General features: G+C 43.7%; 5 protein-coding genes across 12 annotated transcripts in view; 2 read left to right on the forward strand and 3 right to left on the reverse strand.

The window, feature by feature from the left end:
- The window catches only part of LOC123996618, a 5,872-nt gene extending 4,969 nt beyond the window's left edge, over positions 1-903 (reverse strand). Inside the window, exon 1 of the mRNA XM_046300126.1 lies at positions 516-903. The gene's annotated coding sequence lies outside the window, so the exon portion shown is untranslated. The remainder of the gene's footprint in view (positions 1-515) is intronic.
- Positions 904-2,258: 1,355 nt separating this feature from the next.
- On the reverse strand, positions 2,259-13,607 carry LOC123997558 (ubiquitin carboxyl-terminal hydrolase 5-like). Of its 3 annotated transcripts, none has more exons than XM_046301927.1 (20): positions 13,186-13,607; positions 12,441-12,569; positions 11,834-11,897; positions 11,371-11,498; positions 10,714-10,859; positions 10,219-10,403; positions 9,855-9,949; positions 9,307-9,500; positions 9,049-9,120; positions 8,363-8,453; positions 8,046-8,171; positions 7,788-7,941; positions 5,881-6,055; positions 5,453-5,541; positions 4,996-5,181; positions 4,487-4,630; positions 4,108-4,250; positions 3,680-3,830; positions 3,249-3,333; positions 2,259-3,031 (listed from the first exon to the last, which is right to left on the reverse strand). In XM_046301927.1, the coding sequence occupies exons 1-20, from the start codon at positions 13,291-13,293 to the stop codon at positions 2,938-2,940; spliced, it is 2,559 nt and encodes an 852-aa protein (XP_046157883.1). In that variant the 5' UTR covers positions 13,294-13,607; the 3' UTR covers positions 2,259-2,937. The 3 variants fall into 3 exon arrangements, with proteins under 3 accessions (XP_046157883.1, XP_046157882.1, XP_046157884.1); XM_046301926.1 differs by having other exon boundaries at positions 11,834-11,900; positions 13,186-13,606; XM_046301928.1 differs by having other exon boundaries at positions 5,053-5,181; positions 11,834-11,900; positions 13,186-13,601.
- A 4,211-nt stretch (positions 13,608-17,818) lies between these two features.
- Positions 17,819-24,702, forward strand: LOC123997954 (prolyl 3-hydroxylase 3-like). Of its 4 annotated transcripts, XR_006832204.1 has the most exons (11): positions 17,819-18,221; positions 18,464-18,648; positions 19,155-19,313; positions 19,892-20,084; positions 21,092-21,223; positions 21,458-21,600; positions 22,082-22,171; positions 22,307-22,332; positions 24,126-24,178; positions 24,291-24,371; positions 24,575-24,636. XR_006832204.1 is itself a non-coding variant. In XM_046302705.1 (10 exons), the coding sequence occupies exons 1-9, from the start codon at positions 17,909-17,911 to the stop codon at positions 24,355-24,357; spliced, it is 1,335 nt and encodes a 444-aa protein (XP_046158661.1). In that variant the 5' UTR covers positions 17,819-17,908; the 3' UTR covers positions 24,358-24,371; positions 24,575-24,702. The 4 variants fall into 4 exon arrangements, 2 of the variants coding, with proteins under 2 accessions (XP_046158661.1, XP_046158662.1); XR_006832205.1 differs by lacking the exon at positions 24,575-24,636 and having other exon boundaries at positions 22,301-22,332; positions 24,291-24,329; XM_046302705.1 differs by lacking the exon at positions 22,307-22,332 and having other exon boundaries at positions 24,575-24,702.
- An 11,699-nt stretch (positions 24,703-36,401) lies between these two features.
- Positions 36,402-47,556, forward strand: LOC123997560 (guanine nucleotide-binding protein G(I)/G(S)/G(T) subunit beta-3-like). Of its 3 annotated transcripts, none has more exons than XM_046301930.1 (10): positions 36,402-36,719; positions 40,434-40,556; positions 41,975-42,120; positions 42,671-42,679; positions 43,230-43,293; positions 43,525-43,687; positions 43,851-43,917; positions 44,341-44,542; positions 44,789-45,005; positions 45,231-47,556. In XM_046301930.1, the coding sequence occupies exons 2-10, from the start codon at positions 40,500-40,502 to the stop codon at positions 45,335-45,337; spliced, it is 1,032 nt and encodes a 343-aa protein (XP_046157886.1). In that variant the 5' UTR covers positions 36,402-36,719; positions 40,434-40,499; the 3' UTR covers positions 45,338-47,556. The 3 variants fall into 3 exon arrangements, with proteins under 3 accessions (XP_046157886.1, XP_046157888.1, XP_046157887.1); XM_046301931.1 differs by lacking the exon at positions 36,402-36,719 and adding an exon at positions 37,140-39,428; XM_046301932.1 differs by lacking the exon at positions 42,671-42,679 and having other exon boundaries at positions 36,432-36,719.
- LOC123997559 (cell division cycle-associated protein 3-like) lies at positions 46,423-57,629 on the reverse strand. The gene is given in 7 exon segments (XM_046301929.1): positions 46,423-46,771; positions 48,933-48,953; positions 48,955-49,013; positions 49,100-50,008; positions 50,844-50,961; positions 56,940-57,097; positions 57,482-57,629. Coding segments are annotated over 6 exon segments (1,338 nt in total). The 5' UTR covers positions 57,078-57,097; positions 57,482-57,629; the 3' UTR covers positions 46,423-46,678.
- Between the last annotated feature and the right edge of the window lie 5,594 nt (positions 57,630-63,223).

Raw genomic sequence — 63,223 nt, forward strand, 5'->3', positions numbered from 1 at the left:
GTAGCCTAACAAATAAAGCATGGTTAAAAACGTAGATGCCTGTTCGATAAAAGCCTATGCTACAATATCTAATTGACATCTAATTCATTTGCTATAACTATTATTTTTTACACATATAATTATTAAAGTTAATGAAACATCCTACATTTCCTTGTGTGTTATGGAACATTGTAATAGCCTACTTGATCGTGGTGATTCAACAGTTTTAAGGCCAGGCCCCACAGGCTGAAACTATTTTCATTTGATTTACCTATCAGTTTTGACATTTGTTGGTGTTTGTCTGTTAATATTTGTATTTTCAAAAAGTAAATAAAAATAAAAATGCCAAAAAACTTGATGAAAATGTAGATTTTCTTTAGTTAATCATACTACCATCATCAACATTTTAATGAATTTTAAACACTTTAAAATCGACATATATCAATATTTTCAAAGCTCACTACAATAAATGACAGATAATGTAAATTCCCATTTCATAGACAATGTCACAAACTGGACTATATTTAGTAACTTACTTTGAAGAGATGGTGATTCGGTCTAAATAGGCGTTTGGTAGTCTAAATTCAGTGTATTAACTGCCATTTCCCTGAAGTCAGACTCTTCCCACACCCCAACTAAGAAGCATCTGCGTTAATCAAATTTTAGTCCGGTCCGGGAGTGTTTTAACAAAATGAAACCAAAATATTTAGGCTGGCTTCGTCCAGAAAAATGGATTTGTGCAATATAGTTGTGTCTAAATTTAACTGTTAAAGGTTGATTATCCGTCCCCTCTTTCCTTCAGCATTTCACACGTTAAAAAAATACAAATAAAACTCCTCTCCTCTCCGGGTAAAAAAAAACATGTAACTGAACTAGCTCCGACAAAGCATACGGAAACATTAATATTACCTGATCTGATTTGTAATTTACCTGAACTGGATTCTCAAAACGTCTTAGGTTACAAAAATCGGAGAAAAAAAATCCTTACGCGACAATACACTAATGAGTATGCGTTGAGGATAATGACAGTAGAGCAGAATGAGATCGAAGAAAAAACTTCTGCACTTTGGAAAGATTGTGGGTTTCCGCATGCTACCTGCATGCGCCTTTGCAAACTCCTTATTTGATTCTGTATTTACCTTCCACCACAGTGAACCAACTTCATAGGAAATGGGCTCCTTACTATTAAAGGTGCAATCTACAAAATGTGCTGTATATGGGAAACATTGCATTTGCGCTGACTGACTGCATATAACTAACAAGTATCGTGACATACTTTGTGATTATCTTTTATAACGTGAACTTGACGGTGATACCGCCTGAACGTCTAATGTATGTGCTTTTCCATTATCAATTGTAGCCTACTTTAAAAATCGACCTCATAAAACCACGCTATTAAAGAAAATACATGTCGGATAGTCTTTTTTTTCCGTCCTATCATCCAAATCAATCGAATGGCAAAACTGATATGAATCAATGGGATGTCCTTGGGTCTTCCATGCATGTGGCCATGAAGATATACACACCTGAAAGACTACTAAATTAGTTATTTGAAGATCCTAGCAACAACCAGATTCAAATGAGTCACAACGCAGTATGGCGTCAGGTATAACTGATATCAACCAATTAACCCCCCTCCAAGCCACACAATGATCCCACTCCCACCCGGTGATGAAGACAGGACCTATGATTGCACTCTCACCATGTGTCCCTGTCATGTAACTGTCAGAGGAATTTTGATTCCTATATGTTCATTTACCAATTCAATTAAAACACTCTGTCCGTTTCTAAGAATTTGTAAGATCCTTATTTGCATAAAATGGACAGAGACCAGCCTTAAAAGTAATCAGTAGAATTTATTTCTGAGAGCTCTGCTCTTAATCGCATGTTCATTAGGTTTTATATCACACATAGCGTCATAGCTTTTAATATGTCCCTCTTCTTGGACATTGCCCCTCTTCCTCTTGGACAATGACTTAGCTACTTTTCAATGTAATTCCAACACACACATATTGTTTATCTTATGTGACATGTTACACAATCTATTGCAAGTCCTACGGTTTTTCCCCTCCCTGGATGGGGACCAGAATTTTCTCCTGTTAGTTTCACTGTGGTCACAAGTTGTCTGTTAACACTTCCTCTTGGTCTGTGTATAAACATCTTACTCTTTAGACAGCATAGAATTATGTTAATTAATCTTAGTTATAATTTCCCAGCGCAGCAGGGCCACTAGACGACCAGTCACATCCATCTCAACACAATCACACAACAAGCAGGGGCAGCAGAAAGACATCTTTATTTTGTCACAGCAGAAGTAACAAAGTTATGTATTTTAACAAAATAAACAAAACTACGCCAGATATCACCCTCACCACACTTGAAAGAACAACCAGTTTGGTTTAATACACATTTTATGACATTTTCTTGTATATTAACTCTCTCTATTACTGTGGACGCCAAACTTATGAAAATGCCATGTCGGAACACAGAAGGGGGAGAGAAGGGAGGCGGTGCTTGGCTTAAGAAGCAATGACAACACAACAGATGCTAGTCAATAAGAGATGAGTGGCATGTTGTTCAGGGAAGTGGGGGGTGGGAACTTTGTTGCATTAGACACTGTATGATGATACCAGTATCTATTATGAGTTGACTGGTGTCAGTTGCAAGATGAGTATAGACTTAAGGGGCGAACACACCAGCAGCCTTCCACCAACACTACAGTGTTTATTGTCAAAGTGAAATAAAAATTGAAATAAAAGGACACTTCTCCTTTAAACACCCCATCCATTCCACCTGCCTGTGTCTGCGTACATAGCTGTAGGAAAAGTGTATTTATTTAAACCCTACATTTGTCAGTTCAGAAGCTTGTGTCAGAGCATTCTTAGTAGCTCAGTGTGACAGTGTGTACATGTTAGCGACTCTCTTCCCCTCCGTAAGTGAAACTCTGCCCCCCTCCGTTCACTCGGTGACTCTCCGGTAGAAGTAGAGGTAACCCAGGTCCTTAGGCGGCTTCTCTGAGGCACACACTTTCTGATCGTTAAAGATAACCCACCTGTGAGTGAGAAGAGGGAAGAGAAAAGGCACAGACAGACATGAGAAGACAAGAAACGGTACTTTAAAGCTTTGTCGAGATTGAGATTCTATGGCTATAACAATAGCAACACCGTGCGCCACAGCAGTGGGGTATGAAGTAGAACGACAGTCATGTATCAAGTGTGTGTATAAAGGAGTGGTTTCTTCTATATGAAATGAAAGAGGATGGCACTTACTGTTGGTCCTTCTTGATGTGGCAGACGTAGTGGCCGCACATAGTGCTCGTGCCCATGTGACTGATGAAGGCAAACAGCTCATACTCTGGAAGAGAGGGGGAGGGAGAGGAGTGGGGGGGACAGAGGAGAAAAAACAAGACATGCAAAGCAGAGACATCAGTGACAGTGTGCATCTATACTGCAAATGGACATCAATTTGGAGTCTGTGCGTATTGTCAAAACACATTTAAATATGCTTTCCACAAAGAGTAAGTCAATAACCAATACATGTTGAGGGGGGAAAAAAAGGAGTATATTGTTTGTTTTCCAGGAACGCATACCTGTTCTTATAATAAAAAAATACTTTTTAAAAAGCTTGAAGAGAATATTAAAATATGTTCAAACATCCAACCCAAACTGAACCCACTCCCTTCCTCTCACTGTTGACTTACTGCCAGGTCCGTCTCTGACTTTAGGCCCAGGAGGGGGCTCCCTGGACCCCTCACTCTCGGCGGCCGAGCGACCCCCCTCCGAAACTTCCATGGACTCTAGATCATCCAAGTGGGAGAAGATCCAGTCCACAGCACGCTCTAGGACATTACTCTGGAAGAGAGGGATAGGTGAGACCACTTGGTTAAAGGTTGGAGACCTGACCAGCAGCACAACTGAGCGTGAACTTCAACCGTGTGCTAGAATAGAGTATATTGTGCCAAAGGTCTAATCATATCAGTAAATTCCAAAAGGTGAATACAGCTACTGAGCATCTGTGAAATCTCACTGCAGTTTTTGTTTTATTTCTTTGAAGCAACATCAAGGAGTGCTGTCACTACAGCAGTGCTAGATGTGAAGGGTAGTAATGTTAAGGGAAACACTGTCTCACCGTGGCCCTCAGTGCTCGCGTGGCCTGGTCTCGGCTGAAGCCCATGGAGACGATGGTTGCGAGGTGCTCCTCAGAAACGCTCTCTGTGGGCGTAGTTCCGGGAGCAGAGCTGGTGCCTGGCAACACCATGGGAGCGGAGAAATCTGCCAAGCCACAGATGGGGAGGAAACGTGAATGTAATCGTGAAATTACTATTGCAAAACATGAGTAACAACATTGCTGGAAATTACTGACTGGTTCTACTTCATGTTCAAACACACGGCAGTCCATACCATCTAATTAAATCACTTACATTTCTCAACAACCACCACCCACTTACAGCCCTACATCCATGACAGACAGACGTGTTTGATGGTGTATTTGGCACAACTGATCCCACCTGGGTCGTCCATGTGGCCCATGACCCAGTTCATGGCTGCGTCGATTCCAGTATTCCCAGTATAGTACACAGCCTTCCTGCAGGCCTCCAGTGGGAATCCCATCTCACACAACTGGGACACGGTGGAGTCATCCAGGACTGGGGCTGAGAGATAGAGAGAGCGAGCGAGGAAGGGACAGGGTGTAATTATGTGGATGCACTCCACAGACTGCAGCAACAATAAGGATGTCATGAATGGTCCTAACTGCTGAGAAACTGGACATTTGGAGACGGACAACGAAATAAAAACACATGTTGGCAAACCATACTAAACTCATTCTGGACAATAAGAGCAAACCAAGTCTCTTTCGCATCACATCACTTCATTGAAAATACAAAAACAAACTTCAAAAAAATTTTGAACACAAAAACATGGAGAAAACATAAAAGAGGGATAGAAGAAAGGAAAAGATAAGTGACGGGACGACAGGATGAAGGAAGGGAAGATCAGAAAAGACAGACAGACTGACACAGTAGTGGGGAGTAGAGAGAGTCGTCCTCCTCGTTGCCGTGGGAACCCAGGATACCTTTGACCTCCACGTCAGGGGTCATGAGAGGGGGTGGGGCCACCTCTGGCAGAAGCTCCTCCCCCGGCTGCTGGCCGGTCCCACGGAGCGCAGTCAGGTCCAGCGTGTCGGGAACGTCGATGCTTACGTCTGCAGGGATAAACAAACATCTATTTAGTTGACCGGGACTGTGCCACATTAATCCAACATTTCAGTTCTCCCATGAATGGAAAAGTCATTTCATCTGTGGTTCCTTGGACTTGTCAAGAAACTACAGTGGAATTTCCCACTTGAATTTAACTGATATCGTCTGTGATAACCCACAGGTGTAGATGTTGCATGTGTATGTAAATGACAATACAATTCCATACAGAAGATCATGTAGACCTTGTTTACACTGTGTGCAGAGCAGACTACTCACCCAGTTTCTTGGGGACCCAGTCCTGTCCAAAAGTGAACTTCTTAACCTGGATAACCATGTGGTCAGGGAAAGAGGCAAAGCGGGTGGTCCTGAAAGAGGGATGAAGAGAGAGAGGGAGACCAATTACAAACAACATTTTCCCTAGGAAAATGCATTGATTGATGGATGATTTAATTCAGTGTTTTACAACTCCAGTCCCCCCAACAGCACACGTTTTTGTTGTACCCCCCCAGACAAACTCACCTGATTCAACTCATTGAGGGCTTGATGATTAGTTGACAAGTTGAATCAGGCGTGCCTGTCCGGGGCTATAACAAAAATCTGTGCTGTGGTGGGTACTCGTGGACTGGAGTTGGGAAATACATTTCATTGACCAGGAAACTGATTGATAGATTGATTGACTGACTGAATCGTGTGCGTTGTCATACTTGGTGGCGGTGGTCTTGGCCTGCGCGGCTGAGCTCCAGAAGTCTGTGAGCGTCTCCGGTTCGCTGAGCGCCGCCATGCACGCTGTGAACGGGATACAGGCGCGCACTGGCGTGGGGGGAGGGGCTCCCGACGAGTCTGCCTCCTCGCGCCGACGCTCAGCCTCCTGCAGCTCCTCTGATAGAGAGACAAATTTTTTTACATTTAAATCAATTTTATTTTATGAAGAATATACACTACCGTTCAAAAGTTTGGAGTCACTTAGAAATGTCCGTGTTTTTGAAAGAACTTTTGTCCATTAAAATATCATCAAATTGATCAGAAATACAGTGTAGACATTGTTAATGTCATAAATGGCTATTGTAGCTGGAAACAGCTGATTTTTAATGGAATATCTACATAGGTGTACAAAGGCCCATTATCAGCAGCCATCACTCCTGTGTTCCAATGGCACATTGTGTTAGCTAATCCAAGTTCATAATTTTAAAAAGGCTAAATGATCATTAGAAAACCCTTTTGCAATTATGTTAGCACAGCTGAAAACTGTGTGCTGATTAAAGAAGCAATAAAACTGGCATTCTTTAGATGAGTATCTGGAGCATCAGCATTTGTGGGTTTGATTACAGACTCAAAATGGCCAGAAAAAAGGAACTTTCTTCTGAAACTCATCAGTCTATTCCTGTTCTGAAAAATGAAGGCAATTCCATGAGAGAAATTGCCAAGAAACTGAAGATCTCGTACATCACTGTGTAATACTCCCTTCACAGAACAGTGCAAACTGGCCCTAACTAGAATAGAAAGAGGAGTGGGAGGCCACGGTGCACAACTGAGCAAGAGGACAAGTACATCAGTGTGTCTAGTTTGAGAAACAGACGCCTCACAAATCCTCAACTGGCAGCTTCACTAAATAGTACCTGCAAAACACCAGTCTCAACGTCAACAGTGAAGAGGTGACTCCGGGATGCTGGCCTTCTTGGCAGAGTTGGAAAGAAAATGTTCTCAGACTGGCCAATAAAAATAAATGATTAAGATGGGAAAAAGAACACAGACACTGGATAGAGGAAGATTGGAAAAAGGTGTTCTGATCACAAAGAACAACATTCGTGAGACGCAGAAAAAATGAAAAGATGCTGGAGAAGTGCTTGACGCCATCTGTCAAGCATGGACAAGGCAATGTTATGGTCTGGGGTGCTTGGTGATGGTAAAAGTGGGAGATTTGTACAGGGTAAAAGGGATCTTGAAGGACAAAGGCCATCACTCCATTTTGCAACGCCATGCCATACCCTGTGGACAGCGCTTAATTGGAGCCAATTTCCTCCTAAAACAGGACAATGACCCAAAGCACAGCTCCAAACTATGCAATAACTATTTACGGAAGATGCAGTCAACTGGTATTCTGTCTATAATGGAGTGGCCAGCACAATCACCAGATCTCAACCCTATTGAGCTGTTGGGGGAGCATCTTGACCGTACGTAAGAAGTGCCCATCAAGCCAACCCAACTTGTGAGAGGTGCTTCAGGAAGCATGGGGTGAAATCTCTTCAGATTACCTCAACAAATTCACAACTAGAATGCCAAATGTCTGTAAGGCTGTAATTGCGGCAAATGGAGGATTCTTTGACAAAAGCAAAGTTTGAAGGACACAATTATTTAAATTAAAAATCATTATTTACAATTTTGTCAACATCATGACTATATTTCCTAATTAATTTTGCAACTCATTTCATGCATGTTTTCATGGAAAACAAGGACATTTCTAAGTGACCCCAAACTTTTGAATGGGTAGTGCATTTGACTTATAAAACTTGTTGGTTGACTTATTTAATGAGGCTTCAATAAAAAACAAGGGCAGTTGATGGAGCAGAAGTAGACTCGCTGACACAAACTACATTTCCCTTGAGCCCCTCACCGGTGTTGGTGGCCTGGTCCATGGGCACAGGTAGCTGGAGGATGTAGTCCACCCTCTGTGTGTACTTTGCTTTCTGTGATTGCTGACACACAATCCTCTCCTCTACTAGGAAACGGAAGGCTTCAGACGGGTTCACTCCCGAACGACAGTTTCTCTGAAGTGGAGGTTAATAAAACAAAACTAAGAAAATGGGGTGCAACAGGAGGGAAAAATCTGATGACAGAAGATGGAAAGGGATGGAGTGTGGGATGACTTTACCTCCACCATATTAATGAAGTGTAGTAAGAACTCCTGGGCATCTTGTTGCCGATTGGTGGAGAACTCTGGGTGGCCCCGCCCAACAAGTGCTTTGAACATGCGTGCCGCTATGCCAACCTGGTCACCCTGGAAACAAAACAAAAAAATGTTATTTAGACAATACACATGGAAAGTGAACACACAATCGCTTAATGTAAAAAAATGGAAAAATCTTGTCATTTTGGAGGCAGGTGTTTGAGGCGCCAGTGCGCCAGGTTGCTAGCATTCTGACTTAAGAAAAACTTCTGCACAATCTTCCAGTGCTTCCATTCACTTACTCTGGGTTCAGAGCTGGGTTCAGAGCCCTCTCCGGGGTCAGGTGCTGGTTTGGAATACTCGCCCGACAACAGACCATAGCCCAGCTTTGCTCTGAAATAAGGAAGAGATGTTGAACACCAAAACAACATTGGAATAAAGACCATTTAAAAATTTAGAAATAGAGGATAGTAAAAACAGGAATTACTTATCCATCGGGAGAAATTCTACTTCTTAAAACTCTTATAAATTATTGGGAAGTGTTGAAGGAGATTTGGTCCTAAGCCTGGAGAAAACAATTACCATCCCCGTATTTTATCTAATGCTAGCAGTGGCCATAGAAATGGATTGTTTTTGCTCAGATAAGTGAACAGTTAATGACATCTGGTGGAGAAAGACTGGCCTTTAGACAATGACCTACTGTCCATCCAAACATAACACATGCATCTCACAGTGCCAATGACTATGCATGTGTGCCATAACAGTTGTATGCCAGTGTGACTAGCTTTGAATACACATGTGTTATAACCCCGACTCTGTGCTACTTCCAGACGCAGGTGTGTGTAGTCTCAAGGTTGTTGGGAAAGGGCAGGGTTAATGAACATTATTTATGTTTGAGATGAAATGGTTAACAACGTTAAGTTTGCGTGTGTGTGTGTGTGCATGTTACACTGAAAAAAAAAAAAAGCAGCATTTGGTGGAAACTCACACTTGGGTTTTGAAGTCCTGGGTGGGGTCGCTTGGAGCTTCATCGAAGATCTTGTCAATGTTGGAGACGTACCTGAGGCGGGGTACACACATGACAGAGGGGTTTCGTGAGTATTTTCCAGCACTCTTTTCACAATCCGTCTCAATTTCTCTTTATTTCGGAGCCAATGGGCCCTGGTCAAAAGTAGTGCATTAGAAAAGGAATAGCGTTGAATCTGGGACGCAGACTAAGAGGTAGAAGTGATAGACAGTTACTGACTTGCTCTGGAAGTCAGGCACGGTGAAGAGGACTTGCATGACCGAGTTGAGGTAGCAGCTGTTGCCCAGGTTCTTCATGCCAGTGAGGCCGGGGCCTGACAGAGGCCGGAGGGTGGCCCCTGACTCCTGGATCACCTCCCACTCCCCCACACGCTGGTTCACCGCTATCTCCAGCTCTGTCATCGTATGCTCCGTCTGCAGGGGAAGAGAGGTGTCGAGGAGAGAGAGAAGAGAAACGGGGAAGGAACCGGAGAGGGAAAGACAATGACAGATGAACCAGATGGAGAGGACTGATCTCACAATAAGCCCCATCTTTCATTTTGTTGTTATAACACAATAAAAATGAGCTATTTAAAAATGGGTCCAGGCCAGCTTTGAACATCATTTTGTCACTAAAACACTGGTAAGGCAAGTACGGAAAAGTATAGTCCTTATTCATGAAGGAAAATGTCTGTCACTAAAGAAGAAGAGTCCTTAAACCACAACACTGCAGCAGGAGAGAGCCTGCCCATCGAGACCCTGTATCTTTATTGATTTCGGCAGTCCTACCTTTTCCATGGTCATCATGTCGATGCCAAAGTGGGACAGGTGTTCGGGGAGCTTTGGATCCAGTACCATATCATCCTCGTCATAGGAGTACACATCTGGAAAGGCCACAGAAGCAAGTCAGACATCAAAAGCTCAAAGAATATAGCCTCTTACCCAGTTACAACTGTCTTCGAGTCAGACTTAAGTCTCAGAGTCCTTTTCCTTGCCAGTGTTTTCTTAATCTTCCCTTTTTAATAATAAGGGTAAGCTTCTCAATAGGGATTTGGTGACTGCTGGAATATTGGGACAAGTGAGAAGCACTTGGTAAATAAAAAGGTATTGTGTTGTTTCAAGTGTCCAAGTATTTGTATTGTGTTGTCATCACCTGCTCCGTCGGGGGTGATGGTGCCTAGTTTGACGGCTAGAGGGTGTCCCGTCTGCTGGAAGTGCAGGAGGGCATGGTTGTTCCCCCCGGACCCATCGAAATACCTGCGACCGCAGAACACCCTTCCGTCCGACAGGTTCATCCACAGGTTCTCCTGCAGGTCACACACCTCACACCGCCAACCACTGGAAGACAGAGATGTAGCGAAAGGGGGGAAAGAGATGGAGGGGTGGGGAGAGCCAGGGAGAATCATCAAATGGTGGAGTGGAAGATGTAGGGACAATGAGAGATTGATAGAGAATTAACGATCATTCACCAAAACATTTATTTAGGCAACATATTGACATACGTTATTTAATCTATTAATTACATGGACATTTATGAAGCAAAAAGGAGGAAAATTGTCCACGTGTAAGTTCCTTTAATGCTGGAGTGCTCGTGACATTGTAGCCAATGCGAGCTCAGAACAACAACCTAGCCTAACCAGTCTCTCACCTGGGAGGGATCTTGGTGCCGTTGTCGAGCTGCTTGAGTTCGACGGCATGCCGGGACTCCGCCCGCACCTCGCCGTCCCACTGCTGCACCTGCAGGGCATGAGACACTGAGTCTGCAGACATCAGCCCTGCCATGGCTAGAGATACCTATAGGGATATAGAGAAGGTTACAACAAGAATGCATGGTCAATTTCTATGAAGTGTAATACCTAGAGCAGGGGTCGTCAACAGGCTGCCCGTAGGCCAGAACCCTCCCGCCAGTGGTTTTTTTGCCCCTCAAAGGGTTCCCAAAAAAATACTAAATTCAGCCAAAATTAGTTTACTTCAGGAAATCTGTTCCCAAGTATTCCCCACAACAACAACAAAAATTAGTGATCGTGTCTCACTTATTTTCAAACACAATCTCTTTTGGGCTTTGGTCAATTTGCAGAGTACAAATTATAATTAATTTCCATCTCCCCGACCATTCCCTCTTGACACAAAAAAAAGCAGAATCCTGTTAGTTTCCTATGCACACACTGAATGAAGAGATTCAAAACTACATGCCCATGGCAATGATAGGGCCTATTTCTAAACACAGACAAACACACAACACTCTTAAGAGATAATTAGCAAAGTTGAGGCAACACTTGAAGTGTTCACCCACAAAGCGTCTCACCCGCTCTCTCACAAGGTCCGGCATGGTGGCGAGGTCATCGGATGCAACTTCCTGTCTATCAGGGAAGAGGACGACTTTTACTTCCTCCTCATACTGCTCCTGCTCCACGTTGAACCCTCCCTCGATACCTGAGATAGAGAGAGGAGGAGGTGTGTCAATAGTCATAATAAGTTTCATCGATCTATCATGGCAGAGTAATTTCTGAAAGTTTTGGTTCAACTGGATAGAATGGAAAATGTTGGTGTCAGCATCCCTAAAGGCTAGCCTGGGTACCAGTATGTTTAGTTATCATTCCACTCTTTATCATATGCTAAACACATGCTTTTCATGACATGGAATACAAGGATTGGAATGTTCGTAGAAACAGACTGGTACCCAGGCTACCTGAAGGCTGCCTCAGGATTCTTTTGCACCTTCATAGCCCTGTCTGCTGAAAAAGTGTTACTGTTAACTCTGCTGTTACCTATGGCTAATCGGGTTGGCTTCTTCTTGGGTGGGTCACCGGATCCAGAGTTCTCCTCATCTTCCTTCTGGGGAAAATGACAGTTCAAATTTGTGGAATGTATCCATCCACACGAAAGGTGGGGCGGCAGAGTAGCCAAGTGTTTAGAGTGTTGGACTAGTAACCGAAAGGTTTTAAGTTCAAATCCCCGAGCTGACAAGGTAGAAATCAATAAGAATTTGCTCTTCTAAAGACTTTGAGCAATCCAAACGGAATTAAAACCTGCTGAACAGGCCTCATTAGATGTTGCCACTTATTACTTTTGTACTGTCAATACTTTTGATACCAACTGAAATTTGGTATCAATGTGTTTGTGTGGCCGCTATTTTTATTTTTACCTTTACCTTTATTTAACTTGGTAAATAGTTAAATAAACAAATTCGTATTTTCAATTAACAGAACGACAGATTTTTACCTTGTCAGCTCTGGGATTCGATCTTGCAACCTTTCGGTTGGGGAATCAAAAGCGCAAACCACTAGGCTACCTGCCGCCCCAAGTGCCTCTACTGCTGGCTAGACTCAGCCAGAGACTTCAGTAAAAGGTTTGAAGGAACAGCGTGTAACTCACCGGAGCTTTGCGAGTTCGGGAGATGTGCAGGTAAGCCCGCTGTCCGCTCCTGGTGTGGTGTCTATCCACATACTGGCTGCCGAACCCAAGGAAACTGTTCATGCACACATATAAGCCTCCTTCACTCTCCTAAAAAAAAAGTTTAAATAAATGCGAGAACATTAAAAAGGGTTAGGCATTACATTGGCTGTCTTGGTAACTGGACAGCTGCTAGTTTACCCAACAACATGTAACCGGACAGTAGTTGAAGTTTCCCACGCGACCAACTCATAACACTGAAGATTATCATGACAACAAATGACAGTGTGATTTTCTAGCATGCTAACTAGCAAACAGTTGGAATGACACGTCGAGTGACAGCCATAGTTAGCCAACTGGCTAGCTAGCGTTAAACTTTAAATGTAACTATGTAACGTTACTGCGAGTTCATTGCAAACTAGTTCATGATGAAAGTCGGAAATTATTTGACAACCTCTGGTTACGGCAGCTTGCCAACGTTAGCTGAATGGTAAAGATGTTAGCTGGCTAACGTTAACGTTTCTCAATGTAGCTACAGTAACGTTAGCAAACTAGTTAACGCGTTAGCAAGCTATTGTTGTGACTAGCTAACTACCCACTAGCTAGCTGTATAACTGGTAATACACATATAAAAAATAAACAAACAGCCCCAAAGAAAAAGTGTATATAAAAAAAGACAGGTTTAATACGAAGCTAATAACGTTCGATCAGAAGATGGGTTACTCACCGGAGAAGAAAATGACAAGGCGCATTCGTCTTTGTGGACACGGTCCCCGGGCCTCGGAACCCGAATTGTGGACAGAACCGACATCAAAACCTCGCTTACCTCCGCCATCTCAAACTAACTAATTCTGCCTTCCAGTCGGACACTTGTTCCTGAGTTTGGACCCCAAGCTTTTGATTCCCCAGCTTTGAATATTGTCTGTTTGTACTGCTCTTCCCCTCTCTCTGTCTTCCTCCCAATGAATGGCTTGATGCCCCCCTGTTTGTGTGGACTCAAGGCCGAACGCCTATAGCACGCACCCGGTATCGTGGTAATCGTAATATATAGAGTATAAACTACCGCACAATTATACGATGTTGCATTTGAGGGAGAAACATGAATTAAGTATGAATTCAGATAGCCAATTAATCATATCTATATTAAAACGTTATTTAACTTCTAACAAAGACATACAATAAAACGCACAGGCAAAATAGACAACATCTGCTTTATATCAAAAGTAACCTTTTCAGTAATTACGGTCATGTTTAAAGGCTCGCCACCTCGACGATGAGAAGGCGAAAATGTCAGGGTTTTAACGCAACAAATTAACTACTGCCACCGCGTGGGTGGAAAGAGAACTTCACACAAACCCCAGATATGGCAATGAAATTGTCTATTCATTGTAATTTTATTTATTTATTTTTTATTTATTTTTTATTTCACCTTTATTTAACCAGGTAGGCTAGTTGAGAACAAGTTCTCATTTGCAACTGCGACCTGGCCAAGATAAAGCATAGCAGTGTGAACAGACAACACAGAGTTACACATGGAATAAACAATTAACAAGTCAATAACACAGTAGAAAAAAATGGGCAGTCTATATACAATGTGTGCAAAAGGCATGAGGAGGTAGGCGAATAATACAGTTTTGCAGATTAACACTGGAGTGATAAATGATCAGATGGTCATGTACAGGTAGAGATATTGGTGTGCAAAAGAGCAGAAAAATAAATAAATAAAAACAGTATAAAAAACAGTATGGGAATGAGGTAGGTGAAAATGGGTGGGCTATTTTCCTATAGACTATGTACAGCTGCAGCGATCGGTTAGCTGCTCAGATAGCTGATGTTTGAAGTTGGTGAGGGAGATAAAAGTCTCCAACTTCAGCGATTTTTGCAATTCGTTCCAGTCACAGGCAGCAGAGTACTGGAACGAAAGGCGGCCAAATGATGTGTTGGCTTTAGGGATGATCAGTGAGATACACCTGCTGGAGCGCGTGCTACGGATGGGTGTTGCCATCGTGACCAGTGAACTGAGATAAGGCGGAGCTTTACCTAGCATGGACTTGTAGATGACCTGGAGCCAGTGGGTCTGGCGACGAATATGTAGTGAGGGCCAGCCGACTAGAGCATACAAGTCGCAGTGGTGGGTGGTATAAGGTGCTTTAGTGACAAAACGGATGGCACTGTGATAGACTGCATCCAGTTTGCTGAGTAGAGTGTTGGAGGCCATTTTGTAGATGACATCGCCGAAGTCGAGGATCGGTAGGATAGTCAGTTTTACTAGGGTAAGCTTGGCAGCGTGAGTGAAGGAGGCTTTGTTGCGGAATAGAAAGCCGACTCTTGATTTGATTTTCGATTGGAGATGTTTGATGTGGGTCTGGAAGGAGAGTTTGCAGTCTAGCCAGACACCTAGGTACTTATAGATGTCCACATATTCAAGGTCGGAACCATCCAGGGTGGTGATGCTAGTCGGGCATGCGGGTGCAGGCAGCGATCGGTTGAAAAGCATGCATTTGGTTTTACTCGCGTTTAAGAGCAGTTGGAGGCCACGGAAGGAGTGCTGTATGGCATTGAAGCTCGTTTGGAGGTTAGATAGCACAGTGTCCAATGACGGGCCGAAAGTATATAGAATGGTGTCGTCTGCGTAGAGGTGGATCAGGGAATCGCCCGCAGCAAGAGCAACATCATTGATATACACAGAGAAAAGAGTCGGCCCGAGAATTGAACCCTGTGGCACCCCCATAGAGACTGCCAGAGGACCGGACAGCATGCCCTCCGATTTGACACACTGAACTCTGTCTGCAAAGTAATTGGTGAACCAAGCAAGGCAGTCATCCGAAAAACCGAGGCTGTTGAGTCTGCCGATAAGAATATGGTGATTGACAGAGTCGAAAGCCTTGGCGAGGTCGATGAAGACGGCTGCACAGTACTGTCTTTTATCGATGGCGGTTATGATATCGTTTAGTACCTTGAGTGTGGCTGAGGTGCACCCGTGACCGGCTCGGAAACCAGATTGCACAGCGGAGAAGGTACGGTGGGATTCGAGATGGTCAGTGACCTGTTTGTTGACTTGGCTTTCGAAGACCTTAGATAGGCAGGGCAGGATGGATATAGGTCTGTAACAGTTTGGGTCCAGGGTGTCTCCCCTTTGAAGAGGGGGATGACTGCGGCAGCTTTCCAATCCTTGGGGATCTCAGACGATATGAAAGAGAGGTTGAACAGGCTGGTAATAGGGGTTGCGACAATGGCGGCAGATAGTTTCAGAAATAGCGGGTCCAGATTGTCAAGCCCAGCTGATTTGTACGGGTCCAGGTTTTGCAGCTCTTTCAGAACATCTGCTATCTGGATTTGGGTAAAGGAGAACCTGGTGAGGCTTGGGTGAGGAGCTACGGGGGGGCGGAGCTGTTGGCCGAGGTTGGAGTAGCCAGGCGGAAGGCATGGCCAGCCGTTGAGAAGTGCTTATTGAAGTTTTCGATAATCATGGATTTATCGGTGGAGACCGTGTTTCCTAGCCTCAGTGCAGTGGGCAGCTGGGAGGAGGTGCTCTTGTTCTCCATGGACTTCACAGTGTCCCAGAACTTTTTGGAGTTGGAGCTACAGGATGCAAACTTCTGCCTGAAGAAGCTGGCCTTAGCTTTCCTGACTGACTGCGTGTATTGGTTCCTGACTTCCCTGAACAGTTGCATATCACGGGGGCTATTCGATGCTATTGCAGTCCGCCACAGGATGTTTTTGTGCTGGTCGAGGGCAGTCAGGTCTGGAGTGAACCAAGGGCTGTATCTGTTCTTGGTTCTGCATTTTTTGAACGGAGCATGCTTATCTAAAATGGTGAGGAAGTTACTTTTAAAGAATGACCATGCATCCTCAACTGACGGGATGAGGTCAATGTCCTTCCAGGATACCCGGGCCAGGTCGATTAGAAAGGCCTGCTCACAGAAGTGTTTTAGGGAGCGTTTGACAGTGATGAGGGGTGGTCGTTTGACTGCGGCTCCGTGGCGGATACAGGCGATGAGGCAGTGATCGCTGAGATCCTGGTTGAAGACAGCAGAGGTATATTTGGAGGGCCAGTTGGTCAGGATGACGTCTATGAGGGTGCCCTTGTTTACAGAGTTAGGGTTGTACCTGGTGGGCTCCTTGATGATTTGAGTGAGATTGAGGGCATCTAGCTTAGATTGTAGGACTGCCGGGGTGTTAAGCATATCCCAGTTTAGGTCACCTAACAGAACAAACTCTGAAGCTAGATGGGGGGCGATCAATTCACAAATGGTGTCCAGGGCACAGCTGGGAGCTGAGGGGGGTCGGTAGCAGGCGGCAACGGTGAGAGACTTGTTTCTGGAGAGAGTAATTTTCAAAATTAGTAGTTCAAACTGTTTGGGTATGGACCTGGAAAGTATGACATTACTTTGCAGGCTATCTCTGCAGTAGACTGCGACTCCGCCCCCTTTGGCAGTTCTATCTTGACGGAAGATGTTATAGTTGGGTATGGAAATCTCTGAATTTTTGGTGGCCTTCCTGAGCAAGGATTCAGACACGGCAAGGACATCAGGGTTAGCAGAGTGTGCTAAAGCAGTGAGTAAAACAAACTTAGGGAGGAGGCTTCTGATGTTGACATGCATAAAACCAAGACTTTTTCGATCACAGAAGCCAACAAATGAGGGTACCTGGGGACATGCGGGGCCTGGGTTTACCTCCACATCACCCGCGGAACAGAGAAGGAGTAGTATGAGGGTACGGCTAAAGGCTATCAAAACTGGTCGCCTAGAGCGTTGGGGGCAGAGGATAACAGGAGCAGGTTTCTGGGCATGGTAGAATATATTCAGGGCATAATGCGCAGACAGGGGTATGGTGGGGTGCGGGTACAGGCGGAGGTAAGCCCAGGCACTGGGTGATGATGAGAGAGGTTGTATCTCTGGACATGCTGGTTGTAATGGGTGATGTCGTTAATTAATAGACGATGGAAAAAGATACAGGGTTGGATGTGTCATATCAGCTGCCACCTTTAATGCTGATGAACAAATTACTTTGTAGTCAAACAGGGTAAAAAATGTTACATGTTGCATGTTCAGACCTGCCAGGATTGATGTTTGGCCTATGTAGCCTAAATAGTATGATTGAAGAAATTCTGCTATGAAAAAATAGGAGACTATGAAGACTGGAAACAATGTTTTTGTGTGTGTGTGTAGCCTATACAGTGTTATGAATGAGTGTGTGTAGACTGTAAGCATGTACACTAAACTAGACTATAATATTATTTTAGCATTATTTTAGTGCTTCCAAACACTTTTATTTACTGTGTCAATAAATCTACTTTAAAGTGTACTGCCTCTCTTTTTCTTCACCCATCCCACTCCTTCTCCTCCTCCCCTCATCACTACCTAGCACGTCTTTCCTGCCTTTCCCCAATTTACTCTGTCTGGCCCTGTTCCTCCCCCTCTCTTTCTCCAAAATAACTACGGCATGCTATGGCGCTTTTCGCAAATCACAACTCTGTCTACGTGGCGCTGCACATCCCTTTAATTCACTATCTTTTCTCATTCTTCGATTTCACCTCTCCTGTTGCAGGCATCGGGGCTTCTGCAGGATCTGCGTCCGGACTCATACCCTCTTACGATGTTTTGTATTATACCGGGGTACGTGCATACTTTAGCGAGGAGTGGGAGAAAGCTGCGGAGCTGCTCGAAAAGTCGATGACGACCCGGGAGGCTCTGTTTCGGACACGACGGCAGTGCCACGAAGAATGTCTGCCAGCGGGACATGACAGGCTCCCAAAACTGGGTGTGTTTGTGTTTACTGTGTTGTATATGTGGTCGATTCATAGGGTATGTGTGATATGTCTTTCTGTCTCCACGTGTGTGCCGTGTGCATGCATTAAATATATACAATTATAAGCTTGCATTCGGGCCTATATATCTCCCGGGAGTCAGTGATGACCCTATCTATCTATGGTCATGAGTGCAAGACAGTCCTGGTATGGTACATTCCAGTAATGTTGCATCCATGTGTGTGTGTGTCCTCAGACACCGAGAAAGGGAATGTGTGGGACCTATGGGCAGTGGACTGGGTCCAGCGGCGGGCTGAGTGTGTGCGGTTCTGTTTGGGACGGGCTGTCACTCCTGCAGGACAGCTTCCTGTGTCTGCCGACATCGAGTACGAGTTTAGCACCCGGAACCCCTATAACTTCCTCCAGGTCGTCTACTGGAATGTAACTATTAGTACATTCACCTGCTGTTTCATTATGACCCTGTGCATATGCGTGGCTAACAGTTGAATTGTAGATCTGAAGTGCTAAGTGCTGCATCATTGCAAGCTAAAGGGATAACATTGGTTATTCCACTGGTAGTTAGTTACTCTACTGGTAGTTAGTTACTCTACTAGTAGTTAGTTACTCTACTGGTAGTTAGTTACTCTACTGGTATAAAGCCTATATGACATACTGTGCTAGCTCACTTTACTACATACTGTAGCAACAATACCCTACAACTACAGCTGTGGTCTTCATGCACTCCAGGTCATCTGTACTTAACTTTTCTTGTTCATCGTCTACCTCATCCTCCTGTTATTTATTTCCTCCTCCCCTCTTTCCTCTCGTCTACCTCGTCCTCGCTCTCTTTCCCCTCCTCTCCTCTGCTCTTCCTCCTTCTCTTTGTCTTTAACCTCATTCTCTATCTCTTATCAACTTTTCCTCTCCTCCCTTCTCTTCTTCCTCAGCTAGGGAAAGTACAGAAGGCGGCGTCAGCAGCCCACACGTTCTTCGTGGCCAACCCCAGCCACCTGGAGATGAGGAACAACATTGAGAAGTATAGACGGATGGAGGGAGTAACAGAGGACGCATTCCAGGATAGAGAGATGGAGACAGAGAAACACTGGGTAATAAAAATGTAAAAAAGAGTGGGAGGGGGAGGGTTGTGTGTGTCTGAGAAATTGTCAAATACTGTAAATGCTAGATTGGATGCATAAATAAGTATTCATGAATCTCGTTGTAAGACAAATGCTTTGAAGATTCCCACATGTGGCCTGAGGGTTCAAATTCCTCTCTGTGTTTCACCCTAGGTACCTAACCAATCGTAAAAGCCCTTTGGGCTCAGTAAAGTCTGAGTAACCTTACACCGTAACCTCTGCATGCACCCACAGCATTCCTGATAACATGTTACTAATGGAGTGTACTATACATGAGAACACATCATGTGGACTTCACTGGACTTCTGATATCACTGAAGCCTAAACAGGAAACAAAAAAATGCAGTTCATTTCACTGCTCTGTTTTGTTTGTCTCCAGCAAGTCTCCGTGCTTTCCGTACGTACTATATGCCCACTGGGAGTATAGGCCATCGATGACTCCACTCCGTCGCACTCTGTTCTTGATGTTTACCAATTATAGCCAACCTTTCCAGTTAACATTCCTCCCTCCTCTTTACCCATAACCTCCATCCCTCTATTAACCACAGGTCCTGTATGACTCCGCCCTCACCTCTGAGGCCTCCTCTGATTGGACGCATGCCGTGGAGAAATGGAGGGAGTGTGTGAACGAGACACTGAGACAGACTGATGAGTGCAGGGCGCAGTGTGAGGTCGCCTCACAGCGGCTCCCCGAGAACAGAGGAGAGGATGGAATGGGCGGGGTGTTTGAGAAGGCTGCAGGTGAGAAAAACATGTTTGTTTGTTTAAAAATTGATATTTTTAAGGGTTTTATATATCCTTATTGAGATAGGACAGTGAAGAGGACTGAAAAGTTGGAGAGATTGTGAGTCAGAAGGGCATGGGTCGGATTTGAACCCATGCTGAGATTGGAAGCTGGGTTGTACACGGGACACTAACCACTGGACCACACAGGTCACAGGAAAAACATGTTTGTGTTCATGAATCTGGTTGTCTATGCAGGGCTATAACTCGTTCATTGCTAGTAGGCTGAACCTCTAGTAGGCTGAAAATGTCTGTAAGGTAAAAGTGTTATCTGGTGTTATAAAGGCCTTATTACAGGGGGAGAGTTACCAAGACAGCTGACTGTAAACAGTATAATGTCACGCAGTGCATATTTGGGTTGGTCCAAAACAAAGCAAAGATTGTAATTCTTATTTTTTAATTAAAATAGATTTTTTTTACCGCTTTTTCTTCCCAATTTCGTGGTATCCAATTGGTAGTTACAGTCCTGTCTCATTGCTGCAACTCCCGTACGGACTCGGGAGAGACGAAGGTCGAGAGCCGTGCGTCCTCTCAAACACAACCCAACCAAGCCGCACTGGTTCTTGACACAATTCCCACTTAACCCCCAAAGCCAGCCGCACCACACCATATACCTGGCTACCGTCAGCGTGCACTGCGCCCGGCCCGCCACAGGAGTCGCTAGTGCGCGATGGGACAAGGACATCTTTGCTGGCCAAACCCTCCCTTAACCCGGACGACGCTGGGCCAATTGTGCGTCGCCCCGTGGGTCTCCCGGTCGCGGCCGGCTGCGACAGAGCCTGGACTCAAACCCAGAATCTCTAGAGGCACAGCTAGCACTGCGATGCAGCGCCTTAGACCACTACGCCAATCTGGAAGCCTGTAATTAGTTTTACGTGTAGTTGTCCTACTATTTTATTCTTATGCTATTCTCTACTTTTCTAATCTTTCTCCTTATCATGTGACTTTTATCTCCCGTCCTCCAGCACTCTCCCTCTCCCTCCTGTCTTGCCAGCAGGCCTGTGTGACCCAGGTGGCGACGCGACCCGGAAGGATTTCAGCCCAGGAGGACCTCCTACCCACACAGCTGGAGCATCTACACAGTGCACAGTTCAAAGGTTAGACAGGGGAACGGTCATATCTGAAGTTACAGTAATGACCCCACGATGACGCTAATGACAATTATGATGGCAACTCTGCTTCTACTGCAGCTGATGATACTGGCCAGGATATGGTACCTGAAATAAATGTATTTTTTTAAATGGGCTCTGGTGCTTCATACAGGAGTTGACATATCTAGTGAACAACCAAATCCCATCTCCCTGTCTCTCTCTCTCACCTATTTCCCGCAGCGGGCGATCTAGGAGGAGCGGTGCGTTCTCTGCGGTCTCTCCTCCTGTTCTACCCCTCAGACAAAGACTCCCTCAGTAACCTGAAGCTCTACACAGAGACACTGGGAGGCGACACTGAGGCACACGGCACAAAGCCCTCCCAGGTACTACTGGTGCTCAGCCTCAAATCAACAACCTCTAGCCTGGCCCACTAAGGAGGTTTCATTTTAGAAACAACACTCCTCAAATTTGATAGATACATTATTGTATCTTACTCTACTGTCAAGACCAGTATATTGGTGTTCTCCGTAGGCATCACTCTTTTAATTTAAAAAAATATATATATATATATATATTGGTCGCATACATGCTTTAGTTCCTAGCTCCAACAGTGCAGCAGTATCTAACAATACACACAAATCTAAAAGTAAAATAATAGAATTAAGAAATATATAAATATTAGGACAAGCAATGTTGGAGTGGCATTGACTAGAATACAGTAGAATAGAATACAGTAGAATAGAGTATATACATATGAAATGAGTAAAACAGTATGTAAACATTATTCAAGTGATTCCATGTCTATGTACACAGAGCAGCCTCTAAGGTGCGTCTGAGCCTCTGTCTCTGTCTTTATATTCTCAGGAGATAGCCAGATATGTGAGCCGCTCACTGCAGGAGAAAAAGCTACTCTACTTCGGAATGGAAAACCTCAACTTCAATTTCACCGACCCGGTATGATGACGTTGTTTATTGATTATCACTGGTTCTGGTTTGGCCCAGAGCCATAAAGTAGCTACTGTATATCTAAGCTATATATGGCTCTGATTTGGTCTGTAACGCTTCTCCTCTTTGTCTGAGGAGGAGTAGGAAGGATCGGACCAATATGCAGCGTGGTAAGTGTCCATGTTAATTTATTAGAACTGAACACACAAAACAAAATAACAAAGTGAATGAAGGAAACGAAACAGTCCTGTCAAGTGAAACAACACACTAAACAGAAAATAACTACCCACACCCATAGTGGGAAAACAGGCTGCCTAAGTATGGTTTTCAATCAGAGACAACAATTGCCAGCTGCCTCTGATTGGGAACCATACCAGGCTGAAAACATAGAACACAAAACATAGAATGCCCACCCCAACTCACGCCCTGACCAAACTAAAAATAGAGACCTAAAAAAGGAACTAAGGTCAGGACGTGACAGTATGGACTCCGGCCGCAAAACCTAAACCCATAGGGGAGGGTCTGGGTGGGCATCTGTCCGCGGTGGCGGCTCTGCCACTCCACCATAGTCTTGGCCCACCTAAGTGGTGCCATTGGAGCGGCGACCCTCGCCACCGACCTCGGACTGGGGACCCTTGCAGCGGGCCCCGAATAGACGGGAGACTCCGGCAGCGCCGGACAAGCGGGAGAACCTGGAGGGAGGAGACGGAGAGACAGCCTGGTGCGTGGGGCTGCCACAGGACCCACCAGGCTGGGGAGACCTACAGGAGGCTTGGTGCGTGGAGGAGGCACCGGATGGACCGGGCTGTGGCGGAGCACTGGAGCTCTGGTGCGCAGCCTTGGCACCACTCCTCCAGACTGGATGACCACTTTAGCCCAGACCCTCCAGAGTGCAGGCACAGGTTGAACCGGGCTGTGGGTGAGCACTGGAGATCTGGTGCATACCACTCGCACCTCTCCCTTTGGCTCAATGCCCATATTCGCAAGGCACGGGCGGAGCGCAGGCATAGGGCGAACTGCACCCTCCCAGCGCCCCCGGAGACACAGCACGCAGCGCCGGCGCAGGATACCCTGGGCCGGCACAACACGCCCTGGCTGAATGCCCATTCTCGCATGGCACTTGCGGGGGGCTGCGATGTAGTGCACTAGGCTATGCATACGCACTGGGGACACCTTGCTCTTCACTGCATAACACGGTGCCTGCCCGGTCGCTCTCTCGCCACGGTAAGCACGGGGAGTTGGCTCAGGTCTCCTACCCGACTTTGCCAATCTCCCCGTGTGCCCCCCCCCCCTTGGGGGCTGCCCCTCGTGCCTGTTGCGCTGCCTTACCTCATACCGCCGCCGCTCAGCTTTTGCTGCCTCCAGCTCTGCCTTGGGACGGCGAAATTCCCCAGCCTGTGCCCAGGGTCCCTTGCCATCCAATATCTCCTCCCAAGTCCAGGAGTCCAGAACCCTCTGCTCCTGGTTACCACGCTACTTGGTCCGTTTGTGGTGGGTAGTTCTGTAACGCTTCTCCTCTTCGTCTGAGGAGGAGTAGGAAGGATCGGACCAATATGCAGCGTGGTAAGTGTCCATGTTAATTTATTAGAACTGAACACACAAAACAAAATAACAAAGTGAATGAAATAAACGAAACAGTCCTGTCAGGTGAAACAACATACTAAACAGAAAATAACTACCCACAACCCATAGTGGGAAAACAGGCTGCCTAAGTATGGTTCTCAATCAGAGACAAAGATTGCCAGCTGCCTCTGATTGGGAACCATACCAGGCCAAACACAAAGAAATAGAAAACAGAACACAAAACATAGAATGCCCACCCCAACTCACGCCCTGACCAAACTAAAATAGAGACCCAAAAAAGGAACTAAGGTCAGGACGTGACATGGTCACTCACATTTACTTTCAAACTGAACGATACAGCAGTTTGTTCCTTTTGGTTTTTTTTCCCCCTCCCATATAGGATCTCTGGACTCCAGAGGAGGTTGTTCCTGAATTGCTAAGAGACACATGGAGGTAAGAGGAAACGTGAAGGAGAAAGTTACTGCAAAAGAGGACGGGTGCGTGGAGAGAAAGGGCCTTGAAGTGCCATTGGGCGGTTGAAAGCCATTTCCTTTTTGATTTCCAGAGCAGAAAAGGAAGTGCTGAATGAGAAAATGAAGGGGGGGAGAGAAAGAGGTGGAGATGGACGATAGTGGATTCTATGCAGGTAAGGATAAACATTAGTGTTTGGCATGTTACAAGCACACATTGACAGATTGGTAATGACAAAAAAACATAATTGGCTCTGGTCTCTGAGGATTGGGAAACACTAATCTGATAAACATTTATTTGATTTAAATGTTTGTGTGTGTGTGCGTGTGGACCCTCTTCCTGTGTCTCACTCACACCTCCGTTCTGTTCCCTGCCCAGGGGGTCCCGTACCTCAGGTCGGTGTCACCATCAGCATGGACGACAATTCTTTAAATGGAACTAATCGCGTCATGCTGGACGGAGTGCTAGATCAGAAGGAATGCGATACAGTACTGCGCCTAGCTACCGTAAGCTTGCATATGATTCGCTCAGGAAACAAGACTCCTTCAAACACAGGAAGAGAAGTTCAACGGATATGGAATTTGAATGAGCCCTGTCCCTTTGGTGTTTCCCATTGGATTGGAAATAATAACTAAACCTGCAATATAGTGAAAATCACACCGAGCATATCAGGGGCCATATACAGTATATATATACAGTCAAAAGTTTGGACACACCTTCTCATTCCAGGGTTTTTCTTTATTTTTACTATTTTCTACATTGTAGAATAATAGTGAAGACATCAAAACGATGAAAGAACACATATGGAATCATGTAGTAACCAAAAAAGTGTTAAACAAATCAAAATATATTTTATATTTGAGAATCTTCAAAGTAGCCACCCTTTGCCTCGATGACAGCTTTGCACACTCTTGGCATTCTCTCAACCAGCTTCAAGAGAAATGCTTTTCCAAGTCTTGAAGGAGTTCCCACATATGGTGAGCACTTGTTGGCCCCTTTTCCATCACTCTGTGCCATCACTCTGTGGTCCAACTCATCCCAAACCATCTGATGGTCATCTGATGCAGCACTCCATCATTCTCCTTCTTGGTCAAATAGCCCTTACACAGCCTGGAGGTGTGTTTTGGGTCATTGTCCTGTTGAAAAACAAATGATAGTCCCACTAAACCCAAACCAGATGGGATGGCGTATCACTGCACAATGCTGTGGTAGCCATGCTGGTTGATTGTGCTTTGAATTCTAAATAAATCACTGACAGTGTCACCAGCAAAGCAAAGCAACCTCACACCATCACACCTCCTCCTCCATGCTTCATGGAGGGAACCACACATGCGGAGATCATCTGTTCACCTACTTTATGTCTCACAAAGACACGGGTTGGAACCAAACATCTCAAATTTGGACTCATAAGACCAAAGGACAGATTTCCACCGGTCTAATGTCCATTGCTCATGTTTCTTGGCCCAAGCAAGTATCTTCTTCTTATTGGTGTCCTTTAGTAGTGGTTTATTGCAATTCGACCATGAAAGCCTGATTCACGCAGTCTCTTCGGAACAGTTGATGTTGAGATGTGTCTGTTACTTGAACTCTGTGAAGCATTTATTTGGGCTGCAATTTCTGAGGCTGGTAACTCTAATGAACTTATCCTCAGCAGCAGAGGTAACTCTGGATCTTCCATTCCTGTGACGGTCCTCATGAGAGCCAGTTTCACCATAGCGCTTGATGGTTATTGTGACTGCACTTGAAGAAACGTTCAAAGTACTTGAAATGTTCCATGTTGATGGACCTTCATGCCTTAACGTAATGATGGACTGTCGTTTCTCTTTGCATATTTGAGTTGTTCTTGCCATAATATGGACTTGGTCTTTCACCAAATAGGGCTACCTTCTGTATAACACCCCTACCTTGTCACAACACCTCATGAAGCTGGTTGAGAGAATGCCAAGAGTGTGCAAAGCTGTCATCAAGGCAAAGGGTGGCTACTTTGGAGAATCTCAAATATAAAATATATTTTGATTTGTTTAACACTTTTTTGGTTTTGATTCCATACATGTTATTTTATAGTTTTGATGTCTTCACTATTATTCTAAAATGTAGAAAATAGTTTTTTTTTAAATAAGAAAAACCTTTGAATGAGTAGGTGTGTTCAAAATTTTGACTGTTACTATATATATATATATATATATATTATACACTTTATGAATTTAGGCCATGATCTTTATGGTTCTTAGGGATATGAGCCAGGGGTGGATTTGGAATTCAGAAATAACAGAAGTATTCAAAAAGGGCTATGAGCTCATATCCTCCATGATGACTTCCTGTGTTGTCCCTGACAGACTGCTGCGTCCGCTGGGGATGGTTACCGGGGGCGACGGTCCCCACACACACCACATGAGAAGTTTGAGGGCCTGTCTGTCCTCAGAGCTGTCAAGGTGAGAACGATGGATCTGGAGATGAAATCTATCTCTCCGTCTGTCTGGTCTGTCTGTCTTATCTTTCTGTCTCACATGGCCACATAGCTAATGAACAGTTAAACACTTTTCTGCTCTGCAGTTGGCTCAGGACGGCATGGTGAACCAATCAGACGCTAAGCTGCTGCATGAGATGGGGGAGAGGGTGAGAACCCTCCTGCACTCCTACTTCAGGAGCCCCTCAGGACTCCATTTCTCCGACACACATCTAGTGTGCCGCAGCGCCATCACAGGTATGGTCCACTCAAGCCATGCCCTCTATTTCTTGAAATGATGGTTCCACATCTTCATATTTCATGTTCATTTCCATCTTGTTCTGTTGACTCCATTATGTATTACATTTGTGCGTCTCAATGAAAAAAGCTTTTCCCATTTCTAGTGTAACCCAATAGCTAACCCCTGACTTGTATCAGGTGTCTTATCTGCTCTGTGTTACCGGGGTCGTGTTCATCAGGGCATGCAAAAGGAAAACTGTCTAAAACGTTTTGCAACGGAAAACTAAAATGAGTGTTTCTTATTGGACAACTCCAGGATGTTCCTATATTTCAGTCCATTTTCTTCTGCTTGGTGCTGTTAGGTTCAAATTTTCAGAGTAAAAACTCGACTGACACTCTGAAAGCTCAAACCAAGTATATTCTTCCCAGAGGGTCAATACAGCTGCAATAGACAAAGACATGTTTACAATAGTTGTGGTATATGTACCCCACTTTGGGTGGAGTCTCCTCCTTCTCGCTACATTGTATCTTTATTGCTAGGCAGGAAACGTAAGTGATACGGGCCATAAACTTTTCTTTCTCCCTTAACGTGACCTGACCGTGACCCCCTTCATCGCTAATCCATGGCTCTCTCCCCTTATCAATGCCTGCCACATGTGATCGTTTTCCCTGCACTCAGCACATTCTAAGCTTAATTGTACACACCATATACCTTCCTCCTACAGATAACCATTCACTTCTGGTGTAGACCCTCTGAACCTAAGCACTCGATATTGCAATAGGATACCTGATAATTAACCCTATCCCAAGTTTAGGAGTTAGTACCCAGAATCTATCGGTGCCTAATGAACATGGCCCTCATTTTGTGTATCCTGTCCAGGGGACCAGGAGGGGAGACTGGACCTGTCTCACCCTGTTCATGTGGACAACTGTCTACTGGAACCTGAGACCAGACAGTGTTGGAGAGAACCACCTGCCTTTACACACAGAGACCTGAGGTACACACACACACACACACATTCATGCGCACACACGCACAAGCTGTCAGGACGCAAAAACACGCACACGCATACCGGCAAGACTATGCATGCACAGACATGTAATTACACTTAAACACACACAAGACTTGGAAGTTGAGCTATATAATACCACATACACATACATGTACCACATACATGTGTATGTAATTGGACAGTGAAGCTAAAATTGTAAATCTGTCTCTATACTCCAGCAGTTTGGATTTGAGATCAACTGTTTCATACGAGGCGACAGTACAGAATGTAACTTTTATTTGAGGGTATTTTCATACATATCTGTTTTACCATTTACAAATGGAAACACTTTATGTATTTTGTCGTCAATTGGCACCTTCATTAAATAGTACCAGCAAAACACCAGTCTCAACGCCAACAGTGAAGAGGCGACTTCCGGGATGCTGGCCTTCTAGGCAGAGTTCCTCCGAACAGCGTCTGTGTTCTTTTACCCATCTTAATCTTTTATTTTTATTGGCCAGTCTGAGATATGGCTTTGTCTTTGCACCTCTGCCTAGAAGGCCAGCATCCCGGAGTCGCCTCTTCACTGTTGACGTTGAGACTGGTGTTTTGCGGGTACTATTTAATGAAGCTGCCAATTGAGGACTTGAGGCATCTGCTTCTCAAACTAGACACTCTACTGTACTTGTCCTCTTGCTCAGTTGTGCACCGGGGCCTCCCACTCCTCTTTCTATTCTGGTTAGAGCCAGTTTGCGCTGTTTTGTGAAGGTGGTAGTACAGTGTTGTACGAGATCTTTAGTTTCTTGGCAATTTCTCGCATGGAATAGCCTTCATTTCTCAGAACAAGAATAGACTGACGAGTTTCAGAAGAAAGTGTTTGTTTTTGGCCATTTTGAGCCTGTAATCGAACCCACAAATGCTGATGCTCCAGATACTCAACTAGTCTAAAGAACGGTAGTGTATGTAAATGTGATATTTCAGGATGTTTAATACATTTGCACAAAAAAAAATGAACCTGTTTTTGCTTTGTTATTATGATATATTGTGTGTAGATTGATAAGGATTTTTAGAATAAGGCTGTAACGTAATAAAATGTGGAAAAAGTCGAGGGGTCTGAATACTTCCCGAATGCACCATATGTCCAAATACTTATGACTTCTTCAAATGGGGAGACAGGATACATACTATGCTTTTATTTCTAAACGGAAAAACAGATACGCCTGAAAATACCCTCAAATAAAAGGTGACATTCTGTACTGTCGCCTCATATGAAACATTTGATCACCAATCCAAAAATGCTGGAGTGTAAAGCCACATTTGAAAACATTGCTTCACTGTCCAAATACATACGGAGTTGAGTGTATGTACATATCATGAACAGACATTCCCATCCTGAACAAACTCAAACCAGAACGGCATGGCATCTTAATACTAACATTGTTTGATGGTCTCCTCATTCGAGGGCCAGGTCTAAGATTCTTGATTTCAGGCAGGGGGGGGGTGTGCGGGAAATAATGTGACATGCCTCTGGCAGTGTGCTATATAGTACCACTAGGTTTGTTTACTAAGCAATAAAGATGACAACTTTGATTAGACTTGTTAAGTGCCGACTAAAACCATGTCTGATTCCATTCCAGCGCTGTGCTTTATCTGAACGACGACTTTGACGGTGGGGAGCTCTTCTTCACAGACAGGGATGCCAAGACTGTCACAGTAAGTCACTTGACATGAAAACTCAAGTAGAACACTTTACACTGGCTGGTCTTCATATGACCTTTGACCCCCCCCCCCCCCCCCGTGACCCAGTCATCACTATCTGGTCATGCTAGAAGGGATGGAAGCACAACTTTCTAACATATGCTATTCTAACCTTAACCCGTTCAGTAACCGTACACCTAATATTAACTAACGCTAAATGAAGAACAAATAGTTTGTGTTGTGTGTGTACTTCTCAGTAAGTTCTGACAATATTTCCTCTTCTATCCATTCTAGCATGGCCCTTATAGAGGCTACCCTTTCTGAAGCTCCTCTCTCTCTCTCTCTCTCTCTCTCTCTCTCTCTCTCTCTCTCTCCCTCTCTCTCCCTCTCTCTCTCTTTTCCTCTTTCTCTTTCTCTCTCTATTCCTCTCTCTCTCTCTCTCTCTCTGTCTGTAGGCCCGGGTAAAGCCCACCTGTGGTCGACTGGTGGGGTTCTCCTCCGGTCCTGTCAACCCCCCCATGGTGTGACCGCTGTGACTGCCGGCCGCAGGTGTGCACTGGCCCTCTGGTTCACCAAGGAGAAGCACCACAGGGATATGGTGAGAAATGTTATTGGATTGGTTGCTCTATATAAGCCTGGCTCAGATCAGATACATTTGGCATGACAATGGCCATAGGAGTTGGCAAGACAGCACAAACAGAACGGGGACCAGGCTAACACTATAGAGTTTTTTAAAAAGTGTTAGTGTCGCCCCTAACCACTTTTTAAAAATAAATATATTGTATTAATAGTTAGGTAGGCGAAGCTGATCCTAGATCAGCGGTTAAGGTGAACTTCCAACACAAGCGGTGAAGTTACAAAAGTGACTGAAAGATTTTTGTTTATAGCAACATACTGTACATAGCAACAAGATCAGCTGCAGACAAGAAAACAAGAACGTACATGCAAATGTAATGATTGTTGCTTTTTCATTTTTCCCCATCTAGCGCTGACATCTCAAAGCTATTTTCCCTATGCTAATTCACTTTTTGTTTAGATATCGCTTTTGAACAATAAGTCTACGGCAGTTAGGGTTGGCAGTCAAATAACATAGGCACTTCGATTTGACCGTCGGTCAGTTTATTAATAATCTATAATGTTAAGGTTGAACTTGAGGAAAGTTCTGGTCCAATTTTCCCTAGATTTGAAACTAGCACTTCTGCTTCTTACCCAGCTAGCCTGGATTTTGTCTGATCACGGCCGTGGTGTGAATAAGGTCCATTCAACCTCACTTTATCTCACATTACTGTACCTTCTGTGCCTCATGCAGGAGAGGGAGGAGGCCGAGGCCCTGTGGGCTGTGGATGGACAGAGTTTAACGAAAGGAGGAGAAGTAAAAGAGGAGGGAAGAGAGGGAACCGCTGCCCCTGCTCGGAGTGGTAGAAGCGGAAGCCAGTCGTCGAGGAGTAGAGGGAGGGGCAGGGTGACAGGGGGAAAGGACGAGCTGTGATGGATTTAAAGACTGAACCACCCACGCTGAACAACGGGGTAGTCCTGTTAACCTCCCCGTCCTACTTGGTGGACCGTCCCGGTCCAGCCACCAGTCCCCTCTCCCAAAAGACCATGAACTCTTATCTATTTTTACACCAGGCTTTTCAATCCCTACCCACGCTCTCTCGCTACCTCTTTCGCTCTCTCGCTACCTCTTTTCCTCTCTCTCTGTGAGACCATTTGTGAAGGTATTTTTTGTGCGTCTTTCCATCCCCTCCATTGACAATCAGTCCATTTGTGTTACAGTGTAGGCCTTAGTGTTTGCTGTGTAATAATTGTTACATACCTGCTGGAGAGAAGTAAAAAGAAATTGAATAAAAGGTATTCAAAATGGCGGAGAGAGTGGGAATGAAAAGGCCATAGCTGAGGTGCTTCCGAAGTGGCATCTCCCCTCTGTTGGGAAAGAGGTATAAGTGGGAGAGAGAGAATTGAGAAATCCCCTTTATTGGGTCAATGCCATACATTGCACGTTAAAACCATGACCTATTAAACGTCGACATCCACAAAATCTCTCGTACACAACCCTGTCCAAGGTTAAAAGATCAACTCCAAACCTCCTGCATGATCAACTGTTTAACCCTTTACACGTATACCCGTTTAGGGGTTGAACATGGCAGATTTAGAACGCAGTGGCTGTACGGTGAAACGCTATCCACGACGTCAGAGCTCTGGCTATGGGTTTTGACTGACCACCGTTTTGGATTTGAGCACCGCGCACGACAAGACGTTGGCCCCATCCCACCTGGTAATTGGGCCACCTTCGCAAATGTTTTGTTGACTGAGTGAGGGAAACGCGGTCAATTACGATGACTCGATCTATTCTGAAAGATGAGACGGTGAGGGTTATAAGAAATACAGCTTTGATGTCATACAAGCAAGACAAACCACCCATAGGGACCAAACGTGCACTTCACATTTCCAAATCATCAAACTCATGTCATATACAGTGTCAACGTTTATGATCACTATGTTTGATGTACAGATAGAAGATGACATGGCGTCATACCCTGGGTTGTTCTGAACACAATGAGTTTACGGTTTGTTTATTGTTAAGAAAATGTGCCGCGGCACGCGCTCCTCCTCATGATTCCTTTCTATGCGCACCATAATGACGATCTGTTTCTCTGAATTACCTTGTGAAAGCCTAACACTGGAAGATCGTACAAAACTGTTTGGCAACAGAACAAGCTTTCAAATGACGCTCACCTGACCCAGATAGCCATTTATAATGGACCGTTTTTGGATTGCCTAAAAACAACACCAGTAATTGCGTGACGGCAGGTGATGCAGGGTTGCGTTCCAAACTAAACAACCACAAGCGTGCTTGCTCAACTAAACAACCACAAGCGTGCTTGCTCTAGTTCCCCAACGGCACAGCATTTCCCAGGAATATATTTTCATAATACTGAATGTATCTAGATCATTTTCTGATTTCGTTGTCAACAAAAGCGGCGAAAAGTACAGTAAATGTCAAATGCACAAACTCAGTGTCGTGTTTCGATTCAGTCTTGTGTCAGTTGAAATGTTGCATATTCACCTTTGGTCCAATCATTTCCCCATTATCTACACAATGTTCCCTTTCAATTGCTACCATGGTTATGTATATGGTTTTCATACTTATTCTGGAAGAAACATTTCAATTTAGCCCTATCCATATAGGCCAATGTCCAAGAGTGTAAAGGGTTATAAAACAACAAGTGCATGTGACTAGAGAGAGAGACTGAGGGAGAAGTGGGGGGGGGGGGGGGGTTGAGATAATGGGGATAGGTGTGGATTCGTAGAGTCCATTAACTGATTACCTCAGTGCCAGGCTGCCCTTTAACTGTGTGGAGATTAAGACCATGAAACCAAGAGAGGGTTAATGTTCGAGTGCCAGAGATGGAGGAGAGGTGGAGGAGAGAGGTAGACGGATAAGGAGAAAGAGGTATCACACCTGCTCAGGGACGAGACCCTGCAGTTCAGAAACACTGACACAGAAAGGAAAAGACAGAGAGGGAGGGGGAGATAGACCAAGCCCTGCAATGCATTAAATACTGATGCTTACGGGGGGAGGGAGAGGCAGAAAGAGACAGAGAGATATGCAGAAGGGGGGGAAGGATAGAAAGAGAGATTACCGTTAATCCCTCATAAATGAGTGCATTTGTTTATGAAGCTTAGGAAACCTCTCCCATTTAGAATATGGAATCATAATCCAACTAGAAATCATTTAATAATTCACATCCAGTCGGACACACTCACATCTTCTCTCCCATTAAAACACTCCCCAATGTATATCTCCCACCCTTCTCCCCCTCCTCGCATTACTGAGTCACGGTCAGTCAAGCACTGTTTACCACCCATATTAACTCTCTCGCCCCCCCCGCCACCCCGTGTCATAATCCGCGGGTGCTGCAGAATTGGGTCGACTGGCCTGTTAATGGACTCCTGGTTTTAACCTCTTCCATCCCTTAGGCCACCCTCTCCAGCTGCTGTTTCCCTTAAAGGCCCAGTTCATCTGTGTTTGAGCAGGCGTACATCCATGTCATGCATCTCAAGCAACCCACTATCTAGCGTCAAATGATGTGTCTATATGGTGTTTCCTCTAATTGACTAAGGATATACACATCCATATTATATACAGTATATGCACTTAAGTGTACAAAACATTAAGAAAACCTCTTTCCATGACACAGGCTGACCAGGTGAAAGCTATGATCCCTTATTGATGTCGATCGTTTAAATGCACTTCAATCAGTGCCGATGAAGGGGAGGAGACAGGATAAAGAAGGATTTTTACGCCTTCAGACAATTGAGACGTGGATTGCGTCTGTGTGCCATTCAGAGGGTGAATGGGCAAGACAACATATTTAAATGCCTTTGAACAGGGCAAGGTAGTAAGTGCCAGGCGCACCGGTTTGTGTGAAGAACTGCAACGGTGCTGGGTTTTTCACGCTCAACACTTTCCGGCGTGTATCAAAATAGTCCACCGGGAGGACATCCAGCCAACTTGACAAAACTGTGGGAAGCATTGGAGTCGACATGGGCCAGCATCGCTGTGGAACGCCTGACACCTTATAGCGTCCATGCCCCGACCAATTGAGGCTTTTCCTTCCTCCGTGCAACTCAATATAAGGAAGGTGTTCTTAATATTTTGTACACAGTGTATATACATGTCAATATCCATATATCCTTTTCAGTATGTCCTACTAAGATTTAAGCAAACATTAGCTACTGTAAGGCCGGTTTAAATATACCCTTGTTGATACTTGTATAGTGTCAAGTCGAGTGATCCTGTCATATTAACTAGTTCATGTAGTTGCACGCTTGTAGGTTAGTGCCGTCACAATATAGCAGCACATAGGTCAAAGGTGACAAAGACAGGCTGATAAAAGTATCACAACAATTGACCGAGACAGGGTTGTTTAGTATTAGGTTGGCTTTCACTTCAGTTTCTTCCCAGGCTGTTTGTCGATGGCGGATTCCTCTGGCTGTGCGATTTGACATTTAACCCCATCCTCCCCTTCCCTTTGTTTAAGACTGGGACAGAGAGACAGTGGGGGCTGCTAATGGCTGTCGTATTATTATTATGCTGTATAGCATCACAGAGCAACAGAAGGCTCAGTGCTCTTTCCTGGCTGTCACATCCCAGCTGCAGCCAAAAGCTGCTCTGCTCTGCAGGCTCACTGCTGACGCGTGTAACTTAGCTGAATGTGCGAGACCAATAGAGACGACCCACACAAAGCTTAACAGATTATAATTCTCTGCCCAACGCTGGTTCGCTCACATTCCCCGCCATACCTCTTGCTCCCCCACTCTCTTTCTATCTCCCTCTCTTTCTATCTCCCTCTCTTTCTATCTCCCTCTCTTTCTATCTCCCTCTCTGTCCCTCTCGAGTGTCAGCGCTGTCAGAAAAAGGGGAGCGTCTGTTCGCTCAATCAAGTCCTGTTGCTATTTGACCATGCAAGCGAGGGTGGAAGTACTGGGTTAATACTAACTATCAAAAAAGTGTTCAACTAACTATCCACTAACCTATGATTATTTCACCAGAGATACAGTATTGTTTTGTTGAACGGAATAACCTTTTTGCTAACCAAACGCTAACAATCGTACGCTACTGAGTCAGCAGTGTGACGTTCAGAAAGTCAAAGGGCAATGTAGTGAAACGTCTCTCTCTTTTTCACTCTGCCCGTCTCGCTTACTCGCTGTGTTTGTTTTCTCTCTCTCTCTCTCTCTCTCTCTCTCTCTCTCTCTCTCTCTCTCTCTCTCTCTCTCTCTCTCTCTCTCTCTCTCTCTCTCTCTCTCTCTCTCTCTCTCTCTCTCTCTCTCTCTCTCTCTCTCTCTCTCTCTCTCTGTCTCACTTTTTGCACATTGCCTTTTTGATGCATATTGCACAGTAGTGAGACATATAAAAGTGCCCGTAAATACAGTATTATGGACCACACCTATGAACCACGGTACGAGCCTGAGAAAGAGAATGTCCTTCTCAGAGGACAATAGAATCCATTCTATTCTTACACATTTGCTACAAAGCCACATGGGTATCTTCATCAGGTCATTGTTAGGCAGGTTGAGGTGCTGGCCTTAGAGGTTCATTCATGCAGGTGTACTAGAGGAACCTCTCTCCCCTGGTGGCCTGAGATGTGTGCGCGTGAGTTAACAACGTCACCACTGTCCCCTCGTCTGGTCCCCATCTCCCTGTCTCTGTCTGTGCTGCTGGCTTTTCTTATATTATACTTTTGTCAAGTTTACAAAACACTGAAGCCCCCTGCCAGTCACAGGCTTTCACACCACACCATAAAAAGCCATGCCCAGGAGTGCATTTTTTACTTCATTTTTTTATTAATGCAGGACCGGTTCCTGTCTTTTGACCCCATGACACGTTTGCCCATGTTGTTTGTGTGTTTTTTGCTCGCCTCTCTCTCTCTCTCACTCCTTTTCTCTCTCGCTATGTCTCCCACTCTCTCTGTTTCTCCTTCTCGCTCTCTCTCTGTTTCTCTTTCCCTCTCACTCTCTCTCCCTCCCTCTTTCTTTTTCTCTCTCTCTTTGTCTCTCTCTTTCTCTCTTTCTCCCTCTCTCACCCCCTCACCCTCTCTCTCTGTCTCCCTCTCTCACCCCCTCACCCTCTCTCTCTCTCTCTGTTTCTCTTTCCCTCTCACTCTCTCTCCCATCCCTCTTTCTTTTTCTCTCTCTCTTTGTCTCTCTCTTTCTCTCTTTCTCCCTCTCTCACCCCCTCACCCTCTCTCTCTGTCTCCCTCTCTCACCCCCTCACACTCTCTCTCTTTCTCCCTCTCTCACCCCCTCACCCTCTCTCTCTGTCTCCCTCTCTCACCCCCCTCAGCCTCTCTCTCTCTCTCTCTCTCTGTCCATCGCTGGATTTATCCCTTCATCCCTGATCTCTCTTCATCCGCTCCAATCCTCATCTGTTCCTCACAGGAGAGAGAGTGTGCGAGAGAGAGATATAGAGAGAGAGACAGAGAGAGCAAGAGGGTGGAATATCCATTCTGTGTGTGACAGGAAAACTGAATTAAAAAAACTGAAAGTCTAGTAACAGAAGAGGGGTAAACATATGACAACCAAACGGAGGGACCCTGAAAAGTGAGAACAGGTTAAGAAACCCACTGGTGAACTTCCTGATTTGGTGAGTGGGCAGACATATTTCTTTTACACCTCAATTGTTGTTTCTGTTTGTTTGTAGTCTTTGATTGGATATGTGAATAGATGTGTAAGTGAAACACCCTGGTCACAGTAGTGCTGTATGGAGCTCTTGGTTGAAACAGGTTTGTACATTTTAGTCATTTAGCAGACACTCTCATCCAGAGCGACTTACAGGAGCAATTTGGGTTAAGTGCCTTGCTCAAGGGCACATCGGCATATTTCTTTTAACCTATTTGGCTCGGGGATTAAAACCTGTGACCTTTTGGTTACTGGACCAATGCTCTTAACCTTTTACTGCAGTGGGCTAAATCAGGGTCACCCAGAGTGATTCTAGGTAGTCTTAAACAAATCTACTTTGAAACAAAAGCATACATCTCACACACACACGGTTTTAAAAAAAAAATAAGACACCTGCACCATGTCAGATATAGAGTTGAAATGTATTACATTTAGAGTTTGCATCCCAATATTACATCACAGAAGACTGAAACGTAGCAGCACTTGTTTGACGTAGAAGCACAGGATTGTCATCCGTTTTTTTTTTTACAACATAATCTTTATTAATGATGAAACATATGAATAACATTCCACCCATGAGGCCAAAGAGGACGCTTTTGGTCATTGACTGTAGGAAAGGGCTACCCGCTAGGCTACCAGCTGCCTGCTGCCGCCAGATTACTTTGGGGGAGTGTAGAAGTACTTTTAGTTTTGGATTGAGTGTGTCCTGATTTTCTCATATAATCAAAGTGAGTGGAGTCTGTGGGATAAGTATCCATTTCATTTGATAGCACTATGACGAGGGTGCCGTTTAATGGCCACAAAGAACAAACAGTTAATCAATACTGTAAAATCGAGGAATTTTCTCTCTACAACATGGGAAGGGAATTGAATTGAAGAGGTATGGAAGCATGGTCAATTCCTTTGAGATTACATGGAAAAAGAACATTCACTTGGATTGGATATATTTATGGAATGTTTTACATTTTTATCATAACAAGGATTTGCATATGATGTATATATTATAAGGCATGTAATATTACTATTGCACGACTAATGCCCTCCTCTGCTTACAGATCATCTTAAAGGAAAACATTCATTGTATCTTCTAAGTGGATTTTTCCCCATTGACAGACCGTTTACACATGCAGCTTAATTCTCATATTTTTTCCACTAATTGGTCTTGACCAATCACATCAGACCTTTTCACCTCAAATCTTTTTCAGGGCTGATGTGATTGGGCAAAATATCAATTAGTGGGAAAACAAAATCCGAATTGGGCTAACGCAGTCCATTTGAATGATCACATCATTTGTTTAAGTGTTTTTTTTTTTTTGTGTGTTTTTTTAAAGAGCATTTTACAGTGTTTTCTCTGATACATCCATTTTGGAATACATTTGATTCTCTGCCGGCGGTATCACTAGTGTTGTGGGTGTCTAGCTGGCATAGGTGCTGAAACGTGGTACTTTGTGTTACACCCTTTCATAGCACGGAAATACAGTTCAAGGCGTTGTCGTTCAAATCAAAACGGAAGTGTTTTGCTACAAATTGGAAACAGTTCTTCAGTCCCATTCTCAGAAAAGCCTGTTTTAGTGCTAAACTCTCACTAAGGGATGGCCACCGGTCACCGTTTTTCAATCTGCCTAATAGTATGTGACACAATACTAATGGCGTGTCAATAGTGAAAAGGTGAAACATTTACAGCGAGAAAACAAGATCGACTTACACATCCCTACAGTCACTAGCTCTAGTTCATTCCCCATTTCATACAGAAATCACCTCTCTCACCCTATCCTAGATTTTAACCACCCCATTCTCTCCCTTCTCCCTCCCTCTTATCCACCACCACCAGTTTGCCCCTCCCTCTCTCACGCCCCTCTCTCTCTCCACCTCTTATCCAGATGCAAAGAGCAGTCAGTAATCGGATGAGAGCAGATTTGATTCAAAAGGCTTCCTTTAAAATCTCAGCCACTAGGATTTAAACTCACTCTCTCCTGCGTCGCCTCTACACACAGCCCCGCCCCCATTCTCTCTCTCTCTTTCTCCCACCCCCCTCTCTCTTTGTGTTAATGCACTCCACTCCGGCGACAACCTCTAGCAGGCATTTAATCACATGCAACAATGGCAGGCCAGGGTCTCAGGGACAGGACGGCAAAAGGGCAATAGCACAGTTGAAACACTTTTTCAAAAACGGTCCCGTTTTATTGGGTTAGTACTATTTATAAATGTAATTTTCTCAGGGAACCAAATCTATGGCCTAAATCAGATGAAGGTTAGATAAGGTGACCATTGTGGATACTACTCCCTTTAGGTGAGGGCGCAGGACACCTATGAGCGCAGCTAACCTCAGATGGATGCAATCGCCTCAGGGTTAATTGTTTTAGGCATTTCTATATTTAGACGTACGATTTACAGTGTTTTCATACATGCATGTACCCTACAGTCCTCGACAGATAGGAACAGCAAGGAACAACAGAAAGGGAACATCTTTCTCTCTCTCTCTCTCTCTGAGTCACTGCCTCTCCTCTCTCTCTCCCTCTACCTTTCTCCTCAAACAAATGAGAGGCAAATTAATTTGGTAATGAGATTTGACAGAGACACTTTAGACAAATAGAGAGAGAGAGATTGAAGCAAAGAAACAGAAAGACATCAAAGCCAGGGATATGAGGCTATTCTTCTCCTGGTAGTTTTCAAGGTAAGATCGAGTACGATCCGAATAATTCAATCTGTCACAAATATTACGAAAACGTGTTATTAGATGTGTGGATGTTAGGTGAAATGTTATGTTATGCGATTATCATGTTTAGAGTGTTTTAAAGTAAGGGTTATCTTCTGATTTCATAGAGAATAGTCTGACACCATTGCCAGTTTAAAAGTTCCTTATTGAATAATGTGACAGAGATACTTGAGAAAGTTGATTCCGACTTTGTCTTTACTGTATAGTGGGCCTAAACGTAGAATATTTTGGTCTGTGAAAAAACGACTCAGTCCTCATTGACTCAGTCGACATGATTAACTGCATCATTAGAGCGCTGTGAAGTGATATCACTGGAATCACAGAAACACAAGTGCTTTCTGGGCTGACGTAAGATTGGAAAGCTTTCAAAGTCTATGGCACTAAAGTGTATTGAGATAGAAAAGGGCAGAGTAAATACGGTGTTTGCGTAGCTAGTATAAGCATGAGGATGAGGAGAGATGTCAAACAAGAAAAGTGTGAGCATTAAGAGGACACACCATACAGGTTTGAGTTTACAATCAGGGTGGGAAAGTGTGTTCATGTATATGCCGTATGTGTCATATTAACTAGTTTGTGTGTGTGTGTGTGTGTGTGTGTGTGCGTGCGTGCGTGCGTGCGTGTGCATATGCATATCTGTGCAAGTGAGCTTGTTTGACTATGAGTGTATGGGTATTAGTGTGTGTATGGGTATTAGTGTGTGTGTGTGTGTGTGTCTGTGTGTGTGTGTGTGTGTCTGTGTTTGTGAGGGTTTGCAAAGCAGTTGAGGGAGGTTTGAATTGCAAAACAGTAGCTAAACAACAAAGAAAGGGTAGACCTTGATCTAAAAAGCTGGTAACATATATATATATATATATATATCATGTGTTGCTGTGTACAGGTACAAGACATTTACATTACAGTGAGAAGAATGGATAATTAACTGATCAAATACCATTTTCCATTTTTTTTCCCTCTCTTCCCCAGGATTACGTCTGCTCACCTGATTTCACTTCCTGTCTCCATCGGTGACAACGCCTATTAACCGTTGCCATGGGCGAAATGGAGGAGCTGCGAAAGGAGGCGGACAACCTCAAAGATCAGATCACTGTCAGTTATCAACCAATAATTAAGACCACATTATTGGTCGATTGCACACAGCATCCAACCAAATTTTGACTTCCGTTTTTAAGTCAACCCCTCCCAAAGACACACATATACAGTACATATACAGGTTTTGGAGAGTTGCGGGCGCTGCCACACTGGGTGCACGGGGAGCTGTTGTTGTGGGGGGGCTATGCTCCTTGCCCAAGAGCACCACGGCAGGCAATGGCATTTAGGATTTGATACCAGCAAACCTCTATTTGCCAGCTCACTTCCCGCCCATTTTCTTCCCGTCAGTCCCAGGATTCGAACTGGCAGCCCTCCGGATGCTGAGTCTCCTTTCTAACCGCTAGGCAATAATCAATCACTAGTGTGAATAGAGTGTGAATAGAGTGTGAATAGAACGCCTGTCTGTGTTCCTTGGATCTCATATGCTAGTACTTTATTAAACTATTTGCATTTTGCTGAACATTTTACCAAGATCATCAACCATAAACTGAACATCCTATAGACCACCAAAGGCCACGTATAGACCCCAAAAACCCTAATTAGAACTGGGCAAAAGAGATTTTACCTCAGGGCAGTGAAGTCCTGGAACTTATTGACAAAAAGTTTTAAAAACTTGCCAAATAGTTGTTTGAAGAGATTAATTCATAAAATGTATTGAATGACTAGAGTGGGTCTATGAAGTTCTAGTAATATGTTATGTTCTATTTAAATTCATATGTGGACATGAGGTATGTGGGTAGGGGGAAGGGGCTGGGGGGTGTTACTCATCATATGTCTAGGTAATAGGAATGTGAAACTTTGTTTTTGTGCTTTAATTTCACCTTTTGTTGTTTTTCTCATTTCTACATGTTTCAAAAAAACATTTCTTAAGGACTCTTGGAAAACTTTCCCTTGGGCTAAAAGAGATTATAATACAATAATATAACATCCTAACTGTTCTGATTCTCCTTACGGTCCAGAGAGGAATCACTGTCCTTCTCCATATAGGTGTTCATAACACCACAGTCGTATCTATGACAACCGCTATGACCATACATCCCCACCCCTGACCGCTCTGTTCGTCCAAAGGCAGGAGGAGAAGGTGTAAACAGCAATTTTGTAAAATGCTATACGTTTTCTTCTGAGACCAGGTTGCAATATATGTAATATTGTAATATATGCCATTTAGCAGACGCTTTTATCCAAAGCGACTTACAGTCATGTGTGCATACATTCTACGTATGGGTGGTCCCGGGGATCGAACCCACTACCCTGGCGTTACAAGCGCCATGCTCTACCAACTGAGCTACAGTTGGTTGCAGCAGCAGCAGCACACCTTGACAATTACAATAGTTATGACAGTGGTTTTAGCCACATTTAAGTGGACCATAGTTATTATAACCATAACTTAACCATACACAACCATCACTCTACAGGAGGCCCGAAAGGTAGTGCAGGACACCACCCTGCAGGAGGCGGTTGCTGGGACGACGCTGGTGGGGCGTGTCCAGCTGAAGACCAGGAAGACGCTGAGGGGTCACCTGGCCAAGATCTATGCCATGCACTGGGGCACTGACACCAAGTAAACACACATATACCCACACAAACGTACACACAGGCATGCATACACACAAACTGGACCACTAGCTCAAAGTGGACGATGACCCTTCACAGACGTCTAGCCTGCACTCTTTTCCTGAGGATTTCTTGTCGAGTCGTTCAAGTATTCATTTAAGTATTCATTCAATCGTTCAATAATTTATGTTAGCTCTATCACTAGCCATTATAGCAATATATATATATTCATCTGCTCATGCGTTCATTCAAACATATTGCTGTGACAAATACTGCCATAGTTTAAAACAGGCGTCACGTGGTGCTCTGCGTTTATTGGTTAATTGGATTGGTGTGGCAATCCCATCCCTTGTTTTAATTGGATGAATTAGTGGAGCCAGGAAACACTGACTGACTGTCTGGCAACACTTTAAACCAACATTACCCCTGAATCAATGAATTACTGCTGATACTATGACTTGAATGTGCACTAACCAACATATTACCCTTCATGTTGTTCTCTCTCCTTCTTACCTCTCCCTATATTCTCATTTCATCTTATCCCTTCTCTTTCTCAGTTGTAGCAAGTTAGTAAGCTTATTAGCTTCTCCTGGGTTTACAATACTTGGGGTGTCCTACATTTAGTGGGTCTAAAAGACAGCTTTTACTAACTTAACCAGTGCTGGGCTTAGAGGTTCTGTTACAATGCCTCTCTCGATCTTAACACAATACAATACAACTTTATCGTCCCTCAAAGGGGAACTTATTTGGCAACTGTGAACACTGAACAGACAACATATTCACACACACTCCTCCATAGTGGCTAGACATAACTACATAGTACACTATATCATCATTATCATCACCAGCATCAGCATCATCATCCCCATCATCATTTGTGCCGGGAAACACCTGGCAATAGGACAAAGTGCAGCAGCATTAGTCAGTTACCATGTCATGGCTTTTTAGATCAGTCATAGTGAAGACATGTTGCCATTGAGACAGAATAGTCTCTGTATCTATTATCGATCTGTCTGTCTATTTACCTTGAGCTGCTGGATCTTTTACTGTACGCTGTCTCTCTCTCCCGCTGTCTGTTTCTGTCTGTCTCTACTCCTGCCTTGTTCTCTCTACCAGGTTGTGTGTCAGTGCCTCTCAAGATGGAAAGCTGATAGTGTGGGACACCCTGACCACCAACAAGGTATGGCAGACTGTGTCTGGGTTTACAGTCTGGGGAGTTTCGGTCATGGGACATTGTTTTTGCTTGAATATGGCATGTAATGACAATATCCTGTAATATCAACCATATCCTGTAATATCAACCATATACCGTAATATCAAGTGCTCACATTGACATATGTGCGTTCACACACACACACACACACACACACACACTGGTCCACGTGAGGAATCACTGTGCTTCTCCGCTCAGGTGAACGCCATCCCTCTGAAGTCCTCGTGGGTGATGACGTGTGCCTACGCGCCCTCAGGGAACATGGTGGCGTGTGGCGGTCTCGACAACATGTGCTCCATCTACAACCTCAAGGGCAAGGACGGCAACGTCAAGGTCATGCGTGAGCTGGCCGCACACACAGGTACCGCACTCATTAAGGCAGCATTACTGGCAACACGTTTAACAATGAGTCATTTCGATCAAACTCGACCTAAGAGCATACGAGGTAGTATTTATATAGTCTATCCAATACAGCAATTTCTCATGCTTGTGTTTATCTGGTGGTGTTCTCTCTTATTGCCCAGGTTACCTGTCCTGCTGTCGTTTCCTTAACGACAGTGAGATCATCACCAGCTCTGGCGACTGCACCTGGTAAGATCATAGAGATGGGAGTCTCTATGAGTCTTGTGTGCAATAAGGGGTTACAATGACTGACCAGAGATCAGTCCAATCTGTTAATGTTACCATATCATTCTAATTCTATGGCTTGTACTGTACCCTTCATTTGATCTGCATAGTCTTATCTATTACTTAAACATTGTCCTAAACATTGGGGCGGCAGGTAGCCTAGTGGTTAGAGCGTTGGGCCAGTAACCAAAAGGTTGCTATGATTGAATCCTCGAGCTGACAAGGTAAACATCTGAACAAGGCAGTTAACCCACTGTTCCTAGGCCGTCATTGTAAATAAGAATTTGTTCTTAACTGACTTGCCTGGTTAAATTATATTTTTTAACCCTCTCTTCTTTGCCCACCTCTATACCTATCCTCTCCTCCTATTCCGTCCAAACGTTATAGTATTCTATGGGACATTGAGACAGGGACAGAGAAGACCATCTTCGCGGGCCACTTGGGTGACTGCATGTCCCTGGCCGTGTCCCCCGACTTCAAGATGTTCATCTCGGGGGCGTGTGACTTCACGGCCAAACTGTGGGACATCAGGGAAGCCACCTGCAGACAGACGTTCAGCGGCCACGAGAGTGACATCAACGCCATCGGGGTGAGAAACCCCAGGATTTATGTGTTTATTGATAGTTTAGTATTCTGATAGTCAGATGCATTGCACCCAGCAGTTCACGTTAACAAATTTAAGGAATATAATTTTAACTTAAATGAATTTGATGCAACCGTTTGCTCAAACAGTTGATTTGTTTAATGAGATGAACAAAAGCCTACACCCGCCCTGTAGCTCTCCAGACCACCAGAGAGACCACTGCTTTGACCACGTCCTCTCCACTCTGTCCAGTTCTTCCCCAATGGTAATGCGGTTATAACGGGCTCAGACGATGCCACCTGTAAGCTGTACGACCTGAGGGCAGACCAGGAGCTCATCACCTACCAGGACTCGGGCATCATGTGTGGGGTGACCTCCCTCGCCGCGTCCCTCTCTGGCAGACTTCTCCTGGCCGGATACGATGACTTCAACGTCAACATCTGGGACATGCTTAAAGCCGAGAGAGTGGGTGAGTACGGAGGGAGAGAAAGGGAGATAAAGAGAGTGGGTGAGTACGCAGGGGGAGAGGGTGACTGGAGGCAGAAAGAGGGTGACAGTGTGGGTAAGTAGAGGGGATGGTGAGAAGAGAAAGGAGAATGTGAGTGGGACGAAGGGAGAAAGAAAATGTGGATGCAATGTAGGCAAACAATATTTGCATCCATTCTATACTGATCTAATTCTCTTCATGGCTCAGGAGTGCTGGCTGGTCATGACAACAGGGTGAGCTGCATCGGAGTATCCTCGGACGGAATGGCATGCTGCACAGGATCCTGGGACAGCTTCCTGAAGATATGGAACTGAGCCAGTCCTCTAGAGAACGAAAGACTAAGAGTAGAGGAAGGGTATCATGAAACACTGGTAGATTGAAGAGGGGGGACTTGGAAGTCGTGGGTTAAAGGTTATTTTTTATTGTGCCAAGTCTTATTTCGATTTGAGAAGATTATGAAAGTCTCGTCTCTTCCGACTTCTAACTCAAGTTTAGAGTTTGGCGGGTGGGGGACTTTTGTAGAAAAACATCCATGAATGACTGATTTGTCAAGGTTAAAAACGGAATTCTAGCATTATAGAAAATGCAGGAAAATATTCATGTCAAAAGAGCAGTTGCCAAAATGGAAACCGTAGACTTGGATGAAAGAACAGGATAATGTTTTTTTTTTTTTTTTAATAACCACTGATAGACTGTAGGTTTACAATAACTAGGTTGTTACATACTTTTATATTCAAGGAGAGTTAAAATGTTTTGTCAGAGGATGAATGTGTAAGCATTAAAATTTGTGTCGAACAGATGTTTGGGTGTTGGTTAGAATTCCCTTGTTAGTTCCGTTTCTTTCCCCTTATATTTTTACGGTCACATTTGAATGCAGCTTTCTACATTAGTGTGTGTCTGAAAGTTGATGCATGTACGTGTTTATTAGGATATGTTTACCATGAGTTGGGGTCTAACCTCTTGGCCTACTTCCCAATGGCTGGACAGATGGGATGATAGATCTTATGGTGGACTGACAACAAAAAAAGGCAGCTGTACAAAAACCACAACATTTCACATTCGTCAGAGGACTGGAGGAAACTTGCCTGGTTGTGTATATCTAAGTGACGGTAACGGCTACACGTGGTTTGTTTTACCACCTGTTGTGCAAGCGAAACATAACAGCGACTCTGTACAGCACAATATCTCAATGTGAAGTGGCTGAGTTTCTTTCCAATGGCATCACACACAAGTGACAAGTTGGACAGCCTTTCTATACCATCAGAACAGACTGTGCATATAGTAAATCATTCACTGAAATTTGTCAAGCCCTTTTCTTAAGGTGCTAAGTAAAGCCATACCTTTCAACTAATAAAGATGTACCTCTCCTCTTATAGGTGTATTTCAGTTAAGACCAAAATAGATTTACAGCAAATTTATTTACATAAAAGGACAGGATAGCAAATACAATGATACAGACACTTGAAATAAAGACTAATCATATCGATGGCACTTCCAAAAACAATGTACACATTATAATTTGTTAGCAGTTTGAAAAAGTCAGTTAAAAAGAGTCTGTACACTTTAAAAAGGCTCGTTATTAGACAGCTATAAAAATGGCAAGATTCTATACACTGGCCAGTTAGTGTTTGTGCATGTTCCTCGGCAACATCCATCTATCGGTTCTCCTTGTCCATGGACACAGTCAGGACTCTCCGGTCCATCTGACCCAGCCTCTGTCTGTCTGGGGTGGACACCTTCACCTTCATCTGATGGGCAGGGAAGGAAGAGAGAGACAGAACCTTTCAGTTAGACCAGAGGTTTAAAAACAGTTGTGATTGTTCATTTTCCCCTGACCCAGCAATCCTGTTCCTTAGGCTTTAGTGTGCAGACATGAACGAATGAGATGGCAAGAGTGAGGTAGATGCAAGCACATATGCAGATAGTTCCCTGAGGGAAAAATGTGTGTACATTAGGGCTGGCACAATTACCGTATAACAGACCGTTATGGATAAGTGTCATGAAAATAAAATACATTTCTCTTCAAAAAACATTTGTATTATTTTGAAACGAATAGCTGACTGAAGACGGGACTGCCAGGCAGTTGAGTCAGTTTCCGAAGTAACATGGGCTCTTTACAACGTGATGAAACTTTGTTGCTCCTTGCTGAAACAAGCAAGGTCTTTTAGCAGAGAATGGGCTTGCAAACTCTTGACCCCGGCAATTTGACTGTTGAACCAATTGGTAAATACACAATGGCTGCCTGGTATTGTGATGCAATCATTTCCATGGCAATGTAGAATGATCATTCTAATTATGTTAACAGATGTCACCATTTAGTTGAATGTATTTTTTTTTTGTTATGTCAGTTGATTCAACAAATCACAGCACATATTGGTGGGTACTCTCGCAATGGGGTTCCCACTAGTTGGGCCAGTGGCAAAGTCAAAATGGTTAAAAAAAAAAAAACAACATTTTGCTATTTGTTCTTAAGGCCAGGCACCATAGGATTTTTGCTTCCATCTTTCACATTTTCTGATTGTGATATTTTGCAACTTCCATAAAATGTACAAAAATCTAAGTATACAAATAAAGTATCATTTTATCCCAACGCCGTCAACTACACCTACCATAAAATAAACATCGTTCTTGACAGCATGTTTCATGTAGAACTTCAACCACTATTTTTTTTATTTATTCAAAAGCGTGTTGTTTTCCGGAGCACATTGTTAGCTATTCCATACATGGCTATATCCTTTGTAGACGTAATTCTGAAAGATTAGTCATTTCCTGACACGCGATTGGTTACTGGCATCTAAAATCCAGCTACCGGATTGAAAACGTGCTGAGACATTTGAACTAAACAAAATCTCCTGCAAAGAATCAACGTAAAACGAGACAAAATGAGAATCGAAGAAGATAACTACAGTATGTGAATAAAAACAGGCAATCTCAGTTAGCCAATGCGAGAAAAGCAGTGAATGAAAGAAGATAATTCTGAGCCGCCGAGCGAGGCAGTACAGGTAGAGGAGGTATCCCACAGCAGCGCGTTGAGATGCAAATTAGTTGAGATGAAGATAACTACTGTAGCAGCGATCAACCAGACAGCGGCTTTTATTTCACGTCTCAAATAAACCAACGTGTACATTATTTGATTTGCCCCAAGTACCTAAACACTGGACTGAAAATCCAGACTTCAGTCATTATAAAATGTGATCTTGATGCATTTAGGAGTGTTTACGCTTCCTGAACAAATTGTGGCTTGACGGCACTTTGGTGACACTGGAGCAATCAGAGGAGTTGTGAGAGCTGATGCCGCTTCAATGTGTGCCAGGAGTAGGCACAGGGCCCATGACACAGTCAAGCGTCAGGAATAACTCAAGAGGACCTTACATGTGGCAGGCATAGCTGATAAATAATCTGCACAGAAGTGATATATGAACAAGAGTTTAATTAATGTGACAAATGGTCATATTTATGGAAAGCACATTTTAACGGCATTAGCATATCTTTATCAGCCATTATCTTAAAATGACATGTTCCTGGTGCGCCAATTCATTTCTCCGTCTTAGACTTCTACAGAGGCTTTTTTTAATGTGTAACTATATACACACAATAATATATTGTATTTATGTTTACTTTCAGCTGGTAAAGTTTGTCTGATGAGTAAAGAAAGAAAATTATCCCTATTAAACTGTGGTGCCTATAGCCTTAAGGTAAGCAGTGTGGTTAAGGTTTGGTTTAAAATAAAAGACCATTTTAAAAACCGCTTGCCCAGATAGTGACGATCTCACAACGGCCGCATCCAACCATTGTTGACTTGAATGGGGACTCTCACAATGCTCCTATTCAAATGATTATAATGATGACCAATAACCATCATCTGAAATTCCATGACTGTCACAGCCCTAGTGTACACTAGATATATACCTGTGTTGCTTGCTCCCGGGGGGGAGTTGGTCTCCTTGAGCATCTGCAGAGGGGATCGGCCTTCAGCCACGAGTGCCTTGTCTGCCACACGGGAGAGGTGAGAGTTAAAAATAAAAGGGGGGGGGGGGGAACTCTGCTAAAAATGATCAACAAAGACACCCACGTACCTCTCTGCTTCTGTTTGACCGACTGCCCCTTGTTCTCATTGGCTGAATTCTTGTTTTCAACCTGGACGGAGAGTGGTGAAGAGGACGAGCCCCCCTTGCCTCCTCTACCTCTGGCCCTCACCCCTGTGGCCCCGAAGCCCTTCCCTAGCCACTGGGGCTTGAACACCACTTGACTGGGGCTCTTTGTGTCGAAGGTGGGGCAGCGGATCCCAGTGGCCTGGGGCTGCTGCTGGCTCACTCTGGGGCCAGTGGTTGTGGATGGTACAACAGGCGACACTGTTACAGGCATCATTGGCTCCTGCACTGGTGTTGGGACCTCCACTTTAAGCATCTCTGTAGCAACCGTGACTTCAGTTAACTCTGTAACGGTGGGGATGGATGGTTCAGCCATGGGAGTCAGAGGTTGTGCGGGGTCAGAGGTGACTGAGGGAAGGGCATACACATGGTCAGGTTCCTCCTTGTGGAGGTCAGCAGCAGCATTTTCAGGGAGAGGAGATGCAGGGCTGTCGTAGTGCACCTCGGCGAAGGTCGGCGATGGGGCGACACCATCGTGGCAGGTGATCAAGCTCATACTCAGGCGCTTGTGTAGTGAAGACTCCTTGGCCTCTTCGGCTTCCTCCAGAGTCAAATCGGCTTCGACGTCTATCTGGGCTTCCCCCACGAGAACGAAGGGACTCTGGATGAGAAGCATATGACTAGCCACGCTCTGGGGAGAGGGCTGGATCATGTCACCTGAGACCTGTGATGGCTGAGGGGAGAGAAGGGGCTCGGTGGAGCCTAACTCTCCCTCTACCACTGCCTCTTCCTCCACATTGAAGTTGGGAAACCTGAAGGGCACAGGGGCAACCCTTTCTACAGAGTCACCGTGGAGGAACATGCTGAGGCGGTGGGCGAAGGAGCCAACTGTCACTGGAGAGAGAAAAAAAAAAGAGAAGAAGTTTAAAATGACAACTTTGACAAAAAGGCAATGCTGCATCTACAGTTTCAGGCAGGGGTAGCCTCTGCAGAGTCCAACATTCCGGTTTTCAAGGGAAATGGAAAGACTACCACTTTAGAGACATTAACAAGGCAGCATGCCATCTTAACGCCACTGGATTGGTTGGTCTACTTTCAGGCGTTTCTTCTATGTCTGCTACGTTAGGGTTGGGAAAACTACACATCTGACCAGCAAGCTCATTCAATCAAGCTCTTTGTTGAATTGCCATGTCCCAGTATGCTCCTCAGACAAAAACGTTTACCCGCCCCTGGACATAAAGGCGTGCACATGCTTCTAATCTGAAACAGTTTTGACATAGATTACGCCTCGAAAGTTGTAAATTCAGGTCTCCGGCAAGGGTTTTTCAGCTGTTTGTACACAAAAATTCCTGAGGCGAGCTGAAGTCCACACCCCTTCGTCAGCGATACGTCAACAGTAAGGATTCTTCAATTAAATTAAGTGTGTCATTCAAGAGAACTTGTTTTCATGCACATTTGTTACTTGATAAATACTGCAAACATAATATTTACAATTGCGTGACAAAGATCCTCTGCAAAAACTTCAAAATGTATTACAAATGAGTTCATAGATTCATTCTGACTATTGAGGAATTTATACTAGCTACGGTTTCTCAAAAGGGACAAACAGTACTTTTGCAGGCTAGTTTTTCAAGCTAAGACTTTTTTTAAAGGGAGTATGTGAGGCACAGATGTTCACAGCCTTCCAGTGCTTGACTGGATAGCTTTGCCACTTGGTTAAGATACTTACCGCTCATGGAGTCCTTCATTGGGGTGCGGGTGGCACCGACAGAGGGGGACCGAGGGTCGCTGGCTAGAATGGAGCATTCACTCTCCACAACTGGAACACACGAGACAGTTCCACCCACCTGAAAGATGAATACATTCTTGTTGTATGTTTGCATGCACAAAGCTATCAAGGCAAAGGGTGGCTACTTTGAAGAATCTCAAATATATTTTTTGGGTTACGACATGATTCCATGTGTTTTTTCACAGTGGTCTTCAATATTATTCTACAATGCAGAATATGGTAAGAAATTAAGAATAATCCTGGAATGAGTAGGTTTGTCCAAACGTTTGACTGGGACAGACATTACATACACACATAGTACCAGATTAATCACATTTTACCATCTGGCAGTCCGATTTACAAATCTGGGTTTGGCGGATGCCAGGAGAACGCTACCGGCCCCAATGCATAGTGCCAACTAGAGTTTGGTGAAGGACAAAAATGGTCCGAGGCTGTTTTCATGGTTCGGACTAGGCCCCTTAGTTCCAACGAAGGGAAATCTTAACACTACAGCATACAATGACATTCTAGACAAGGTCCATTCCTGTTAAACCCAGACCAGAAACAGCTTCAACGTCCTGGAGCCAGAGGTTCCGGCACCATCTTTCGATTAGAGATCGGATCCGGAGGTCCCTGCGCCGTCGACCTCTGTTCAGTCTTCCACTCCAGTGGCTTCTACCTCGGTCTCAGATCAGCGCTACCACCTACAGTGAGTCTGCCTGAGACCAAGCCCATTCATCATCTACGATGGATACTACAGCTGGCTCGGGTCCAACGTGCCCCACTGCCGTTCAGTACCCGAGGGGGTTTAAGAAGCCACTCGAGGCAAAAGAACAGCAAAACCTCCATAGCCATTGCACCAGCTGTCGTCACCGGCAGATCGATTGTAAGAAACATCTTGGTTCCCGCAGCAAAAACCTTGTACTGGTGCTCCAGGTTAGCACAAGACATTACAAGTCTGCATTCCGACCGATGCCGGGAGCTGAAGCTATCGTAATCCATATGTGGTGAAACGACATAAGGAAGGCTAACTCGGAAATCCAGAAAAGTTTATTTAAATAAAAAATATATATTATTTCAGCACTGTAAGATAAAATATATGCAGAGGCAGTCTGTTGGCAATGTCAGCAACCACTGCATGCTGGAGGAGCACATCTTCAAATGGAAATTTCTGCAACATGTAGTCTACTGACCACCCATACGTAGAATGTATGCACACATGACTGTAAGTCGCTTTGGATAAAAGCGTATTTTTATTATATTATTATTATTACTGACATCTGACATCTGCATAGGTCTTCAGATCCAACTTGCCTTGGCCCCCCCAAGTTTAGTCTACAGTAGAGGAACGCTTGTCACCTGACAAGTATTGGCTTTTTAGACAGTTCCTAAGCAACACTAAAAGCAAAATCATTTTGAAAACATAAAAAGATCACGTCGACCCACGTCGATCTCAAATCTAGCAAAGGCATTTTAGAAGAAATGCCTATATAGCCAATACTGAACACGCAATTCATTCTTCATCGCGCAGACTTCTAAACTCCGACTCCGTTTAAAATGCCAAGATATTGATTATACTTTTGTAATGTTTTTTTTTGTACTTTTGTAATAATTACAGTCTCAGTTTGGATGATCCTCGTAATGCGACGTAGAAAGACCACACAAATGCGACCAATTATTTTTCATATTGGCATTTAATTTCTTTCACTAGCAAATGAGTGAACTGCTGGCACTTTATAGCCCTCTAACATTAGATTGAAACAATTAGGGTTTAGGGTTTACCTTTCCACAACACAGAGTCGAAGGGATTTGTCTGTACGTTTATGTACAGCTGACAGACGGCAAACTCAGCATCACAAACTGGAGGGGCAGACACGGGGTAGCTACATCGAATAATGATGTATTAATCTCCATGTCTGTTGACAAACTCCATACATGTTTGTGCTGAAGCTCAATAAAACGGGATGTTAGATTTGCTCAGTGAACTTGGATTACAATATATAGAAAAAGAAACCCTACTCATTTCTGCGTACTTTAAAGTCCGATCTCTTACATGGACAGAGAATCGCGTAGTTGGTACGCAACATGCGTACATGTTGGCAGGTCTGATTACCCCAGGGGTGTTGGCAGACAGTGTAAGTAACTTAACATTTCCCCGTAATTGCCCTGAATACCTCTGGATCGCAGTAATCATGTGCCTATGAACCACAGTTATACTGTTAGCACTGAGGTGGAATCCCATAGAAGTCCACTGTGTGCAGCTCCAATATAAATAACATGAGCAAGTCTACTTCTGATAAGCTTCCCAGTAAATTATTAAAAACCACCAAGCATCCCATAAGTGCTAATAATAACAAATTAACATATTAAGCACAAGAAACAAGGTTCATGAAGTCAATAACTTGCCAACAGAGGAAGAGGACATCAATATTCTGACTATTTCTGAAAAACTCACTTGGATAATACAGCAGTAGCAATACATGGTTATGACATCTACCCAAAAAGACAAATGCCAATGGGGGCGACGTTGCGGCCTATATTCAGAAACACATTCCTGTAAAACTTAGAGGATCTTCGGTTAAATACTGTTGAAGTAATATAGCCTCCGGTTCCTCTGCCTCACCTAAAGCCCATACTTGTGGGAAGCTGCTGTAGCCCAAGTGCTAAAAGTCAGTATCTGGATAACATGTGCAAAACGCATGTGATATCAACAGAGGTGTTTTTTTTTAAATTGGATGGTTGAGGGACGAGGCAAAAGAAATGGAAAATAAATCTCTGCTGTACAACCGATTGGCAAATGTACTACAACTTGAGAAATCATGTGACTAAAAAAAATAATATACTATGAAACAAAAATAAATGATAGTATAAAGTGTTGGAGCACCAACATGAAATTTTGGGCAAAAAGGCACGCATTGAATCAGGTGGCTTATTCATCAAAACCCACTGAAATTGCCAACTCCATTAATAATTTTTTTCATTGGCAAGATTAGCAAAGTTAAGCATGTCATGCCAGCAACAAACACTCACTACACATCAAGTATATCTGACTAAATTACGAAAGACAAGCTCTGTACTAAAGTGAGTGGGGAAGTGAAAATTTTGTATCAACAATGGCAAGACACCAAGGTCTGACAACTTCAATGGAAAATTACTGAGGTTAATAGCTGATGATATAGCCACTCATTTGTTCTAATTCCTCAATTTAAATCCTACTAGAAAGTGATTGCCCTCAGGCCTGGAGGGAAGAAAAAGTAGTTCCCCTACCAAAGAATTGTAACCCCCTTTACTGGCTCAAATAGCTGACCAATCAGCTTGTTACCAACCCAGATTGGTAACAAGGATGTGTTATGCTTTACACCCCCTGCTATATATTGTAGATAGTGTTCTGTTAGACAAGTAACTCTGAGTGTGTTGTTTAATTGAAGCCTCCCCAACATAATCAGGAATTCCCCAGGGCAGCTGTCTAGGCCCCTTTGTCGTTGTCCCCCTTCACTAATGACATGCCACTGGCTTCAGACAATGTGCCCATGTATGCAGAGGACTCAACACTATACACTTCAGCTACTGAAATGACTAACACTTAGTTTCAGAATGGTTGGCAAGGGTGGAATAAGTTCTAAATATTTCAAAAACTAACAGCATTACATTTGGGACAAATTTCACTAAACCTCAACTAAATCTTGTACTGAATAATGTGGAAATTGAGCAAGTTGAAGTGACTAAATTGCTTGGAGTAACTCTGGTTGTAAACTGTCAGTCAAAACATATTGATACAACAGTAGCTAAGACGGGGAGAAACACCATAATAAAGCTCTGACTTCTTAACACTATCACCAAGGCAGGTCCTACAGGCCCAAGTATTCGCACCTGGACTACTGTTCAGTCGTGTGGTCAGGTGCCACAGAGGGACCTTGGAAAATCACAATTGGCTCAGAACAGGGCAGCATGGCCATCCCTTAAAAGTACACGGGAAGCTAGCTAACATTGATAAAATACATGTCAATCTTTCATTGTACAAAGTGGAGGACAGATTGACTTTATCACCACCTGTTTTTGTAAGAAGTGTTGACAAGCTGAATGCACCGAGCGGTCTGTTTAAAGTACTAGCTCAGATACCCATGTATACCCCACCCCATAAAACATCTCCTCACAAACCCCAAGTCCAGAACAGACTACGGGTAGGCGCACAGTACTACATAGCTCCATGACAAAATGGAACTATTCACAGCAGGTAACCGATGCAAACAGTAGAATCACTTTTTTTTAAACAGGCAAAAATATACTTTATGGAACAGCGGGTACTGTGAAGAGACGCACACAAAAGGTACAGACACATATACAAGCACGCACTCTACACACGTACATTGCAATATTGTTGTATAGTGGCATTACACCATTTGTATTGTGGATATGTTGTGGTGTAATAATGTTATATGATGTACTGTTTCATGTGTAATGTAAGTGCCTTAATGTGTTTGAAATCTAGGAAAAGTAGATGCTGCCTTGGCAGCAGCTAACGGGGATCCCTAACAAATACAAATGCCCACATGCATAAAACAAGGGCCATAGAGAAGTGGTTTGTTGAGACTGGTGTGGAAGAACTTGACTGGCCTTCAGTCTTGAGCTCAACCCCATTGAAACCCTTTGGGATTAATTGGAATGCCAACTGTGAGTCAGGCTTAAATCACCTAAAATCAGTGCCAGACCTCACTAGCTCGTGGCTGAATGGAAGAAAGTACCGCAGCAATATTCCAACAGCTAGTGAAAAGCCTTCCCAGAAGAGTGGAGGCTGTTAAAGCAGCACCAACACTATATTAATGCCCATGATTTTGGAATGAGAAAGTATCTTCACACTACATTGCCAAAAGTATCTCTGCCCTATCATCTCTAGTAATCTTAGTGTTAAATCTAGTAGTGTTGGCAGAGATGGGGGAAGAAAAAAAAAAGTGTATTTTATGTACAATCAATTCAGGAAGTGAATAAGAAATCACTTTTATGTAGAGCCCCACAGTGGTGGTGTCATAATACCCATAAAACCTAGGGGTAAAAATAAAAATGGGTTCCAATCGTTTTTCCACCTATATTTTCCTGCCCAATGGAGGATTTTAGAAACGCTTTAAAAATTAGGGCTGTGCTTTGTGTAAGCTTACCCGAGTGACAGTTTGAAAACAATGTAACTCTCGCATAAGGAAGTTCATCAATAGTCAGCTCTATTTACTCAGATTTTAAAATGCTAATTAGGATCAAAGTGGACATCATGCAAAACTACAAATCCCTACAAGCTGACACCTTTGCTAACAGGTATTGTAAATGTAAAACTTGCACAAGACACTTCACAGAATTGTCCCTTTAAAGAAATGTTGCCAATTTGTTCATTTGCTATTACATAACTAAATTAGATAGTTAATCCAGAAATTATTTCCTTTGCCTAGATTCAGCACTCTTTTTTTTAAAACTAGGCAAGTCAGTTAAGACCAAACTCTTATTTTCAAAGACGGCCAAGGAACCATGAGGGGCAGAATGACAGATTTGTACCATGTCAGCTCGGGGATTCGAACTTGCAACCTTGATTTACTAGCCCAATGCTCTAACCACTAGGCTACCCTGCAGCTACCCTATTACAGATAATCCAGGCATGTGCATTTTTATGGTAGGGGGGGGGTTAAATCATTTGATTTTTCACCTGAGCCTAGAGAGATTGCAAGGTCATCAAAAACATCCCCCCAGGGTGAGCCTACATGAAACACAGACCTTCATTTGAATTGTTTCAAAAAATTAATGATGGTAAAACGTTTGGAACCATTTCCCTGGTTTTATGGGTATTACTGTGGGGCTATATTCGTAAAGTACATTTACCCAGAATTAGACTTGGTGGTGAAATGGGGCTGGCATTTTATAGACAAAATATACAGCCAGAACAGACAGGAATTTACAGACACAGTAAACAGAACAATTACACATGATAGGAGTATTCTAATTGAATTCAAATGCATGAGTTAAGTGAGTGAGTAAATAAACAATTTTCAAATGCTGGCCCTTGTCAGTTAACGGTACCTGAATGGGTGTGCGGTCAATGGCTACAGATGGAGACCGTGGGTCGACAAGTTGAGAGAGACGGTCGTGTTTGATCCGATGGCTGGGGTCATGTTTGGGCGTTGAGGCCACAGCAACCTTGCTCTCGCTGGATCCCATGACGATAGATGGCTAATGTCCTGAGACAGAAGTTAGACAAAAGTTTACATTAAATAAATAAAGTTAAAGCGAGTCTGGTTGTGCCATTCATTGTCTTCTATCTAGCTAACAATCTTAGCTAAAAACGCGTTGTTATTTTTTTTCAAGACAGATATTTAAATAAAAATGAGTCCATTTACAATTATTGTGGATAGGTTGGTAAAAAGTTAGATTGGGTCGGCAAACTTGCTCAATCTAACAAGTCACCTTAGCTAAACTAAAGCATTCGGTTGGCTAAACTCAGTTAACAATGTTATATTAAAACTAGCTGCAAAACATGGTTCTTGCTCTTCAATTATTTCTATGTGATTCACATGAATCTGCTAGGTAATAAAGTAGATTTCAGCAAACAAGAACTTACTTACCTTACACGTTTCGCTAGAAGGTGAGTGAGTGTCCTTCCACTTTTTCGCAGCAAAACTTGAGGATTTAAATTGCGAAAATAATGTATTTAGCTATTTTCAAACTAGCCAATCAGTGAAGTTGGTACCTCCGCCTTCCCAACAGAGATTGGCTGATTGCAACTACGACGTTTAAATTGGGCGTGGTTTGCTACTGAAAACAAATTTAAAACCTACAAACTCTGGCCTTGCATTACCGATTTGAACTTGAGCCTCTTGAATGTTGTGCAATGCAACATTATTTGAAAGCCTCATTCTTATCTCGTGAATGGAAATACGTCTGTGAAGGAGCATGTTTGGTTGTGCTATGCCCATGGAAAGAGCCCAGAGCAAAATACTGTTTATGTGCAAAACCTATAGATAAGTAAAGTTCAATGATGTATATAAACCCATAATGTTCTATACAAAGTAGTCCTTGCAGCAGATACTAGTAACTGAATTTACCATTCGCTGTTTCGTGCTGTGAATTAAGCCATATCCTGGGTATTTTTGTCCTATTTGGGTCTACTCTACAGCAACTGGCCAAGAAAAATATTAATTTGGGAAATACTGTCAATAACCACGTTTCCACCCACAGTTTTTATGTGAGTAGAGTCATACCGAATAAAAAATATCAAGACAGTTGTGATGGAAACAGGAGTTTCGATACAATTATAAATGCATTTCCTGCTGACGGAATTTCATAGTTTGACAGGATATGGTGGGATTTTGAAATGGTGGTGGAAACTTCTTTATGGGCAAATATTGATATAATAACCATAATATCGAGCCACACGATGATATGTTGTATGGTCCTCCCACTATGACGAAGGAAAGCATGCAGTTTATTAGGCTACAGATGAAAAGTTATGATGAATATCACAGGGTGTTGAAACTGCACGGTGATCTTGATACTCCTTTCCAATAAATGTCGAGGGTCTTATTCTGGTGACATGAGCGATGCTTGACTGCGTTTGACAAACACAAATACTCTCGCTGTTATCCATACTAATCTCATTATGTAGCCCATATTGCCTACTCGCACTGCATCTGCAAACTGTTGTCTGGAGTCCACATGCCAAGAGTAGGCACATTTGCTGCTTTTCCCAGAACTCCACATTGCTGACACAGAGGCTGTGTTTCAAACTCACAGGCTCCGATTCAAACTCATAAAAGACACCCTGCTCCACTTACCCTCGCCTATACCCTTGGGGGAATCCCCGCGGCCATCTATGGTCCCTAAGCAAGGGAAGTTGACAACGTAAACCCCTCAACCCTTTTTGATCGAGTTTGCCAGTGTACAATTATGCTCACTTCAGGGCTGAAAGGCCCCATAATTTAATTTGCGATGATTGTACATCCGCTAAGAAAAGTACGGCCAAACTTAAAACCACCATTAATATGGTATTATTTAGAGTATTGAAATCTAAAACCTCAAGACCTCCTTGTTCTTGGGTATTACTGAGAATATCTTTCCGTGGATAGTGAGGCTCGTTCCTCCAAATAAAATGATAAAGAATCAAGTCAAGTGAGACATAAACCGATCTGGATAACCCTTCAGCTTTGGATAATAAAACATTACCATATAATTAAATAGCTCTCAGTAATCAGAGGTTCAATTTCTTCTTTGTTTTATCTCTTTCAATTTCTTCTTTGTTTTCTAGGACTGTGTTTTACAGGAAGTATATGGAATCCCAATTAAAGATAAGGTCATTTATCTTGGAATTGTTATATGCAAGGATGAAAAACAAAGGAGTGAATTAAACTCTAACCCCATTATTGAGAAAACAAAGAAGGCCATCTATCTAGATTATCATGTAATACTGTATTAAAATCTCCACCCCATATTATTTTGGCCAATGGAAATTTAGACATAATTTTCCTTATTTTCCTATCGATGTCTCTAAATAAAAGTTACTTGACTTGTTATTGGTAGCTTAAGTATTTACAACAATGAAATTAATGTGGTTGACATCCACCAATAGCCTAATCCATCTCCCTGTATTATCTGCTTCATGACTCAGTATATAACCCTTAAAATTTATTTTTGAAATAACTGCCAACCGATTGGTACCAAATGAAAGCCAAATATCATTCCCCCATTGACACTTCCAAAACGCAGTATCTGTGGAACAGGCATGAGTTTCTTAAATTAAATAAAAGTATGCACTCTTACCCTTACAATACAAAAATATAGATTTCCTTTTCCAAATATTACGGATTCCCCTGGCATTAATAGAAAAATAGAAATTGACATTTACTATCACAGTGACAAAAAAATCATTTTAAACTTGTATATGTTCACATGAACCGGGTTCTCACAAAATGAAACATTCTTACTAGGTGCAAATAAAACAGTCCTTTGCACCACGCAGGTGGCAGGCCTAAAGTATATTTTTATACAATTGCAAATAACATTGCACCATATAGATTGGTCAAATGAATCGCCATCAAGCTAATATTAAGTATCAGTGTGAATATACCTGCCATAAAAAAAGAAGCTCACACAAATAATGCTCTTCTTTTCCCCAAGAAATACATGTTTTATCAGTTGCAAAGGGGAGCACCCCAAGGTTCAAACCTAGGCTCCTCACTCTTCTCAATTTACATCAACAACATAGCTCACAGGCTGACTACACTGCTCACGTCTTGTGCGCGAGTGTTGCAAAATAAATGTAGAGATCTATATTATTCAATTATTGCACCCACACTGCTCGCGCGCGCCAACGAGTGTCTACGTTGCCAAGGGCTAAAATAGAAGTCAGTTCTATTTGTGACGCAGTTCGCGCTGCAAGTCTTGCCTCTTTATAGAAGCAGGTACCCACGTGCCATCTCCTCATTGGTTATACCCACGTGGGTGATTGAAAGACGAACGAAGACAGTGGCGGTAGTGCACCTAATTTATGAAAGTTGCCAATCGCAATATAAAGTCAAGAGAAGAAAAAGCCTGGAAGGAGGAGAGATGACTAGAAACAATTTGGTTGACCGTTTTATGTGTGGATTAATTGTCGGACTAGAGGACCTTGTGCATAAAATAACAACTCAATGTTTATATCCCAGGACAAATTAGCTAACAACAGCAAGCTAGCTAAATAGGACAAATTAGCTAGCAAGTGCAAGCTAGCTAATCCCCTCCAGGAGACTGTCAAATATGATGACACCACCACCCCAACGGGTGTTACTGGGCAGCTTCCATGTGGTGTTCGTATTCTTCTCACTTTGCTTGGTGAGGTAGATTGCTGATATAACTTGATGACCCTTCACATACTTTACCATTTCATTGGCTCTCTTGTAGGGTGGATCCATTGTTTTCAGTGACATGATGTCCTTGAGAAGCAGATTCAATGCATGAGCAACACAGCCAATGGGTGTGCTGTGAGGGTAGATCTCCTCCACTGTTTCAGTGACACATCCAATGTCTGCATTTACGTCATTTCCGGTCACAACTTGCAGGCTTGTTTTCGAATTGCTGTGCGTTTTGTTGCCAACCTATTTTGCTACCTGACAACTTTACGGGTTTCACTTTTTAATTACCGTTCATATATTTATTTTTTCCTCGACTTTTCTTTCCTCGACTTTTTCACTCCGGACGCTTTATCTGGACACGATTCGTCAGGACCTCCAACAGCCGAAGCTAAGTAGTAACATTAACATGATGCCTTCTAATTGCAGCCGCTGTGCTCGCCTTACGGCGAGGATAGCTGTACTGCAAGCCCAGCTTCAGACGCAATCGTTAGGCAAGGGTAATTTCAGTGTAGGAAAGGATGAAACAGCGTCTGTGCCACCAGTAAGTACAGATAGTAGTAAAATCCCCTGGCACAGTCCCCGCAGCCGGACAACTTTCTCACGGTTTCTGGAAGGAAATGCTGTAGGAACGCTCAACCGGTGTCGCTCATTCAGCAGACAGAAACTTTCAACCGGTTTTCCCCATTAAGCAGCGGGTCGGTGTCAGAGGCCGAGTCTTCTCTGGTCTCTACTCCTCCCGTTACGGGGTCTGAGACGCCGAAGCTTCCCACCATTAGCTCTGACAAATTGAAAACTCTAGTCATTGGCGACTCCATTACCCGCAGTATTAGACTTAAAGCGAATCATCCAGCGATCATACACTGTTTACCCAGGGGCAGGGCTACCGACGTTAAGGCTAATCTGAAGATGGTGCTGGCTAAAGCTAAAACTGGCGAGTGTAGAGCGTATAGAGATATTGTTATCCACGTCGGCACCAACGATGTTAGGATGAAACAGTCAGAGATCACCAAGCGCAACATAGCTTCTGCGTGCATATCAGCTAGAAAGATGTGTCGGCATCAAGTAATTGTCTCTGGCCCCCTCCCAGTTAGGGGGAGTGATGAGCTCTACAACAGAGTCTCACAACTCAATCGCTGGTTGAAAACTGTTTTCTGCCCCTCCCAAAAGATAGAATTTGTAGATAATTGGCCCTCTTTCTGGGACTCACCCACAAACAGGACCAAGCCTGACCTGCTGAGGAGTGACGGACTCCATCCTAGCTGGAGGGGTGCTCTCATCTTATCTGCCAACATAGACAGGGCTCTAACTCCTCTAGCTCCACAATGAAATAGGGTGCAGGCCAGGCAGCAGGCTATTAGCCAGCCTGCCAGCATAGTGGAGTCTGCCACTAGCATAGTTAGTGTAGTCAGCTCAGCTATCACCATTGAGACCGTGTCTGTGCCTCGACCTAGGTTGGGCAAAACTAAACATGGCGGTGTTCGCCTTAGCAATCTCACTAGGATAATGACCACCTCCATTCCTGTCATTACTGAAAGAGATCATGATATCTCACATCTCAAAATAGGGCTACTTAATGTTAGATCCCTTACTTCAAAGGCAATTATAGTCAATGAACTAATCACTGATCATAATTTTGGTGTGATTGGCCTGACTGAAACATGGCTTAAGCCTGATGAATTTACTGTGTTAAATGAGGCCTCACCTCCTGGCTACACTAGTGACCATATCCCCCCGTGCATCCCGCAAAGGCGGAGGTGTTGCTAACATTTACGATAGCAAATTTCAATTTACAAAAAAAGACGTTTTCGTCTTTTGAGCTTCTAGTCATGAAATCTATGCAGCCTACTCAATCACTTTTTATAGCTACTGTTTACAGGCCTCCTGGGCCATATACAGCGTTTCTCACAGAGTTCCCTGAATTCCTATCAGACCTTGTAGTCATTGCAGATAATATTCTAATCTTTGGTGACTTTAATATTCACATGGAAAAGTCCACAGACCCACTCCAAAAGGCTTTTGGAGCCATCATCGACTCAGTGGGTTTTGTCCAACATGTCTCTGGACCCACTCACTCTCACAGTCATACGCTGGACCTAGTTTTGTCCCATGGAATAAATGTTGTGGATCTTAATGTTTTTCCTCATAATCCTGGACTATCGGACCACCATTTTATTACGTTTACAATTGCAACAAATAATCTGCTCAGACCCCAACCAAGGAACATCAAAAGTCGTGCTATAAATTCACAGACAACACAAAGATTCCTTGATGCCCTTCCAGACTCCCTCTGCCTACCCAAGGACGCCAGAGGACAAAAATCCGTTAACCACCTAACTGAGGATCTCAATTTAACCTTGCGCAATACCCTAGATGCAGTTGCACCCCTAAAAACTAAAAAAATGTCTCATAAGAAACTAGCTCCCTGGTACACAGAAAATACCTGAGCTCTGAAGCAAGCTTCCAGAAAATTGGAACGGAAAT

The sequence above is a fragment of the Oncorhynchus gorbuscha genome, linkage group LG15 (assembly GCF_021184085.1).
Source record: "Oncorhynchus gorbuscha isolate QuinsamMale2020 ecotype Even-year linkage group LG15, OgorEven_v1.0, whole genome shotgun sequence".
Lineage (NCBI taxonomy): Eukaryota > Metazoa > Chordata > Actinopteri > Salmoniformes > Salmonidae > Oncorhynchus > Oncorhynchus gorbuscha.

Bases quoted from the DNA above. Each gene is read 5' to 3' on its own strand.
- LOC123997558 (XM_046301926.1), bottom strand. From the start codon at position 13,293: ATGGCGGAGGTAAGCGAGGTTTTGATGTCGGTTCTGTCCACAATTCGG. The intron at 12,570-13,185 runs GTGAGTAACCCA...CTTTTTTTTTAG, and splicing joins CCTTGTCATTTTCTTCTCCG to GAGAGTGAAGGAGGCTTATA. The intron at 5,182-5,452 runs GTGAGTAGTCTG...TTATCCCTGCAG, and splicing joins CTGGGTCCCCAAGAAACTGG to ACGTAAGCATCGACGTTCCC.
- LOC123997560 (XM_046301930.1), top strand. From the start codon at position 40,500: ATGGGCGAAATGGAGGAGCTGCGAAAGGAGGCGGACAACCTCAAAGAT. The intron at 40,557-41,974 runs GTCAGTTATCAA...ATCACTCTACAG, and splicing joins ACCTCAAAGATCAGATCACT to GAGGCCCGAAAGGTAGTGCA. The intron at 43,688-43,850 runs GTACCGCACTCA...CTTATTGCCCAG, and splicing joins TGAGCTGGCCGCACACACAG to GTTACCTGTCCTGCTGTCGT.
- LOC123997954 (XM_046302705.1), top strand. From the start codon at position 17,909: ATGGCGCTTTTCGCAAATCACAACTCTGTCTACGTGGCGCTGCACATC. The intron at 18,222-18,463 runs GTGTGTTTGTGT...GTGTGTCCTCAG, and splicing joins TGACAGGCTCCCAAAACTGG to ACACCGAGAAAGGGAATGTG. The intron at 18,649-19,154 runs GTAACTATTAGT...CTTCTTCCTCAG, and splicing joins TCCAGGTCGTCTACTGGAAT to CTAGGGAAAGTACAGAAGGC.